Raw genomic sequence first — 72,089 nt, 5'->3', positions numbered from 1 at the left:
TTGACATGAGCTCACTTATATGTGGAATTTGAAACAGTCAAATTCACAGAGGCAAAGAGTGAAATGGCGGTTTCCAGGGACTAGAGGGTGGGCGATGGGGAGCGGGCGGGGGGGGGGGGGGGCAGATGTTGGTCAAAGGGTACAAAGTCTTGGTTATGCAGGATGAACAGGGTTCAGAGATCTATGTGCAGCATAGTGATATTAAGTAACAATAATGTGCTGTGTACTTGAAAGTTGCTAAGACAAAAAAACTCTTAAATGTTCTCACCTCCACCCCACCCAAAAAAGGTAACTTACGGGACATGATAGGCCTGTTAATTGGCTTGGTTGTGGTGACTTTTTTCTACAATGCATAGACATGTCAAAACATCACATTGTACGTCTTAAATATATACAATTTTTAAACGTTTATTTACTTATTTTTGAGACAGACAGAGAGAGCGCGAGGGAGGGGCAGAGAGAAGGAGAGAGAATCCCGAGCGGGCTCTGTGCTGTCAGTGCAGAGCCCAACTCAGGGCTCGAACTCACAAACCCTGAGATCATGCCCTGAGCCAAAACCAAGAGCTGGGCACTTAACCGACTGAGCCACCCAGGCGCCCCAATTTTATTTGTCGATTATACCTCAATAAAAATGGGGGGATTCATTCAGCTACATGCTCATGATGTTTGCAACAGGCTGGAAGAAGATATCGGCAGGCTACATTCAGACAGTGCAGCAGCATCCAGAACATAGATTTAAAATAGCTCCAACAAATCAGTTTGAAAGAAAGATCCACAACTCAGGAGCAAAAAGGAATAGAGACAGAAACACATATCCTGGGAGAAAAAAAACCACAACAACGCAATAACATACAAAGACTATAAAAACATGAAAAGATGCCCAACTTTACTTTTAAAAAAGGCACCCAAAGCAAAAATACACTTTGGTCGGCGATTCACGTTGTTATGGGTGGAACTGCGTTTCCCCAAAATCCGCGTGGCGGAGTCCTGACCCCTACTATCTCAGAATGTGATCGACCGTGGAGACAGGGTCTTGACGAAGGTAGTTGAGTTAAAAATGAGGTCATCGGGGTGGGCCTCGATCCAATCCAATCCATCTGGCGCCCTTATAAGAGGAAAAGGTTAGAACACAGACACGTACGGGAGGAAGACCGCGTGAGGACTGGGTGAGGAGACAGGCATCCCCACACGAAGGAGAGAGGCCTCAGAAGACACCAGCCCAGCCAAACCCCGATCCCAGACCCTGGCCTCCAGAACCGGGAGAACATACATCTGTGTGGTTACAGCTCCCGGGTCTGCGGTCCCTTGTCGGGACAGCCCAAGAGGCCTGATGTACAGGTGAACAAGGAAAGGGACACGAAATACATCAGAGTTGTTGAGTGTGGGAGGACAGAAAGGGAGGACCCAGAATGGGTTCCCAGGAACCACAGAAGCACCTTGCGCGGGTCCCTCGCAAGTGCGCGGGTCCCTCGCCAAAGTGTGCCCTGAACTGAGAAGGCGCTGTTGACTCACCCTCTCACCCTGAGGTCGGAAACCAAAAAGGAAAGAAGTGACGATCCAGAGCCTTGGTGGTACTGACACAATCTGAGCCTCCAGCCAGATTCTGCGGCTGTCTGTACGGACGTTTTCACCTCTACCATGTCCCGCGGGAGGGTGTTTTTTCCTTCCTTTGGGGTTCCCGAGGCCCCTGCCATGCCCTCCCTCGGGAAGGCGGTGCCTCGCCTGTCCCTAGTTTTCCTCTCCCTAAGAAGAAATCAAAGTGATTTACAGGCCACTCAGGGTGCAAAAACTAAGACCAAATATTTGAGGATGTTAGAACTTTCAGAAAATACGTACAGGAAGATAATACAGATTATTGCACATTTGCTAGCGGGTTGGCAAAGGTGGTCACTGATGGAGCTCTGCAGATTTAAAAAAAATTTTTCTTATTGTGTTTTTAATGTTTATTTATTTTTGAGAGAGACAGACGGAAGGCAAGCAGGGGAGGGGCAGAGGGAGAGGAAGACACAGAATCCGAAGCAGGTTCTGGGTTCTGAGTTGTCAGCACGGAGCCCGACGCGGGGCTCGAACCCACGAACCGCGAGACCGTGACCTGAGCCAAAGTCGGACGCTTCACCGACTGAGCCACCCAGGCTCCCCTGCCTTTGTTTTTTAATACAATTTATTTTCTTGAGAATTTGTGCAATTTAAGTTTTAATCATGGCTGTGTTTAACAACGGGCTCCGAAATTTCAAGATTCCTGATGATCTATGTCACTGCCATTCTCACCAGCCGATGCAGCCGGCTCTGGGACTCCACCCACCAAGCAACTGAAAAAGACATGCGTAGGGGCGCCTGGGTGGCGCAGTCAGTTAAGCGTCCAACTTCAGCCAGGTCACGATCTCGCGGTGCGTGAGTTCGAGCCCCGCGTCGGGCTCTGGGCTGATGGCTCAGAGCCTGGAGCCTGTTTCCGATTCTGTGTCTCCCTCTCTCTCTGCCCCTCCCCCGTTCATGCTGTGTCTCTCTCTGTCCCAAAAATAAATAAACATTGAAAAAAAAAAAAAAGAAAAAGACATGCGTAGCTGGGCTAACCATTCCCAGAGTCCCTCCCGTAGGCACTGTGGTCACGTCCACAGCCCTGTTCCCGGGAGGCTGGGGGACCGTCCTGCTGCTGTGTGACTGCCCAGGCCGGAGCTGGTTGGGTCAGACTGAACACACGTGACCCGAGAAGATAGACTGAGTCAGGTTCTCTGTTTCCCAGGACGAGAACGGAGACCCAGAGAAAGTGGCCAGCAGCTAGAAGGAGAGAAAAGAGACATACAGAGCAATGGAGCCTGTCGACCACGAAATGCCAGCGTTGGAATAAAGCATCATCAACTCTTTGCTGAGGTCGTGAAGCTGCCTTCCTTCCTGAACCCTGATTCTTCAGACTCCCCCGTTTTCACTCACCTGGTTTTTGTCATCGTTACTCTACCTCCGTCTGCCTGCCCCACCTTTGAGCTAGGAACAAACCAAATCTATGACAGCTGTCACATCATTCACTTGAACCTCGTGTTGCCTGCACACAGACATGCACAGGGGCACAGTCCTGACAGAAACAACCATCAGCGGGCTCGGGTATGGGTCGTACGTCGGGCGCGACCGTGTACTCTCGGGAAACGGACGCAGCTCAAGGATAAGGTCAAGGACGGGTCAGCAACGGGACCGCAGAGCCCTCGACGAAACGTTAGTGAGATGTCACGAACAGGCCCATGAAGATTCATTTCAGCGCTGAAACCTGGGGCCAGATCGATCAGGTCGGCCACGTTCTTTTATTCTATAGCAGAAAGCACGCAGCGTGTTTTTGCAAGCCTCCTGATTCCCTCTGTTGAGTTAGTAATTAAAATACTCAACACTTCACATATTTACCCTTTTTTTGCTAAGAATATTTAAGTTCAGAGGCGCCTGGGTGGTTCAGTCGGTTAAGCATCCGACTTCAGCTCAGGTCACGATCTCATGGTTCATGGGTTCGAAACCCGCATCGGGCTCTGTGCCGACAGCTCGGAGCCTGGAGCTGCTTCAGATTCTGTGTCTCCCTCTCTCTCTACCCCTCCCCTGCTTGAGCTCTGTCGCTCCCTCTCCAAAATAAATAAAACATTAAAAAAAAAAAAAAAGATGATCTAAGGGGTGCCCGGTGGCTCAGTCGGTTAAGCGTCCGACTTCGGCTCAGGTCATGATCTCGCGGTCCGTGAGTTCAAGCCCCGCGTCGGGCTCTGTACTGACAGCTCGGAGACTGGAGGTTGCTTCGGATTCTGTGTCTCCCTCTCTCTCTGCCCCCCCTCCACTCACTCTCTGTCTCTCTCTGTTTCTCTCTCTCAAAAATAAATAAACGTTAAAAAATTCTTTTAAATAATATAATTGAAATAAAATTTCAATTATACCAGGCAGTGTTATCAACTATAGTCACCATGTTATTATGTATTTTTTTAAATGTCCAGAAGCAGATTTTTTTCTTTAATTCCTTAAAACTGGAGCTAGAACTTCGGGGCTGCCTCCTCAAGGAAGCCATCCCTGACTTCCTAGAGATGAAGCCTATCAAGGCTCTCATCTCGCACTGTACTCGCTGAGTGTTCTGGAATGTTCTGGGAGGTGATCCCCGCACCATGTAGGCATGGCACGGGCCTGGGGAGTGGGTGTGTGATGCTGGGGCTGCAGCGGTCTTGGGGGTGATGAACAGGCTGGTGTCGGGGCGCCAACCCCGAGGAGGGGGCGGCACCAGGAAGACGGCTCCTCTCTGGGCTCCCAGCAGGCGTGTGGACGGGTGTCCAAGCAGAAGCCCAAGCAGAGAGGGAAGGCAGAGGCCAGCAGAAGAGGCAAGAGTTGCCGACATTCTCGGACAGATTCCCCAAAAGAAAGCCAAACATACATATTCCTCATGTTTAAAGTAATGTCTGCATATTTTACAAAAGTTCGACAAGGCAGAAAAACATAAAGGAAAGAGACATCACCCGTGTCGCCAGCCAACGGTGCTGGCAACAGGCTTTCTCCAGCCTTACATCTGCACCATGGCGCGTGGGGGACCCTGGAGGCTCTTCTACGACCCTGCTCTTGAACCCTCAAAGCAGCAACATCAGCATTTTTCCAAACGCTTGTCATTCTAAGAGCGTCACAGCGGACAACCAAGATTTGCTTTGGAAGGAAGAGGCTGATGAATTGAACCGGACGTTTGCTCCAGACCTGCAAGCGTCTTCAATGGAGGCAGCTGTGAAATCTCAGAAGGACAAACCCAACAGCAACCCCAGCGAAGGCAGTCGGACATTTCGCGGACGCAAACAGGAAACTGCAAATATATCCACTCAACCACTGGATAACGCCGAGGCTGTACGACCTTTTAAAATCCTACGTTTTCCATTCACACATATTCAAATCTTCCAGAACTCCTTGAGAATACAAAGCCAATGAACTTTTATTTAAAAAAAAAAATATTTGAAGTTTGAAAATAAAAGCGGACGATTTTCTCAACATCAAGAGAGAAGTGCAGTTCATAAACGCCCTTGTCCAGGGGCGCCAGGGTGGCTCAGTCGGTTAAGCATCCAACTTCGGCTCAGGCCGTGATCTCGTGGTTCACCAGTTCGAGCCCCACATCCAGCTCTGCGCTGACAGCTCGGAGCCTGGAGCCTGTTCGGATTCTGTGTCTCCCTCTCTCTGCCCTTCCCCTGCTCATGCTCTGTCTCCTTCAAAAAAAATAAACATAAAAAAAAGTTTTTAATAAATAAATGAAATAATTGCACTTGTCCACATCAAGCATTGTAACCAATGCAGTTTCTGTAATGTTCCTACACAGGCTTGAGTTTACTAATCAGCTCTTATCCAAGGATAAGCTCGAAATACGACAGGAAAGGTCCTTGCCTCTCTTATGAAGCAGACTCAGAAATTTATTTCTAAAGAGAGAGAACAGTTGTATATTTAGCTTACATTTGATGGCTTGTATTTATATTCTCTCACCTCCCTCATTGTCTAGACTGGGCGGGGCTGCTCACCGAAGATATCACATTCTCGAAAGCATTCTTATAAACGTGTCATGAGGCCCTTCTCCCTAAGTTCTGCTGAAGTTTGTGTTTGGTTCACACAACTTTTAGACAAGGGCCGATTATCGTATTTGGGGCTAAGGAGAGTCTCATCCCACACACAAGTCTGATGCTCACATTCAAGGCCATTGGAAGTGTTTGGGGCAACAAACTCAGCATGGCTGTGGAGAGCCTTTGAACCTACACTTCACCTCTTAGCAACTTGGCTCACTCAGCTTCTCTGTTTCCCTCTCTTTCCCCTCAGACGTTCTCATAGCTTTGCTTTGTTTTCTCCTCTTTGTCTCCCCCTCCCCAGCCCCCTTTCTTTCCCCCCTCTGTATTTAGGTCCCCACATTGCACATGGCGGAACAAGAAGACAGTGGACTGGCTCATGCGGTGACTCTCCGGGGCCTGGAGGGATTCCAGTCAGTCCTCATTCTTCAGAGTGGTTACGGTCTATAAAATCACCAACTCATAGCTCCTGGGGAAATGCAGGGTGAGGTTCCCCCTGCCTTCTGGTCATGTTTTCCAACACGTTCATCAACCAATCAACACATGCCCTGGATTATATGGATTTATGTTTAAGATGTGTGTGTGTGTGTGTGTGTGTGTGTGTGTATACACAACGGAATACTGCTCGACAAAGAAAAAGAATGAAATCTTGCCATTTACAACAATGTGGATGGAACTAGAGGGCATTATGTTAAGGAAAGAAGTCATCAGAGAAAGATATCATAGGATTTCATTCATATGTGGAATTTAAGAAGCAAAACTGATGAACATAAGGGAAGGGAAGGAAAAATAAGATAAAAACAGAGAGGGAGGCGAACCGTAAGAGACTGTTAAATACAGAGAACCAACTGAGGCTTGCTGGAGGGGAGGTGGGTGGGGGGATGGGCTAAGTGGGTGACGGGCATTAAGGAGGGCACCTGTTGGGATGACCACTGGGTGTCGTATGAGGACTCACTGGGTTCTACTCCTGAAGCCAAGACTGCAACGCATGTTAACTAACTTGAATTTAAATTAAAAAGAAATAAAAGAAAGAAAGACACCTTAGTTAATATATATGTATGGCTTCATTACCGTTGAGATCACAGCCAACAGCACCGTGACCACACTGAGCTAACACTCCTGTTTTCCCCACGAGGCACGCCACACCCTCCTTGCACTTAGCGGCACGAGATCGCACTCAGCACGGCGTCCGCGGGCCACTTTCAGCAGCAAAAACACCAACAGGGAGCACAACAAACGTGAACAACGTGGCACTCAGCGGCCCGTGCAAGGGACGCTCGTCCACAGCCTGAGCGTCCAAGCAAGAAGCCAGCGTTTCCCCCCACCCCCGTTCCACCTGCCTCGGAGAGACTCCCGAGTTTTCGAGGCTCTGCTCGCGTCTGCGAGTGACCACAAGAGTCCCAGGGGTACTGATTCGGGGGTTTCAGATTTCAAATGAGTTTGAGCAGGTAGGAAAATGTGCCAATCGTCATCTTCAAGTGATGAGGATTGGCTGTATTTTGTGTCTCCCCTTCGGTCCCGGTTTTCTTATTCGCAAAATGTATTGGGGGAGGAGGTAGCGGGAGGGGGGTGTTGGGTGGTTTTCACAATGCGCCCTGGGGACCCTAGGGAACGGGGGGCTGAGCCTCAGAGCCGGGGTGCGGGGAAGCCAGCGCCTTCGCTGCGTTTCTTCCCGTGGCAACCGCTCTTTTGATCTCAGACCCACTTCTGCCTCCCTCCACCGCACGTTTCTACTGAGCACAGATTTGCGGCACAAGCCACCAGCCCAGAGCCGGGGCATCGGACCCCCCTGGGGCTCATCGAGGCCCTGGCCTCCCCCTCCCGCCTCGGTAATCAGCCCAGGGGGGCAGAGTCCTCTGGTGCACAAGAGGGACCCTGGAAGGAAAGCCACTCTTGTCCTGTCTGGACACTAGTGCAAGAACGGCGAGGGCCCAGTGTCACTATCGGCCACCTCCTGCCCGCGAATGACGCCGTCACCAAGGACAACGGAGCCAAGAGATGGGAGAGGGAGGAGAGAGGAAACCAGCCCAGCCTGACAGCAGGGCTGAGCCTCTGACACGGCCGTGCCTGAAGTCAGCTGACTTTCAGACTCGCCAGGAAATGCACTTGAAAGAATATGTTTCTTAAGTAAATTCAAGCTGGATTTCTGCCATTCGAGAAAAAGCAAAGCACCCTCCTTTGCACACGGAGCCTGGACCAGTTAGAACTCACTGGCCTAGGTGGTTTTTTATGACCCTTTCTTCTTACTTTTTTATATTTCCTCTCCTCCCACCCCTGTGTCGCCTCCCCTGTTTTGCCCATCGCAGCATCGGGCTGCGGAATTCAATCCATTACATGTTACGTGTTTCCCAGGCACATTTCATGGCTATTTTTCCTATTCTTTTTAAAAAAATCTCTTGATGTTCATTTCATTTTGAGAGAGAGAGGGCAGAGCACGAGTAGGGGTGGGTCAGAGAGGGAGACACAAAATCCGAAGCAGGCTCCAGGCTCCGAGCTGTCAGCACAGAGCCCGACGGGGGGCTTGAACCCACGAACGCAAGATTGTGACCTGAGCCAAAGTCAGACGTTCAACCGACTGAGCCACGGAAGACGCAAGCAATGGGTCCCGTCTCCTCTTTCCCTTTGGATTCTCCCACCTGCTTCTCAGCAAAGTAGAATGGCGGCCACTGGCTGAGTTCGAGCCGCCGTGTGGCATCTTAAATACACTCATTCACTCGGTTATCACAAAACCCAGAAGGAGTAGGTATGTCCTTGTACTTTACGGACGAAGGCTCCGCAACTCAGAGAGGCGAAGTGACTTGCCCAGGGCCACCCAGCTGAGAGATGACGGGGCCGTGATGGGAATCCAGCCCCAGCAGACTCCAGAGCACGCGGGGCTGCTGACAGCGCTCCGGTGGCCCCTGCGTGGGGGACAGGGAGAGCGGCCGTCCCTCCGCATTGAGGGAAGTATCCCTGTTTTCCACCTGGCTCAGCTGCTTGGATCAATGTTCCAGGGAAGCCAAGGTTGCAGCTCCAAGTTCTCAAATAGGTCGGCCTTCGTTTGGTTTTGTGCAGGGGGCAGGGACTGGGGACTTTGGGGAAGGAGCCCCGCTTGAGGGCAGTCTACGCAGGAGGGGAAAGCGAGCACCCGACACGAGTTAGCAGGCGGAGTGTAGACCTGGGTTGTCTAGCCAGTGACCACTCGCTGCCCGGGGCTGCCGAGCACATGGCGAGTGGCGAGCCCAAGCCGAGCTGTGCTGTCTGTGTAACACGCACAGCAGGTTTCAGAGACGGGGAACGACACGGAAGAGGCCAAACATGTCGTCAACACAACCTTCTTATTGGCCATATGCTGAAATGACAATACGCGGGATACACCAGGTACAATAGAATATGTTTTAATATTAATTCCACCTGCTTTTTTTACAGTCTTAACGTGGCTACCAATAAATTTTAAGCCACATATGTGGCCCCCATTTTTAAATTGTTTTTAACATTTATTGATTTTTGAGAAAGAGAGAGGGAGAGAGCACGACCAAGGGAGAAGGAAAGAGAGAGGGAGACACAGAATCCCAAGCAGGTTCCAGGCTCTGAGCTGTCAGCACAGAGCCTGATGCAGGGCTCGAACTCACGGACCGCGAGATCGTGACCTGAGCCAGAGTGGGATGCATAACCGACTGAGCCACCCAGGTGCTCCATATGTGGCCCCCATTTGAGGCTCGGATCCCATTTCTACTGGACGGACTGGACTAGACAGATAGACACACTGAAGCAAGTTAGCGTCACGGCCACCAGAACCTTCCGAGGCTTGGAAGCTTACACGCCAGAGCAAGAGAACAGCTCAGAAGGAGGAACCTTCAGGGTAGAATGGATGCTTTGATGAAATCCTTAAATATCCAGACAGGGTGTTGAATTTCCAACGCCCACGAAGCGACGATGAAGAACCTGAGGCAATAGAATGAAATGCATGATTAACGTCGGAAGCCAATGAAAGCCATGAAATAATGGGATCGATGGTGTGGCCTTGAAGCACGCGCTGGCACTCTCTGATGGCCCTGCGGGCCCAGCCCTGTCTCTGCCCTGCACTGTCATCCTTCAGGCAGAACGGGCTGGGCCCCCAGGGGCCGGTGGGTTTGGCCAATTCGGGGCACTGGCAGGAGTCAAAGGGCAAGCGTGGAGAGAGGCCATCGTCTCGGCCACACCTTGCTGGGCTGTGGCTCGTGTGGCTGTAACTGCCTTGCCAAGACCACAGCTCCTTCCAGATGGCCACTCCACAGCCACTGCCAGTGTTCAGGACCCGTCTGCCCCCCAGCCCCCGGAAGTTCCACCACACCTTGTCGCTTTCCCAGAATGCCTCCTGCTCCTTGTAAACACCCCTTCACCGTGCTCTCTTTGCTGATCGCTTTTGAGCCCACCAACCAGTCCCCATCCCACCACCCGGGGGTGCAGAGCACAGAACGAATGAATGACAAAGGGCACCTGGGGGTGATCCCGGCCGAGCCCCAAACGGCTGGGAGAGAAACCAGGCAAAGGCAAACCATGACGCCAACAAGAACGAGCTTCAGGGCCACCGGGGAGGCCCCTGTGCAGAGTTCAGGAGGGGACGGGGCGCAGAAGGGCGTGGAAGGGAGAGAGGAGGAGAGCCGGCTTTGCAGCCCAGCATCCGGGGCCTCGGTGGCCCTCTGCCGGGGCCACCTGTGTGACCGCACGTTTCCTGACCACCTGAGCCCCATTTTTCTCGTGTGTAAGGTGACAATGTCCATCAGACACGAGCGGTCAGTGCAGCGCAGGCCTGGCCTGGGGACGGGGGCTGCCGGTTCCTGGCTTAGGGGCTTGCTTGTGGGCAGATAAGAGAACCCCTGGGGGACACGGGCCCTTGCATCAGCCGTGAGTCAGGAGAAGCAGCTGGGACCGGCTCCCTCGTCCTCAGCGGCCTCGCCTCCTCCGGCCCCCCCACTCTGGAGCAGGGCCAGCCGTTGGGAACCGTCCCCGGCCTTCCTCAACCTGGGGCCTTGGGGAGAGGGCGAGAAAGAGCAGAAGTCGTGCACCTGAGCCCGGGGAGGCTGGGTGCCTCCTTGGACCCCCCTCCCCGCCCCCGTCGTGGGGCAGGGGCGCTTCGGGCTAATTCGCACTCGGGGAGCACTCTGAGTCTCCTCTCCCCACCCCACCTGCCCATTCCACACTCGAGCCGTGATGTCCCGTGGTTTCTTGCCGTCGCTGGCCCCCGGTACTTTTCATCTGTTCAGGCTGCCCTGCCCCCCATGCCCTCTGCAGCCTGCCCTGCAAGACCACTCTTCACCTGCTCGTCAGCGTGGTCGTGCAGCGCTGTCCTTGACGGGCCGTTCTCCCTGCCGGAGGTCACCGTCCCCGGCAACTGCACCAAGGGCTGGCAGTCAATGGCTCAGCAACCCCTTCTGTCCGGGGTGAGACTCGGTTTGCACCCCCTTCACTTGGATGGACATGGCTGGACCGCGTCCCTCCCGCCTCCGCGAGGTCGGCCTCACGAGCCCCTGTGCTGTGCCAGATGGGGGACCAGCGGCGACACGGCCCAGAGTCGGGTGGAGAGCATCGAAGCCTTAGCCCTCACTTCCCGTTGCCACTGTGGCCGGGTTAACCTGGACCTTGACTTCCTGACCTGCCATCCTCCTGTCTCCTTGTGCCCAGCTGGTCTCCGGCTCTTCACAGAGCCCAGTACCTCCTGCTGCGCACAGACCCCCCTCCAGCTCCACTGTCTCCCCCTCTGCCTCCCTCCCTCCCTCCTTCCTTCTTCCCCTTCCTTCCTCCCTCCCTTCCTTTCTTCCCTCCTCCCTTCTCTCCTTCTTTCCCTCCTCCCTTCTCTCCTCCCTTCCCTCCTCCCTTCTTTCCTTCTCTCCTTCCTTCCTCCCTTCCTTCCCTCCTCCCTTCTCTCCTTCTTTCCCTCCTCCCTTCTCTCCTTCCTTCCCTCCTCCCTTCTTTCCTTCTCTCTTTCCTTCCTTCCTTCCTTCCTTCCTTCCCTCCTTCCTACCCCCAATACTGCACAAAAGCCTTCACCAGAGGAACTTTCCCATAACCAGGCCCTGTTGTGTTGTTGGGGTGAACTTCTTCTTCCCTGACCCTCTTCTCTCCTGTATTCCAGGCCACTCCTTCCCTGAACCCCAGTTCCCCCAAACGCAGATCATTTTCACCCTCCTTGGTCCACGCCCGTCACATGGAGGCCAAGCCAAGGGACCCTCACCTTTCGTGGCCACTGTGACTCTTTGCCGAAACAAAGAGCAATTTTCTCCAAAGAGGCATCCTGCAGCCTCTCTGAATCATAGCTCTGTCACCTACAGACAGGTTTCGCAACTGTCGGTGTCCCTTCACGTCCCTTATCACTGTCTCCTTTGCACTCCTGCTTTCCGCTGAAGCCCCAGCCCAGGCCACAGCGGCTCACACAGTAGACGATCTGTTTGTACTTGCTTAGTAAGTGAATGGATGCTTTAAGACGAATCGGCAAAACCTGCCACAATTATTAGAGAAGAACCCCCAAGCCCATGGCTGTGGGGTGATACACCGTCCGCCACGGCCGAGGAGAGGCTGGAGTCCGTGTGGCTGAATCCCCCCGGCGTCAATCAGTGTCACCTGCTCTCATTTCTTTTGAAACTCATGGGCTCTGAACAGCCTCGCTTAATCTCATTTTAAATCGGGGTGCAGTCTTCTTAAAAACGGAGGCTTAGCATTTATAAAATGCATTAATTCTTCTCTAGTCTGGTCTTGGTGTAACCGCTTGAGACAGAATCCACTCTCCAATGTTGACATTCCCATCTGCAAAGCACCCCCCCCCATCCCTCCCTCAGAGCAGGTTCAACCCTCGTCACTGGTGGCAAGGACAGAGAGAGCCGTCAGGGTTCCCCGCGTTGCCTCCGGGCCTGGGGTCCCTCATGCAGCAAAGGCAAAGCCGGACAGGTGTATCCATGCTGGTTCCATCCCATTGGTGGGAAAATGTTGGAGGGAAGGCATGGCGGCCGAAGGTCGGTCTGTCCCCGACCGCCCGCCTCTGTCGCTCCCTCTCACGATCAAAACCACGCAGTCGCCTTCCCTTCATCGTCTCAGTGTGTCTGAATATCATCGCGCCGAACGCACGTGTTTGCTAATCCAGGCGGATTCTCCTTATTCCGTGAGATCAGTGTATTTTATTTCAACCAACAGAACCTACCTTTAAAAATATTCCCAGCTTTGCATGAACACATTCCAACTCTCAGAACCTTGAGGTAACCTAACTTATTTCCTACAGCACATTCACCTGGGGATAAGAGGCCGTGGTTGAAGCTAGGGGTGGGGTAGGGTGGGGTGGGGGCCATCTTGATGTGCCCGGCCACCCTCCAGCCCTGGGACAGCCCCTGATCTCTGCAGATGTGTGTACTTCATGGGGCACTGACTGGATACCATTTGCGGGACATTTTCAACCGACAGGAACCTGGAACCTGGAAGAAATACCTGTTGGTGATGTTTTTTATGTCAGGTAAAGTATGAGTTTGCTGGGTCTGAAACCATAGACATCTATGTCCTCACAGTTCTGGAAGCTGGAGGTCCGAGGTCAAGGTGCTGCAGGGTGATACTGTCTCCTGGAGCCTCTCTCCTGGGTGTGCAGATGGGACCTTCTCGCCATGTCCCCACACAGCTTTCCATCTGGGTGTGTGCAGCCCTACGTTTCTCCGTGTGTCCCCATGTCCCCTTCTTATAAGGACACCAGTCAGATTGGATCGGGACCCTCTCTAATGGCCTCATTGTAACTTAACTGGCCCCCGAAGGACCCCATCTCCAAACACTGTCACGTTGTGAGATATTGGGGTCAGGACACCAACATATGAATTTGGGGAGGACGTAATTCAGTCTATCACAGATATGGTATCATTCTCTACATGGCTTCAAATGCTGGTCTGCCACGTTCAAATTGCACAGCCAGGGGCAAATATCTTAAGCTCCCCGAATCCCAAATACCCCATCTTCCAAACGTAGGTGATGATCGCCGTCCCTCAGGACGTAGGTGAGGATTCGATGAGATAGTGCGGGCGAAGGTTCAGCACAGCGAGTGGCCCGTACTATGTGCTCGAGTAATGGAAAGGAATTCGATCCTTTCCTCCCCTTCTCTGTATCTGCCGACAGGAGTCCTGCTTACACTTTCAGAAAGAGGAGTGAGTGGCCATCGTCACGACGATGATGACAGTCGGCATGGCACCTTCCCGGTGGCCCGTGACGGTCGGACCCCATCAGCTTCGAGGAGCTTCTGGGCCGGGACTGCGGAAGCTCAAGAGGAAAGTGGCTACGCTTCATTGCGGTGGGAAACCTGTGTTTACTTTCTGGGCCCAAAGAGAAAACAGAAGCATTCTTTTAACGTCTGGTCACAAAATGCTTCATGCTGTACCTTCTTGCCTACCCGGAAGTCCCTGGAGGGTTACACACGCGGCTTCCTGTCAAGTTTTGCCTTTCCATTTCCACCTACTATTTTTAAGGTGACTTTTCCATGTTTTCAGCTTTCTTCTCCTCTTGGCTAAACGTATTTCCATAACTGATATATTTTCACTTCACAGATTTGTATTTATCATCATTACTGATGCCCATCTCCCCTTCCGCTTTTCTAAACTGAGAAACGAGATTTTATTTCAGCCGGTTAAACATTGCTTTGACCCTTCTTCTCAACCATACATTTTCCCCCTTTTCCCCCTATTTTCTCCCTCCTTCGGCTTTGTGTCCCTTTTACTTTAAATGGACAGAGCACTCTGGGGCGCCTGGGTGGCTCAGTCGGTTGAGCGTCCGACTTCAGCCAGGTCACGATCTCGTGGTCCGTGAGTTCGAGCCCCGCGTCGGGCTCTGGGCTGATGGCTCGGAGCCTGGAGCCTGTTTCCGATTCTGTGTCTCCCTCCCTCTCTGCCCTTCCCCCGTTCATGCTCTGTCTCTCTCTGTCCCCCAAAAAATAAATAAACTTTGAAAAACAAAATTTTTTTAAAAATACATTTCTGTTTCAAGGTCCTACACGGAAGGGCCGCAGCCCTCCTCTCTTGTGTACGCGAATCCAGCTTTGGCGATTGCTGAATGGACGTACCCGCTAAATGGCCACCTGGTCTCTCCAATGGCATTCACAAAAGACTCACCTTTAAGATGGTGTAAAAGGGTTGGGGCACCTGGGTGGCTCACCCGGTGTAGCATCCAGCTTTGGCTCTGACCGTGATCTCACCGTTCGTAGCTTCCAGCCCCTCGTCGGGCTCTGTGCTGAGAGCTCGGAGCCCAGAGCTTGCTTCAGGTTCTGTGTCTCCCTCTCTCTCTGCCCCTCCCCTGCTCACGCTCTCTCTGTCTCTGTCTCTCTCTCTCAAAAATAAATAAACATTAAAAAATATTTAAGATGGTGTGAAAAGGAATGGCAGTCCATGCCTCCAGTGGAATTTTGAGCCAGAGGACACCCAAGCCAAGCCCCGTCAAGCCTGCGGTTCTAGTAGTCTGCAAGACGCCTCGCGCCCCAGATACACTGATGTCTTTCTTTGCCGTGAAGTCCGTACATAATCGACTCTGGTCAAATACTGTCAACTTTGTAAGGAACACGGCACCTTGCTTTTCCTTCGTAAAGAGCACAAAAACAACATCAAACGAACCAAGGAGAAACTCAGCGTGGAAACGGAAATCTCTCGGTGGGGCCGGGCGAAATCAGCAAGGCGAACCAAGAGCCCTGAAGATTAGGCCCCTGGGAGTTTTATTCAGGACTTGAATCGTTTTGTGTCCGCTGCTGAAATGGAACTTGGCGGATATGGTACCAAGCTCATAAACAGGTTACCTTGTGCTACCGGGCCCAGCGGGAGCATGCCTTCACGACGTCCAGCGTAGGTCTACACGTGCACGTCAATGACTCGTCATCCAGTCTGGACGGTCAGAAAGTATTACCATCAGAAAGTGAGTGAATGAATGAACGGCCTGGTAGAACAAGAATGATTATATTCCTCTATAGATGGAAGCCAGGACCTTCATTTTGCAGAATCCTAACGTCTATAGTTTCTCACTCTGGAAAAAAGGAGAAACTGAGGCCCAAAGACATTAGACGACGCGGCTGATATCCCACTGGAGCGAGACTATTCCCGACCTCTGGTTTTCTGCTTCCTCCACTCTGTTCTCCCCCGAGTTGCCTTGCATGGTGGAGAGAACTCCAAGCAGAACACGTGCACCTGGCTTCCTTACAAAGTGAGTTACCTGGGGCAGAGACTCGTCCTCCATCTATACGGACCCTTTCCTCATTCTGACAATGAGAACAGGATAGCTGTGCCACCTACCTCACCAGAGATGCAGAAGAGACATCCTCAGACGAGACTGTGGGTAGGATTAGAAAAAGCAAGCCAACATTAGATACCAGTGACGAACCTTATTTTACTAGCATTGTCACTGAATGCTACTTAAGGTCATATTTGTTCCGTAACTTTGGTACAACTGGACGTTTATTAGGAAAACGTCCTCCTGGAGGTCTCTGAATTCTTTGGTTCATGTTTAAAGTCCTGGAAAGAATGTGGGTTGACCAGAGAGTATTAAATTCTGCAGGTATCGTGCCATACTGCAACCCCAACAACAACCTCAGTGGCCAGCCACAGAAACACAAGGAATCTTGGGGGAAGTTACATCCTGGTCACAGGCCACCACAAGGAACTTGCTATCGCCAGTTGCCATATGGTTGTAATGCATCTGCTAAGAAGCAGACGTTCTTTGGGCCTGTGAGTCATTGTCCGAAATCATTGTTCTCCTTCGAGTGCATGTGAAATCGGATGATCTATTTATGCATTTTTCTGAAAATTGCACAAGAATGGAGCGCACGACAGGCATTTTCTTTCCTTCGTTCCCAAGCCTTTGGAATTCTTTGGTCTTAGCTCATTGCTGCCGGCTTGTTGTTGAGAAAGCCTGAATTCTTCCATGAGAATTCTAAGTGCCCCCAGTGATCAGAGTTGAAACAATGTGAACAATAAAATGTAGTAATATTGGATTATAACCCAATATAAAATAAATATCCATGGGCCCATACTAGTATAAAAAATGAGTCAATAAATAAATGAATGGGGGAAGGACAGACAAATCTCCCGTGGAGAAGAAATCCAAATAGCTGTGTAAATACTCTGTCCTCAAGGAGGAGGTGGGAGGGTGTGCGTAAGACCCCCGCTCTGTGAATATGGGCCACCCATGTAACCCCTCACCAATACTCCTCGAAACCGTCAAGAGAGAAGGACGGGGGTGGGGGTTCTCTTGCTCACAGTAAACGTCTGAGACCAAGCTGGTAGCTGCGAGGGAGAGACGGATGGAACAACCATCATTTGGCAAACGTCTTGGTGAGGACGGGATCAGAAAAGAATCCACAAAGGATACACAGACCTGTGACGAGGAGCAAATCCACAGCGTGGGTAGGGACAGGCAGGTCCCAAAGGGAATACAGCAATTCAGAAGACACAGAGTAGCCAGGACACTAGTGAAGAAGAAGAAGAAAGTTGCAGGGCTGACATCACCTGACCTCAAAATGTGCTGTGAAGCCACAGTGATGAAGACAGGGTGACGTCGGTGAAAGAAAAGGCAGATGGACCACGGGAGCAGAATGGAACACCCAGGAGAAGACCCACGTATGCGCCACCCACTGGTCTCAGACGAAAAGGCAAAAGCAATCCAGTGGCGAGAAGGGTCGTCTTTCCAACCAACGGCGCCGGAACAACTGGACATCGCAGGCAAAATCGTGAATCTAGACCCGGACCTTGCCCCCAAAAGGGATCATAGACGTAGATGGAAGATGCAAAACCATACGGCGGGAGGTAATCTGCGCGGTCATAATGTGCATTTATTACTTTACAGTGATGAATGGTTGTTCAATTGAATGGTGTCGTAAATCATGAACCACACATCAGGAGCGTTTTCTCTTCCTAGGCAGATCTGCACAATAAACGAACTGGAACAGGAAGGAAGGAAGGAAAGTAGGAAGGGGTGCAGGGTGGAGGAAGGCACGCAGGGAGGCAGGAGGTGGGGGTGGTGCTCGGGAAAACCCCCTCCTCTCTCTGCAGTCTTGACAAGCCATGCCCAGGCCAGTCTGTAGCTGTGTAGCCCAAACCTAATGCACAAAACAAAGCCCAGTGACGTGAAGGGGCACACGCTTCTAGGTCTTATGGTAAACCCAAGAGCCTAACAGATCCACCCGAGAGAGGGGGTATGGGCCAGGAACAAGACTAATTTCCCTAATTTACGGCTTTCTTGCTCTGAAGTTCACAGTGACCAAGTACATGTTAAAAAAAAAAAATCATTGTGAAACATGGGCCCACGTGAGTGCCCCTTGGTCTGGGGACAGTGTGTGTGGCTCCCTTCAGATTTTCACAGGGGTTCTGGACACACCCACCTTTGCCTCTATTTCCTTCTTGGACTTGAAGACAAATGATGCAATCCCCTCCTCGTAGACCATTCCATAATGACAAGAGCCCATGGGAACTGCATCGTGAGCCAGAGCACTTAATGGAATCACAGGAAGGGGTCAACATTCTTAGACGGAGCCCCTCATTGGGCTCTGTGCTGACAGCATGGAGCCTGCTTGGGATTCTCTCTCTCCCTCTCTCTCTCTGCTCCTCCCCTGCTCTCTCTCTCTCAAAATAAGTAAATAAATAAACATTAAAACACACACACACACACACACACACAGTCTCTCAGTGAGGCATATCACAGCCTTTCAGAAAAAAAAAGACACAAGAACGAAACTTTGTCACCTTTTCTCATTTTTTAATTGCTGCTAAGAATGAAACCTTTTGAGATGACAGTTCTGATGTTGAAATCAAGTTATTTTTGGAAACTGGGTTACGGATTTTTTTTTTTTTAATCTGGGATGCTTCACGACAATGGTCGTGGTTTAACGTCTTTAAAAGATCTTTGGGAAGCCATGCTTTTCTGAGAAGTGTATGCATTTCAGAAAAGGGAAGAACCAGTTTATAGGCAAAGGTACACTTGGACTAAAACCACGGCCCAGAACTGTCCAGACACCGTGAGCCTCTTTCCCTTGTTTGGAGATCTTAAAGGGTCTGGCTTGCTTTACTGCTTCAGCTTTGCTAACAAACACTCACTCACTGTACTGCCTCTGAACACACTTGCCCCACGGAGAAGGCTTCCTCTCTTGGCGGAACACCTGCCAAGCTTGGCTGATTAACGGAGTCTTCACGGGATTCACTCCTGATCATAGTTTGCATTTTCTCCTAGCACACCGGTATGATAACAAAGACATTTGCCCTGAATACTTATTTATATAGCCAATGATTAACCCTACGTGGTATTTTTAAAGTGTTTTCTGCCGTCAGGGGTGGCCTCACGATTTTAAGTGGAAGCTGTCTGGTGATCTTCTCCCAACGTATTCAGAGAGCTCAGGAGTTGGATGCTCTTGGTCAACAGTGGACTAAACCCCTCTATTGGTTGTCCGTTACTGTGTAACAAATAGTCACGCATTTAGCAGCCTAGTATCGTATACGTTTACTAGCTCACGGTTTCTGTGGGTAGGGAGTCTGGGCATGGCTTCGCTGCGTCTCCCGCATCAGGTCTAACAAGACAGCTACGGTGTGAGTCGGGGCTGCGCTCTCATCAGAAGGCTCCAATGGGGAAGGATCCCCTCCTATGTTCACGTGATCAGTTGGCGGGAATCAATTCCTCGCAGGTTGTTGGACTGAGGGTCTCGGTATCCGGAGCCTCCTTCCCCGCCGTCAACAGCTTCAATGAGAGAGCCCCAGAGGGAGACGTGTCCTCCTCACGCCGTGGCAACCTTGGGTGTCTCTCTGTCCCAGGTGCAATGATTGTACCAGGCTCATTTATCTTTAGGTACATGATCTCCACTGGGTCAAGAAGAGATCAAGGGCCGGTCTGGAGGAGCTGGCATCCCTGCCAGGAGTCAGGGAGGACTCTGGCCAAAGGACACGTCTGAATTCCTGTGTCACTGATGCGAGTCCAGGAGCGCTAGACCTGACCTCAAGATAAAAGCCCCTGAGTAGCCACATCAGGGACAGTGGAGCCTTGGCATGGCCTTTGGGGTTCCACAATAAGGGGAGCTTTGTAGAAGTACTTGGGCTGTAGACTCCAGTTCCAACCTCTGTCTCGGCTTCAGTCCTGATGGGACTTTCAGACCGAGCATCTAAAGACACCCGACTTGAGGCCGCGGGTGGCTCAGTCAGTGGAGCGCCCGACTCTTGATTTTGGCTCAGGACATGATCTCGTGGTTCGTGAGTTGGAGCCCCGCATCTGGCTCAGAACTGAGAGCTTGGAACCTGCTTGGGATTCCCTCTCTCTCTCTCTCTCTCTGTCCCTCCTCCATTCATGCGTGCTCCCTCCCTCTCTCTTTCTCAAAATAAATAAACATTTAAAATAAACAAATAAGGGTGCCTGACTTGACCCTTTTCACAACTGTGCCATCAAAAGTACTGTTTTCAGCCCAACCCCAAATTAAAACAAACAAGAGTTGCTAATAAGTTCCAAGTGTAAGCAACTTGATAAACAAATTCTGTTCATCTATTACAAAACAACAGGGGAGAGAAAACCCCTTCTAATGAGGCTCGTGAGGCATCAGCCCTTTTGTGTTGATTTTACTTATAAGGAATATTAAGTTACCTTACAAAACCCCAGTGATCATTCTGAATACGTTTATTCAGTCATTCAACAAACAGCTGCCAGGTACTGGGGATACAACGGCAGGAAAAGAAACAAGAAGAACAAAAAATCCTAGAATCCTGGAATCACAAGATATTTTAATATTTAATATTTTCCTTACAAATTGTTTTCAGCTCTGGGGCGCCTGGGTGGCTCTGTCGGTTAAGTGTCCGACTCTTGGTTTTAGCTCAGGTCACGATCTTGCGGTTCGTGGGTTCGAGCCCCGCGTCGGGCTCTGTGCTAACAGCTTGGAGCCTGGAGCCTGCTTCGGATTCTGTGTCTCCTTCTCTCTCTCCGCCCCTCCCGCCACTCGTGCTCTGCCTCTCTGTCTCTCTCTCTCCCTCTCTCTCAAAAATAAGTAAACATTAAAAATTTGTTTTAAATTGTTTGTAGATCAGCAGTAATACATTTTGGATGCTGCAAGAGTCTTCCAAATATGACAGAGGTAGGAAGGGTTAGTGTTCCGCTCACATTCATGTTTCCTGTTAAATATTCTAGGCAAAATTCTCTTCCATGTACCGCTCAGTCGTATTTCCAAATAAAACAAGTAGAGCCGGAAATATCAGGATGGCATTAAGGAATTGCTAACACTGAGTTAGCACCAGTCAGGGCACTCGCAGCTTGCTATGCTGATGACAATTCAGAGTGACAGGCTGCCTTTCGCATACAATGAGGTGGGAGACTATAGGTCAGCTCACCCGATGTCTGTTTCCGCCTCCTTCTCCCCTACCTGCCTCCGCTACAGAGGCCACAAGCAGAGCTGGCTTCTTGAGCCTGTGATCACACAGGGACGTGCCCCTCAGAAGGGGCCCCTCCGTGGAGTTGAAGTCTCTGTGGCTGATGTCTTAAAATTCTTAACAGTTTTCTCTTTGAGTTTGCATTTGAGTGAAGTACCATGGGACCAGAGGACGTGCCCTGGGGTCCTAGAGCCTTGGGTCACCTCCCACTTTCTCCTCCACCACGAACTCGTTCTCAGCCACCTCCTCCACAGACCCAGCACCTGCAACTGGGGACCTGGGCACAGGTATGGGGGAGGGTCAGCAGGTACACTGAGTCTGGGGGCAGGGCCTGGACACCAGGGAGCGTCTGTCTGCACTTCGTGACCATCCACATCTCCGACATGAAATAGCAAATAAAAACCACCATGGTAGATGGAGAAGAAAACCACAAAAGAAAGGAGAACTTTCCCCTTACTCTTTAATTGAATTTATTTTTTTAAATCTTTATTTATTTTTTAGAGAGGCAGAATGTGAGCAGGTGAGAGAGAGAGAGAGAGAGAAAAAAAAACACAGAATCCAAACCAGGCTCCAGGCTCTGAACTGTCAGCACAGAGCACGACGCGGGGCTCAAACTCACAAACCACGAGATCATAGTCTGAACCAAAGTCGGACACTTAACCAACTAAGCCACCAGGTGCCCCACTTTTCCCTTACTTTTTGAGCTGAGGTCTGTTTGGCATGGGATCCTGAAAATTATGTAGCCCAGCCCTGCCTGTTAGCACCTCAAATTCTATTTCCTAGCCTCCCTCACAGCTTAGAGGTGACCAGCCCCAGGAAACAGATCTGGCCAGCCCAGCCCGCTTGCTGAATGTAGTTGCTTGAGAATTAGAAACGTTTGTCTTAGTCATTGCTAATTTCCTAATACAGAACAAAAAAGCAGGTGTTCAGCAAAGTCTGATAGAATCAACTAATTAAAACACATTGTGTATTTGTGCGCTTGCTAATTATTGCTGACGTATTACTCAGATCTCGCGTTTTTTTCTGTTGATCTGTTGAATCGGGAGAGTGATATGCTGTCCTCCAGGAGAGCTTCTGTCCAGTTTTCCTTTTGACTCTCATCCCTTTCCTGTGTTAGATGGCTGTGTTCAGTACCTAAAGGTTTCTATGACAATTGCTTGTGGATTAAAGCTTTTGTTCATGTAATCATTTCTTTCTACGGGAGGTTATTATTCAGCCTTTAAAAAGAAGGAAATCCTTGATTAAATAAAGTGAACGAAGTGACAGTTATGTAAGATGAGTCCGTCTAGAGATGTAATGTACAGCGTCTGACCGAAGTTGCGAATACTGTATTGGAAATTTGCTAAGAGAGTAGATTTCAGATCGTCCCACCATACACAGAAAATCAGCGGTCACCGGCGGGGAGATGATATGTTAATTAGCTTGACATCAGTCAAGTGTTTCACTCTGTACATGTATACCAAATCATGTTACACTTCAAATGTAAACAATTTTTTTAATGTTTATTTATTTTTGAGAGAGAGAGAGAGAGAGAGCATGAGTGAGGGAGGGGCAGAGAGAGAGGGAGACACAGAATCCAAAGCAGGTGCTCCAGGCTCTGAGCGGTCAGCACAGAGCCTGACTCGGGGCTCGAACCCACGAGGCGTGAAATCACGACCCGAGCGGAAGTCGGACGCTTAACCGACTGAGCCCCCCAGGCGCCCCTCAAATGTAAACAATTTTTATTAAAATCACAAAATAAGAAAGTCCTGGCATTTGCAGCAACGTGGATGAACATTTTGCTAAGTGAAATTAGCAAACCCTTTCCAAACCACCTTCCAGCAAACTGATCGCTGCTGGTGCTTGAAACAAACACGTGCACACGTGGAAGGTATAGATGGGTATGTTTACCTGCCCGGCACCCTCCGCTCAGCCCGAACTTTCAGATGCTGCCTCTTCCAGAGTCAACGGTAGGGAGATTGACACTACCAGGAAAGAGGCTGGTTAGGAAACGGCCTTTGTGGCCCGCGCAGCGTCTCTGGGTGTGACGTCTGACCCTGCTTCATTGTTGCTGCCCCAACTGGGAGCCTCCGATCCCCACAGCGCCAGCTTGCAGCTGCCGGGCTCCGCTGACACCGCTTGCCTTGCAGCTCTTCAGGGATCCTGAGACCACAGCTACCTGACATCCAAATAACCCATCTGCTTCAAGACATAATAAGCAAAACCATTGTAAACAAAACAGCTGCTTGAGCAACTGTGTTTCCCCCCCCCCCTTTAACTGCTTGTTTTATCCGCTGACAACTCTAGAAAAAGCCTTCGCAAAAAAGGATAGATTGTGCGTGTGTGTGTGTGTGTGTGCTTGGAATGACGTCCTGGGTAAGGGTGATTGACACCTCCATGGGTCTTGGATGGACAAGGATGTAATTAAGAAGCCAGCCGATGCCGGCTGCCAACCCTCCTCTCACTTTAGAACCCTGATGCGTGGAACACATTTCATTCTTGACGTTTAAACCAGCCTCCGAATTAACCATTCCTTTCATTTGCCCTCTATTGCAGCCTCCACTTTTTCGTTGCGTTATAAAAAAAAATCTTTTTCAATGGTTGTTTTTGAGAGAGAGATGGGGGGAGGGGCAGAGAGAGAGGGAGACACAGAATCTGAAGCGGGCTCCAGGCTCCGAGCCACCAGCACATAGCCCGACGCGGGGCCAGAACTCACAGACCGCGAGATCATGACCTGCGCCAAACTTGGACGCTTAACCGACTGAGCCACCCAGGCAACTCTCGGTTGCGTTTTTTGACATTGGTTCCAACAGTCTGACATTCAGACCGTAATGGGTTGTCTATGAAGGGTTTATCTATGACCGTTATTAACCTATTTGGGAATTTATGTCATTGATTGTTTGTTGTTTAACAAAATAAAACCTGCCCTTGGTTCCAATAAGTGAAATAATCCAGGAAGAGTGTTTGTGACAGGGAGCAAACCCTATGACCGTTATTAATCTGTTTGCTCCCCGACTCTACTTGTTTCTCTTCAGCTCTTGATCCAAAGGCAGCACCGTGTAACTTTCTGTTCTTCTCTCCTGATGTTTCTTCCATATGTCTAAACACTACGTGTCTAACATTCAGTTCTGAGTTATCAACCTGTAATCTGCTGTTGGCGTTCTGTCATGTTCTATCTCGTTATATCCACTTCCCTGCGTCCAACAGCGTTGGGACTCCCCACTTTCAGCCACCTACACAGACATTGTCCCCTGCAATCTTTTTTTTTTAATATGTAATTTATTGTCGAGTGGTTTCCACACAACACTCAGCGCCCGTCCCAACAGGTGCCTCAATGCCCATCACCCACTTTCCCCTCCCACCCACCCCCCATCAACCCTCAGTTTATTCTCAGTTTTTAAGAGTCTCTTATGGTTTGGCTCCCTCCCTCTCTAACTTTTTGTCCCCGCAATCTTGCACTCCTAATCTGTCTCAGCGTCTGCTTCCCAAGGAGCCAGAAATTCACACAGTGGTCCCCAAGGTATCTGAGAAAACAGCTGAAAGACAGGGTTGGAGTAGGTAATTCAATCCCAAGATCTCCGTTCCCTCCCCGTTAATTTATGAATTCGTCCAAGTTCCAATCCAAATACCAGCAAGTAGTTTTGTGAAGCTGGAAAAGTTGACGTTGATGCCCATGTGAAAATGAAACACGAAAGAACAGCTCAAGAGACATAGGAGGGAAAGGTATGATGGGGTCCAGCTCTTCCAGGCATGAGAACATCCTATAAGGCCTCTGGCAGTAAGACAGTGAACCAATAGACAGGTGGAACAGAATTTTAAAAATCCAGAGATAGACCCAAGTACATATGGAAACTCAGTATATGGTAAAGATAGTATTTCAAGCCACCAGAGCAGAAACAAATGTTTTCATAAATGGCACTAGGCCAACCAGGTACCCATTAGGGAAAAGATAAAATTAGATTCATGCCTCCCACCATATGGGACAATCACGTCCAAGTGGACCAGGGGCATGAATGTGGAAACATGAAGACATGTCCACACTATGCAAACATGGGTGAATTCTCTTTAACCTGAGTGTAGAGAAAGGCTTGTAGCTATGATCCCAAAAGGAAAAACAATGAATGTTAAGGAGTGATAAACTTGACTTCATAACTATGTATGTGTGTGTGTGTATAGACATACAGATATATACATATATATGTACATATAGATATATACAGACTATATATAGATGATAGATAGATAGATAGATATAGTGTATATGTGGTTTATATATATCTATCTATATATCTATATAGACTATATACTCTATAGACTCTATATATAGACTATATACATAGACTATATATATATATAGTCTATATAGTGTATATAGTGTATATATATATACATAGACTATATATATATATATAGTATGTCATATATGTCATATATGTCATAGTATGTCACTATGTATATAGTCTATATATAGAAAAAGCCTATAGAGTATATAGTCTATATAGATATATAGATATATATCTATGTATAGAGTCTATGTATATAGACTATATATATAGAAAGTATATATAGAGAGAGACTATATATAGTCTATATAGAGAGAGTAAATATATATAGTCTATATATGTAGACTATATATATATAGTGTGTGTGTATATATATATATATATATATAGTACTATTATACAGAAAAAAAATATAAGTAAAGCTAAAAGGCAATGACACTTGGGGGATATATTCACAACATTTATCATGGCTAAAGGGTGATATCTCCAATATAAAGAATCATTTAAAATGGAGAGGAAAATGACCAAAAACCTGACAGAAAAATGGGCAAAGGGTACGATTCACAAAAAGATATAAAGTCGTGAAGACACATGAAAATATTTTCCATCTGCCTCAGAAGAAGGGAAAGGTAAATTAAAACCAGAGAGCGATTTCATTTGTTGCTTATCAGATTGGCAAAAATGCGCAAGTATGACAACGCGTCCTACTGGTGACCCTGTGAGGAAACCTGCTCTCTCCTGCGTTGCTGGTGAGAACAGAATTAATACAACCCTTTTGGAGAGGAATTTGGCAACACCTGGCAGAGCTACTTATGTGTTGTCCATGTGCTGTAGCAATCTGACCTATGAAGACCAGGGTATTCACTGCAGCGACGGTCATAATCGGAGGCAACCTAGTCGCCCGTACCTAGGACAGCGGGTGAAGAAACCATGATGCGTCCACATGCACATCGAGTACCTCGCAGCTGACCGGACGACGTCAAAGGTCAGTGATATGGAGGGATTTCCAGGAGACAGTAAGTTAAAAACAAGCAAAATGCAAAAGAGGTCTAGGGTACGCCAGCTCCCGTGTAAGAAACAGGGAAGAGTAAGAAAATAAACACGTGTATTTCTGCTCTTTCCTGCAGAAAGATAAGCCGGAAGCTGATGGCGTTGGTTAACCTCAAGAAAATGGCATGAAAGAACGAGGAGGGGTGGGCACCTGTGAGTCTAGCTCTGACATTTGGAACCACATTAATGTCTCTTTTACTTAAAATCAATAAGGATGAGAACAGAACTAACAGTGAAGGACACACAGAACTTAACGTACAAATGAGCTTCATTATGTGACTTCAAATCAATAACATGACCACACGGAAGGACGAGGAAGGTGAACAAACCCAAATAACGTTTCAAAGCAATATTTGGACCCTGCATCCTTGGGCCAGAGGCGGAGAGAACAGCAAACAAATACTGGACTGTCTGTACGGTGGGGTTTTTTCTCAGCAGCATAGGTTAGCGTTTCTGAAACTAGTCTCTGCGTTCTAGCTTTGAGGAAGTAAGTAAATGTATTGTGGATCGTGGGAGCCGGATTTCTCATTATGCGAAAAGGAAATTAAAATGTTGGAAGAAAAAAGTTAGAGTGACCTCTAAGGGAGGTATTGTAGGTGATCGTATGAACATGTGGCTTTAAAGATAGGAATACAGGGAGGAGGGACGAGGGAGAGAGGGAAGGAAGGAGATAGGTAGATAGACAGATAGATAGATACATAGACACATATATACATAGATAATGAATGGATAGGTAGATGATAGATAGATAGATAGATAATTGATAGATAGTGGATGGATAGATGATAGGTAGGTAGGTAGATAGATAGATAGATAGATAATTGATAGATAATGGACAGATAGATGATAGATAGATAGATAGATAGATGATAGATTTAGCCAGGAGCTATCAGTCAGACTGGTAGAATCGCTTTGCTGCTATAAGCTTCCATCCACGGCAAGGTGACGGGGAGGAAGGTGGTGTTCTTCTGAAAGCCAGTGGGTTGGCTGGCTTCCGCAGTCTCCAGACCATTCTCTCCCTTGGAAATAGCCCCTCGGATCGTTAGCACCAACAGCCTCGCCTCTTCCAAGCATGAAGTCACGAGTCTCAAATCGCAGGCTCTGAGTCCCTGCACGCAGAGGGGGTCTCCTGTGACTTGCAGCATTTTTATGACGTTGGATGTTCGTTGTCATCGTTCAAACCGCGCATATCAAGACGGTCCTGGGGTGGGCACCATATGGCTATCCTCCCCCGTCTCTGAGTGACACTGAGGAGGATAATGACATTCTTCCAGATCTGACTCGGTCATTTTAATCACGTAACCCTTGAGCACCCCCACTGCTAGTCCCAGCTCTGGGCTTCCTGAAATCAGCCTGGTAGGGAATTCGATTAATGAGCGGCCCTTGCGGAATAGCTTTCTCCCGTCATTATGACTGGGAAAACAGATTCGCGGCAGAGAGAAATGGAAATTGTAGGTTCTGCTCAACCCCTTTGTGTCTCACGACCCCAGGAGCCGTCCCTGCATATGGAAGGACGGGGGTTTCATTTTGGTGCAATTATCAAACCAAAATTTCTACTTTCTCGTCTGTTCGCTGGTTACCATCTGTTTAGCTAAAGGGCTATGAAGATCCTGATCCCATGTCTAGTTTTTTGCAGTGTTGACGTGCCTGCTTCCCCATCCAGAGTTTTCTCCTCATGCTGCCTTAGAAGAGAGGGAAACCCACGCATGTGTGTGCGTGATAGCAGTGCTTTCTTTCCGGACCATGGAAAGTAGTCAAAATGTAAATTTTTGTGTTCTTTAATTTAAAACAATTTCTTTAACGTTTTATTTATTTTTGAAAGAGAGAGAGAGAGAGAGAGAGAGAGAGACAGAGTGTGAGCAGGGAGGGGCAGAGAGACACAGAATCCGAAGCAGGCTCCAGGCTCCGAGCCATCCTCACAGAGCCCGACGCGGGGCTCAAACTCACAAACTGTGAGATCATGACCTGAGCCGAAGTCGGAGGCTCAACAGACTGAGCCACCCAAGTGTCCCAGATTTTGTGTTCTTTAATTTAATAGTAATATAGTTTAGAGGTGGTATCCAGATTTTCTTTCATTTAATGTTCTGAAGTCCTTTATCTCAAGACTTCGTTAAACTGCCAGGTTTATGAGTGTTATTTATCTTAGAAAACGGAAAAAAAATGCTGTGTTTTACTTCTCTCTTTTTAAGATGAATATATATGCTTCTTGGAAGCATCACATTGGAGAGAACACAGAAAATATAAAATATTATCTATAGCCCCAGGGTCAGAAAATAAATGTTTGGTGTTTGTTAGAACTATTCGTCCCCGGCCTGTTTGCCAGTTTATTTTCACATTTTAAAAATTTTTTTCAATGTTTATTTATTTTTGAGACAGAGAGAGAGAGACTGAGCGGAAGCAGAGGAGGGGCAGAGACAGAGGGAGACACAGAATCGGAAGCAGGCTCCAGGCTCTGAGCTGTCGGCACAGAGCCCGAAGCAGGGCTCGAACTCACAGACCGTGAGAACAGGACCTGAGCCGAAGTTGCACGCTTAACCGACTGAGCCACCCAGGCGCCCCGAGTTTTGCATTTTTGTTGCATTCACAGCTTCCATTTTTATTTATCCACATGCTGATTGCTTTTATCGCTTTTAAGTTTAGAAAGTTATTTCTTCTCTCCAGTCGTCGATTTTAATTTCCTACCTTTTTTTTTATATCTGACTTTTTAAACTCTTGAATCCATGTAGAAGTTACTTCGGTGAAAGAGGAGATGTTTTTTCCTGCAAGGAAACACCAAGACATGTCTCGGCGAATCACCGGGGTTCCACACGTGCCCCTCCCCTGCCCTTCTGTGTAACACAGAACCCACCACCTCGTATGTCCAGGGTGATGACTTCTGCCAAGGTAAAGACTCCTCTTGTTTGCTGACCTGTGGACGCAAGGAGCCCGGAGCAGCCCTGACAGTGTGCAGTTCAATGGAGCCCTCGCTGTGTCCCCTGGCAGAACGTTCCCCATCCGGGAGCCAAAACAGCTTATCCTGAAGGTTCTGGAATTATAGGGACGGGGATCACCAAGTCCCCCGTGGGTCCCTGGAAATCAGGGTGAGGGAGGGCATCCCTGCATTGCCCGAAGGTTCTAGGACGCAGTCTGCCTACTACGGGAGCACAGTCTGATTCAGGGTGCCTCGTGCGCTCTGGGGGGTGGCACCCATTGTCAGAGCGCCCTCCCCGCTGTGCCTCGGCCGGCCACCTCCGCGCTCTGTCAGCCCGGCAGCTTCTGGATGACGTGATCTCCGGAGATCTAGTGCTCATGGGCTCGCTCCCACCTTCCTTGTACCCTTCCGGGCAAATGCTATGTTGTGTGAGATTCCAGGCTTGTGGATCAGGCACCTGTAAAGCTCCCAGGTAGTGGAGATTACAGAGGTAGCGGAAGTCCCTGGACTGCTCTGGGGCCCCTCAAAGCTGGCAGCCTTCCACGTCACCTGGAAAACAACCCAAAGCGATGTATTTAGGCGTGGAGCATGCTGCCTCCAGAACCAAAAGAAGCTTACCAGGCACATTCTTGCTTTTTTTCTTTTTTTTTTTAAAGGATACAAGAGGGGGGTGCCTGGGTGGCTCAGTCGGTTAAGAGTCTGACTTCGGCCTAGGTTATGATCTCACGGTTCGTGGGTTCGAGCCCCGCGTCGGGCTCTGGGCTGACAGCTCGGAGCCTGGAGCCTGCTTCATATTCTGCGGCTCCCTCTCTCTCTCTCTGCCCCGCCCCTACTCATTCTCTCTCTCTCTCTCTCTCTCAAAAATAAATAAACATTAAAAAAAAGTTCTTGGTGAACAAAAGAAGAAAAGGATGCAAGATGAAGTGATTTGCTTTCTGTTCTGGAGGACATTCGGAATGTGCCCTTGACCCTAAACCCTGCACCAAGGTAACGGGTCCCTGGACCTTCAGAGCGTTTACCGGCCACCCTGTAGCCCAGGCGTCTTGCCAAGGCCTCCGGCATACCGGCCACCTCTTGCTTACCGGTCGAACCCACGAGTTGTGAGATCATGACCTGAGCCGAAGTCGGTCACTTAACCGACTGAGCCCCCCAGGCGCCCCTGCATAAGCTGTAATCCTATTGTTTATTTGGTGGAAGAGGCAGTTTCAGGGGCTTCCACTTGACCCCCCGCCCCACACTACGATAGCTCTCATTTATTTCATGACCCAATGAACCAAGATGGGGGTTCTTCAAACTATGAAGTACACTGATTCTAACTATATAATGGGAAACTAAGGAAATGACCACCAGATGGGATTCACCAAACCGCTGGCACATTCTAAGGTGTACTTTGACAGGATACCACTTATTATCCGGTCGCCAAATGCCCTCACCCAACAGGGGACCAGGATGACACTTTGGGTCTCTGAGTAACAATGTCAACACAGAGTCTTTTACTACTAGTCCTCACAAAGTCGTGGTATTTTTCTTTCCACAGTGTGTAGGAGCTTGAGTAAATGGCCATAGTCCAATGGGGAGACACTGGGCGTATTGCCACAGTATACAGTTAGGACAATGTTGGGGGCCTTGACTTCTGGGAACCTGGGGAGCTCTTCAATCGATGGGTTTCGTGTCTGAAACCTAGGACCCGGGCAACAGTTTGTGACTTTTTCTTGGAATGACTGCCCTCAGTCTCCTGCTCACCCATTCCGACTTCCTTTTGAATTCATATATGAAACACCACTTGTTGGAGGCTCATCCATTTCCCCCCTGGGATACCATGTTTTATTAAATTATCGCCACCATTCAGGCCCCTCGCTGCCACTCCAATTTTGCGGGTTCTTTTGATAACTGTGACCATCTGGCTTCTGGTGGTTAGGTGCTGGTCCCCAGTATCCATTGCTTTAGGGACTCCAGTGTCCCTAAAAGTCACTATCAACGAGCCAAACTCTGTGACCATCTCTCCTACTATCAGCCCCGGCCCAGGGCAACTCCAAGGAGGAACCAACAGCTCACAGGGAACAGAGAGGAGATGCCTGAATTGTCATGGCGGATGGTGGAAGAAAGGACTGGAAGGCCCAGAGGTATGGGCATGCTAGAGTGAGGCGAATGGGAGACCCTTCTTTAAACTTCTTGGCGATGCTGGTGCCCCTTTTGCCAGCACACTCCTGATGGCCTTGGCCCCAGGCCTTCCAGTGAAACATGGAAAACCACACTCTAGAGAGTTTTCTGGCCTCTGCCAACCTAGCAGGGAGCTCTGGCATGAAGACTTCCCATAACAAGAGTCTTATCGAGTAGGAATTACCAGGTTTTGGTATTCTGACCGGGCTCTATCATTAGCAAGGAGCTGCCCAAGAAGGGAATGGCCTCTTCTCCATCGCTGAGGCAGGTCCTAAGGGCACTAACCACTGGAGGCCAGCAGCTAACTACGCTTCTCGTAGCTGAATGGCAAGTTCTTTCTGGAGGGAAAATGGAAGCAATTCGCTGCAGGGTTGCTAAATCTCTGATGGGATTACAGGTGACTTCATGATTATCTGTCTCCTTTTCATATTTTTCATATGTGTTCAAAGAACTGCGTTATATTTACATTCGCAAAAAGAAAACCCCACAAAGGTATTTTGTAAAAAGTAATTGATCAGTGTGGCACTTTTCCCATGATACCATGTGGTCATTGGTGACCTTGGAAAAGGTTATTGCATCGGAGAGGCTTCACGACTGCCCATCAGACACCCTGCACTGGCTTCCAGTGCCGTGATGGACATGTGGTCAGTTTGTAGCTGTCGTGGCGTTCGGGCGCCAGAACAAGGGAGACCTGGGAGTCATCTCAGTGAGAGGTCATCTGCCGTGCAAAGGTATGAAGCTGAAAGGGCAGACACATCAGTGGAGCTGAGTTCATGAGGAACTGAGGTTAGGTGAAGGACAATGTCTGCAGGAGACTCTGAAAGATGGAAACAATATGAGCCGCTGAAAACAATCATTCCAACCTTCCCACTTGCCTTCACCTCTCTGGGGGGGCTTATCTGCATGGTGTTGGGCTGGCGATGCCTCTTCAAGTATCATCACAGTCATGACCTGAGCCAAAGTCAGTCGTGTAACTGACTGAACCACACAGGTGCCCTGGAGATGTATTAATTCTCAAGTAAAAAAAAAAAAATCCTACCTTATGGAGCCAATATGAAGACTAATAAGCTAATATTTACACAGAACTATGAGAACACTGGTGGGTATTATTGTTTTAATACAACGTTATAACCAGAAGCATTATAATAACCTCTTACGTTCCGGATGCTGGAGAGCTCTTATTTCCTCATTAATTCCCAGTTAAGGAAAGCATGGCTTACAGCTGGCACATTTCTTTGAAGCAAAGTAAGTGTCCTTAGGAACCGAGGATGGATTCTTTGCAAAGCACAATAATGGGGGGAAAGCAATCTGGGACTTTGGAGACTGTATTTCTCCTCCAGGCCTTGCCATCATCTACCCACAGGACCATCGCCAAGCTCGCTGCTCCCTGGGCTTCCATGTCTTCATCCGGAACAATTGGGTTGAATGGTGGATCTTAACCAGTTTGGGGCCACGAGTCCTAGGGCAACGTGATGAAAGCTATGGACCTTCCCCCAAGAAAAAATGTAATATACAACATTTATGTACAACCTCGGGGGGGTGTGGAACAAGGGAAACCCACTCCAGAGTCCTCGCTGAAGAACCCTGGATGACCTCTCAGTTTTCGTCAAGATTACAAGTTTTATACTCCCGAGATGAAGGTGCCCCTTCGGAAGAGGGGACAGATGGGGATGTGCAAAGCTGCCAGCCTCCCCTGAAGAGCAGCCTGTCCCTGCCACACCTCTTCTGGGTCTCATCCAAATAAACTTGTGGGAAAGAAAGTTTATGATGCCAGTAGAAAAAAGACCATGGGGTACGGCCAGATGCTGGGCATGCTTTGCATTTTTTTGAGACCACAAATATTTCCATGCTTTGAAATTACTTTTTTCTTTTTTCCTGATGTGAGCTTGAATTTGTCCCTATAACTGATACCCCCTTTAACATTCTTATCACCTTAATTTTCATAGCTAAGGCTGTTGGGTGATCATCAACTCTGGTTCCATTATCGAGTCATTAACTAACTCCGTGAATCCAAAAGGCACTCATTGAAAAAATTTTACCCTGTGGTTTTACATCCATTCTTTACGTACAGCGATGTGATTCCTCGTATGTAGATCACGCAAGGACATCTTGATACACAAAGGGAATGTGTCTAATCAGACTCTCTTATACACTCCAAACACTGGGATCTGAGGGCTACACTGGACTGAAGCTCTTCTCACTGGAAAGACTCCTGAGACAGGATGTCCTAACCCCCTTTCTAGGCAAGATGGCAGACCCATTCCTCTTTGCATCCTCAGTGGGACATTTCATCTCCACTTTTCCTGTCCCGTCTTCAATGATTCAGAGGCCTGACCCTCTACCGTGTGCCCTGATGGAGCAGGATTCCCCTCAGTTGGGCTAAGGTTGGGCCTTGGACAGACTTTGCCTCTCAATCTCTTGAGATTTCAGCAGGGAGAGAATTCCAAGGGTTGCAAATCACAGAAACCCAACTCAAAGTAGCATAAGCAAAAAGAAGGGGTATATTTTAATGATCCTGGGTTGTCTCAAGAACTCAGTCATAAGAATCCATCCAGACTTGAGAAGCCAATGAATCTGGGTGGGGGTTGCAGTCTTGGGGTGGGGGGGGGGGCTCTCATCCTCCATATTCCTGCCCAACTTCCTTTGCTCCTTTAGCCCACATGGCAGAAACCACCACTGCGGGTCTCAACTTTGGGCCCCTGAAGGAGGCTGGCTTCCCTTTCTCAGTTCGAAGTCCAAGACCCCACAAAGCACTCTTGCCCATGTGGAGTCAGGTGCACACTTAAGACCCAGCCCACTGTAGCCAACAGGTGGGTAACAGAGCACTGTCATGGCAGCTCCCGTGGGGACCAAGGAAAAGAATGGAAGACAGATGAGCAAATTTCCCCAAAGGGGGAAGGGGTTACGCTAGGTGGATAGACTCCTGTCTCCTTTCTCTCTCCTCCTCTTCCAGTCCTATAACCACCAACCCGAGTTCCTCCAACCCCTTATCTATGAGTAGTTATATTATTATAACTACCTTAAAAGAAGCTTAGTTCTCCCAAAACTTCTCTTACTAGGGCGTCCCTGGACAAACTCTGTAACAGGCACTACCTGGAAAGTTGAGGCTTAAATACCTCTTGAAAATAATACCTTCGCTGTGAGTGACAACTAGAGGGCCCCAAGGTGCGGGCTTTACCACAAGGGCCCTTTCCCCTTCCCCCGACTCTCCACTGCCACCTGGAAACAGAGATCTTGCACAGGTCGTGAGTGACGGAATGGAGGAGGACACAAAGTCAGTGAAAGGAACACCTTCAAAGGACACACTCAGAAATTGGTACCCGTAGGGCACACTTGGCACTTTTCCACACTAAGCAGACCACGCGGTTCACGATGTCCCAGGGACCGCCCCCACGCGCACACTCACCTACGTCCATGCCGCACCTCTGACGTCCATCACCGTCCCTGGGTGGGCAGCCAAGTGGTACATCCCCAAAGTGGAAAAACATGTTCACCGCTACTCCGACCTCTGCTCTAGAAAAGGAAATTGCTTCAAGCTTCCCACCGTTTATGATTTATCTTCTGGGCACCCTTGGGAGCTCTGACCCAGGGCTTTCCGCACACAGCCCTGCTGCTATCTCGACCGTCTAGGGCAGGAGTTGTTAATCTGAATCTTTGGCTCCCAGGAGACTTCAGGATGGTGATCCAGGGAACCAAGGTGCTGTTCATGTTATGGATAAATTTCTCTAGGAAGTTCTTAGCTTTCATCAGATTCTCAGCATGACCCGTAAGCCGAGAGAGATTTCAAATGGCTATCTTCTGGAAAGAGCTACAACTGAACTTACCTTGGATTTCACCCCATCCACTGATACTTTCTTCAGCAAACCGGGGCCAGAGGCAGGGAACTCGGTGAAAACACAGCCTGTGGAGGCAGCCCACCCCAGGTCACAGCGCCAAGAGTTGGGAAGGGTAGACCAGGAGCACGAGAAACTTTGGAACGTTTTTCCTCCCCTGGGGTTTGCATTAACTCCCGCAGACTCAGCCACGGCCTCCAGCTAGCTGGGTCTGAAGCCTGGATCCCCACCTCCCAGGCTGCCTGACCTGCACTTAAACTTGGGTGGTCAGTAGCTACCTCAAACTCAGTGTGAGGGCGGGTAGAGCTGAAACACTGGGGGCTCGAGAGATGAGCCCGCACTATTGGAAGCCCGGCCGTATCACCTACTAACCAAGAAGCTTGGGCAGCTCCGGATCTCTCTGGGCCTCATTCCTGGCACTGCAGTGGGGGTGATGAGCCCTTCCCTGCTGGCTTGGGAGAACCTTAAAGACCAAGGCCAACGCTTTGTTCAAGATTGAAATCAGTGTCTTTCCCTTTAAACTAGACTCCATCCAGTGTCCTGCTGTGCTATGATGCCTGCTGAGTGCCCGGCCCCAGCTCTGTGCCTTGCACATGGCAGTCGTGGCCTGCCCTGGAGGAGCTTCCACTGCATCGCGAAAGAAAGACCGAGAACGAGGAAACAGACTCACAAATGAAATCATACAAGTGGGGTGAAGAGTTTTGAAGGAAACGCAGGGCTAATGTGGGGGGTTACAGGAAGCACCTGTGCAGGAAGGCTGGCTGGGAAGTCTGTCGGAGGGAACAGCATTTAGGTTGAGACCCGGAGGGTGGGAGGTAGGCCGCCACTGGGAGGGCAAAGCAAAGAACATTCTAGAAGAAACAGCACAGATTATCGGAGGGGCGTGTTTCAGGAGTGGAGAAAAGGCCCTGTGACTGCAGCAAAGTGTCGTGAGATGAGGCCAGAGGCCAGAATGGACCTCCCACCTGCAGCGGGAAAGCCCTCAGAGGGGAAGTGATGTTGGGAGGCGGGGGGGGGGGGGGGGGGGGGGGGGTCCCTTGGGTTTCCAGCTCCCTCCAAGCTCTGCGTGCAAGAGAGTCGCAACAGGCGAGCGTGGCAGCCGGGGACACGTCACACGCCCTGCAGGGGTCCAGTAGCAGGTCTCATCCAGGTTGGACGGAAAGCCTGGCCTCTGTCTGTTCTCCTCCCGACACCCCATCACTTTTCCTCTAAAATGTATCTTTCCCTGACACGTCCCTGTCCCACACCTGCTGAGGGGGTCGGGGGAGGAAGGGACAGAGAGCACTTGGGGAGCAAATCTGGTTTCAGAGAATCAGTCCCACCACACCAGGCTGTCCTGCGTGCACGGCCACCGGCAGCCCACTGTACACGCTGCCAAGCACCCTTCCCCCAAGATGACCCACCCACCCCACGGGGCACCTTTGTTTCCTAAACCTGCAGTGACCCCCAGTCTCTCTCATCTCTGTCCCCATAGGCCGCCCTACCTCCCACCCACCCGTCCACCCCATCTCCCTCACACATACATGTGAGGGCAAACTGGAGAGCTTTTTAAGAGAAGATTTTAATTGTTTTTTGACCTGTCTCTGGCAGGTTCCATTTGTTAGAGATAATTGATAAGGCAGCCCACGTATGCAAGAGGGGCAGTGCTTTTAAAGGAGGTTTTATGCATCTAAAAATCAACTTAAAAATAGATCAATTTAAGGGAGATCCCAAGCTATATTTGCATACGATGTCCTTTATCGGTGGGTCATTTGCTGTCACCTCTGGGGATTTTGTAGATAAGAGGATTTCTTTCCTTCTCATTATTGTACTATATTGTTTTGTTCCGGTCTGAAGCACGGAGATAGATCATAGATTGAAAAAAAAATAAATAAATAAATGAACAGGACTGCTGCCTTGTTCCTAGTGCAGAAACCTGCTAATAAAACCATAATTCCTCAGCTCTGCGGTAGTCAACAACGGGGAAAGTCAGCTTGATTGGCTGAGATCCTTCCCCAGCCCGGAACTGGGAACTACGGAGCTTCGAGAGATTTCTGTGTGATGCTGAGCTCTTTCCACAGGCCACAGAAACACACCACACCCTCTGACCCGTCGGTTTCACGTGCCCGAGAAATACTGTCTTGTCCTGCAAATACGTTGGTTAACAGCCAACAGGATGCCATGCTCTTTAATCCTAACCCTTTCCTGGTTAAATCTCTGAAAATAATTCCTCCCATTATCCTAAACGCAGGTCTTTTTAAAATATCTCCCAATCCAGTTTTTCCCCTCAGCTTACATTTTCCTAGAGTTCCGACAAACCCCGGATTTAGACAGTCAACTAACTCGAATATCACTAGTCAACTAGTTTAACTGAAATACCCTGAAGTTAAAATTCGGTTGCAGGGGACGTTTTCCAGAATTTGAATTTCTTGTCTTTTGGAGAACAGAAGCCCGTCCTCACTCGTAGATGGACAATTGTCTTCAGCTCCCTTTGCTGTCCGCCCTCCAAGCGCTGGGCTGGAAGCCGTGCCCCAACACTAACTTGGCTTCTGTGGCAGAAGCGAAAGGTGAGCCCTGGAGAGTGCACGTGTGCTTACCAAACTCCTGCGCCGTCGGTAAACTGAGGCTCGCGCACTTCCTTCGGGGCGTGCTCACCCACATGGAGAGCCGGGGGCTGTGTCACCTCCATGGGTAAATGCAGAACAATCCACATGACAGACTTCCCTTCTGGCCCCCTGAGGGTCGTCCCCGTGGCCGTGACTTCTGCACGGCCGCCTTTGCTGGTCAGAGACGGCCGTCGCCCCAGCTTTCATGGTCTCCCCTGCCTTGGTTTTCAGAGCTGGTGAGGGTCTGTGCGGCTGCGAGGTTCTGGCTCCCTCGACGGCGGGGTGTGCGTCAGCCTCTGTTTTCCTGGGGTCCCCGCAGGGCTGGTACTGTTCCGGGCTGTTGAGGCTGCCGACAGGGTTTGCAAACTTGGCTTTGAACTCCAGGGGTCCGGGAGAGGAGAGGCGAGGTTGGAGTCAGTGGCTGAGAAGATAAAACCACGAAATTCCGTCTCCTGGGAAAGAGGGGGATTTCTGCGTGAACACGGGCATGACATCAGGGTGAGTCGTGGGCCAGGACGGTGGCGAAAGGGCCGGGATGGTGGTGAAGGCCTATGGGAGGCGAGCTGAGTGGTGGGTGTGGCCACTGCAGCTTTCTGAGCCCCCCTCCCAAGCCCTCAAGCCTCCTCCCTGTAATGAAGGCCTGCTGGCCTCCCCCACCCCCCAGCAGCGACACGGCTTTGCCGGAGGCCTTTCTGCTGAGAATTAAGGCCCCCGGGGAGGAACCCTCGACACCAGGCTGACAGGTGGCGCATAAATACCCCAGCAGCCGCGATAGGATGACTGAGGGGCATCCGCGTGGTCACCCAAAGTTCCCTAGCATTTTACAGGCCAGGGTCCCACTTGGTCATGGGCTTAACAAGGCGCTCTTCGTCGGATCTCCTTCCCAACCTGGCTCATTTTCCATTCGCCCCCCGTGCTTGCAAGGATTAGGTCCCAAGTCAACCCCGGGGGCCGCTCATTTGCGCAACCTGCTCTCATCAAGGAAGCCTGCGCCGAGACTGCAGGTTCCAGCCGGGACGTTCTTCCTGCACTTGAACCTGGAGCAGACACTGTGACATCATATGGCTTGTAATGAATCCCAACGGGGGCTCCATCCCACGTGGGAGTCTTTAACCGGTTCTCGTTAGGGATCTAGGAACTGAGTAGAGAATGGCTGGTGGACTTTTTCATTTAAGCTTTACTACGGAAATTTTCGGGGCGCCTGGGTGGCTCCGTCAGTGAAGCATCCAGCTTGATTTCGGCTCGGGTCATGATCTCACTGTTTGCGAGATCGAGCCCCGCATCGGGCTCTGCCCTGACAGTGTGGCACCTGCTTGGATCCTCTCTCTCCCTCTCTTTCTCTGCCCCTGCCCCACTCGGGCACGTGCATATTCTCTCTCTCTCTCTCTCTCTCTTTCTCTCAAAATAAATAAACATTAAAAGAATGAATTTTCAAGCAGACATAAAGTAGAAAACTGATAGATGCCACTATATCACTATATTGTGAGGAGACGAAGGTCACCCTATGGGTGACGGGCCCCCAGGGGCCTAGTGTAGCTGGGACACGGGACAGAGGTGAAAGACTGTCTGGTACATCAGATGGGCTCACTCCCATGCCCCGTGTGAATGAAACACAGTGACTGTATCAGTCAGGATCTGGCAGGAGGCAGAATCCAATCCCATGGTCAAGAGCCATGGGACATTAAGGAAGAGCCAATTGGCAGAGCTGTGGGCGGGGTGTTGCAGACACAGGAGGGTGTCCAGGCGCCCAGGGCCCAGCAGAGGTGGGCGTTATCACTGCCATTGCCTCACCGGGTCACAGGGACCTGGCCCGAAATGGCCTGAAAGTGGAAACGGCCCAAGAGGAGCCCAGCAAGGGTCGGAAGCCAGGAAGCTAGGGCAGCCTGGGAGGAACCAGAATCACGCAGGAACACGGCCCATGGCAGAGAAAGGCAGCCCAGAGCGGGGAAGGACAAAGAACTATCCGGATCCCTCTCTCTGCTCCCACTGTAGCGACGGCCTCCCAAATGCCAAAGCCAGCGGGAAGCCTGATAGAGAGCACAGACCTCAAGAGCAGAGCAGAGAAGGGTGTGGGATGGATGGATGGATGGATGGGTGTAGAAACTAACCATACAGTGCTCACTAACATTAAATCAAGAAAGTGCCATTCCTGTGGGACAGGTTTTCTCTACCAGGGCCTATTAACATTTGGGGCCAGATCACTCTCTGTTGTGGGGCTGTCCTCAGCATCCTGGGATGTTTTAGCGACATCCTGGGTCTCTACCCACTAGAGGCCAGTAGCAGCCGCCCAGTCATGGCACCAGAAACAGTCAACAGACACTCCCAGTTGTCCTCAGGGGCAACTCATCCCCAGCCGAGAACCGCTGCTGTTGGGAAAAAATACGTCGTCCCAACGAGATGATAAGGTCAAAGCTTCAGACATCACAGTGTCACCAATGAGCAGACACCTTAAGCTCCACACCACGTCTAAGGCTCCCAGAGAGAGATGAAGGTGGGAAGTCAATGAAAGGCACTTCTGTTTCTCAGAAGATAGCTGACAGAGAGGATGCGAAAGCCTCCGACTAGAAGCGCGGGGAACATGTGATAAAATGAAACATGATCACGCGTAGCTAGGCCAGGCATTGCTGCTTGGACCGCCCTGCACAGCCCTGCAGCCGGAGTGGGGGTAGCACAAACCTGAGCAGAGGACGAGCTTTGGAAAATCTTTACAGGAGTAAAATGGAAGCTGAGGTCCAGGCATAAATCAGGGCTCTTAATGTGGGGGACGAGGAAAAATCTGCCAGCCAGTGGGAGGAAAGGACGAGGAACTGATGGCTTGTTAGACTCTGGGTGGGGAGAAATGTCTCCCTTTGCCTCCCGCTGGTTTGATGTTTGATTTCAAAGTTCTAGGAATCTCCAGGCTGTGAAGTTAGTGGAAAAACCCAAAAACATCATAGACATTGTAAAAACAAAACAAAAACAAAAACAAAAACATTGTAACACAGCACAGGCACTGGTGACTTAAATGGAAAACCTCTGGGGGCGCCTGGGTGGCTCGGTCGGTGAAGCGTTCGACTTCGGCTCAGGTCACGATCTCGCGGTCCGTGAGTTCGAGCCCCGCGTCGGGCTCTGTGCTGCCAGCTCAGAGCCTGGAGCCTGTTTCAGATTCTGTGTCTCCCTCCCTCTCTGCCCCTCCCCTGTTCATGCTCTGTCTCTCTCTGTCTCAAAAATAAGTAAACGTTAAAAAAAATTTTTTTTTAAATAAAATAAATTTAAATGGAAAACCTCTGTATTCTTCTGGACTCAACACGGGGGGGGGGGGTGGGGAGGGGAGGGGACACTGAAAATGATCTTGAAATTCAAACAATACAAAGCAATTGACCACGAGGGAAACCCAGCAGATGAGCATCAAATTCCCAGCATCACAGAGCAGACATTGAGACAGAAAGACGATGGAAATTGCAAGAAAAGAGCAACATACAGAAGGACAGCTTTGAAAAAAACACATGGGCTACCACGTTTTTAAAGTTATAGCTACTGAAAAAAAATTTTTTTAATAACAAAATTAAATTAAGTTAAAAATTTACAAAAAGCGGGGTGAGGGCGCTTGGGTGGCTCAGTCAGTTGAACGTCCGACTTCGGCTCAGGTCATGATCTCATGGTTCATGGGTTCGAGCCCCGCGTCGGGCTCTGTGCTGACAGCTCGGAGCCTGGAGCCTGCTTCGGATTCTGTGTCTCCCTCTCTCTCTGCCCCTCCCCCGCTCGTGCTCTGTCTCTCTCTGTCTTTCAAAAATAAATAAATATTAAAAAAAAAAATTTGAAGTCATAGCCACTGAAAAACCAAAACTCCACGGAAGAGTTACAAAGAGATTCAAACCAGCAGAGGAGTTTCATTTCTAAGCCAAATGTAACAAGTCAAAGTTAAGAGCCACCTGACCTTCTCATTGAAATAATCTTAACAGTATCCAGAGGATTCCTTCCTGTGGGGCCAACGACAACAATGTAATGTAGAAATAAACCCTTCTTCCACATTTGAGAAGCTGTAAATTGCATACTGCCCCTGCCCAGTAGAAAGCTCTCTCAAGAAAAATATGGATCGGTTATTTCGCACAATAGGGCAATTAATTGTACAAAGTTGTGCATGGTGTGATCTCTTAACAAGGTCCCACTACAAATTTATTCCCTTGCATTCCCATCCTACTTTCTTCTGGAGTAAGCCACACCATTATGGGATCAGACAGGTGTTGAGGGCTTGGCTGCCCTTGAATCAATGTCATTTGATGGTTTCTAAGAAACTCACCATTTGTTGGTGAAACTCACCAACTCACTCAGCATTTATTCACTCCACAGGTACTTACTGAGTACCTGCCATATACCGTCCACTCTTCCAAGCACTTAGGATAAATCCAACGGAGGAAAATCCATGGCCTTAAGGAGCTTGCATTTACGATAATGGAAGAAGAAGTAAATGACACTCTGTACTGAAAAGAAATAGCTGACCTTCACCTGCCCTACTTGTTGGCAAAGGCAAGCGTTACCTCCCCTTTCTTATGACAGATTTCCCTGAAATAAACGTACGTTTTCCCATAGCTTTCCTTGTTGAGTTTCATGTCTGCAAAGCTATCGGTGATCTATTCTGTCATCCGTGATGTCAACGATAACCTGGACGTAAGGTCATCTCTCTTGTCGCTGTTTCTGTCACGCATACAGAGATGACCCAGAGGTGAACAGCTCAGCTTCTGCTGGCCCCCCTCAGGAAGACAGCGGGGAAGAGGCCCTCCATCAGGCTGACCAGGTGACCCTACGGCTGGGCCTTCCCGGGCGCCCTACTGATCAACCATCCCAGGCAACCGCTGGCAGCAACGTCGCCCAGAAATGGATTGAAAGCCCAGTTGCTGCTCCCCAGCTGGGCGGACCCCTGGATCTCTGGAAGGCTGGCTGCTGGGGAAAAGGATTTCACATCCTAGGAAGCCAGGGGATGGCCCACTCTCCGGGGAGAGTGGAAGAAGACCGCTGTCGTTTCTGTGCAATCACCCAGACCCTCTCCCCTCCCTCCACCAGGAAAAGTCTAATCAGGACAGGAGGCAGAGAAAGGAAAACAAAAGAGGAGAGAAGACTGACCACATAGTGTGGCTGAATTTTAGGGTGACAGCAGAAGCAGAGGTGCGATGACGCTGCTGCTGGAAGGTGGCCAGGGGCTGGAAAAGGCAAAGAAAGGCTCCCATCCTTCAGGATCACAAACGTCTTGAAATATGGCGGGGGGCAGAGGGAGAGTCCCTAGAGAGTCTAGGGAACCTGCCAAATAGGTGTGACAGGAGGGCCAGAGGGACATGGAAGGGGCCCGCGGGGTCCAGGCAAGCCGAAGACTGCCGGGCGGAGCCGGAAGCCCAGCTGTGCCCAGGGCCTAGACAAGGGGCCCACGTGTGCTGGGGAGAAGGGAGCCGGTCTCACAGAGCCACAGTGTACTTCTGCTGTGTGTATAGTGGTGAATATACTTTCCCACGCACACTGACGCACCAAGTCTATCGGACTCAAACACCCACACGTCTGATTAATTCAAGCTTTATCTAAACTGCGCTATGCAGTAAAAAAAAGTGTGCTCCAAAAATTCCACTTCTAGGAACTCTTTTTTAAAGCTTATGTGTTTATTTTGAGAGAGAGAGAGAGAGAGAGAGCACACACGAGTGTGTGTGAGCAGGGGTGGGGCAGAGAGAGAGGGAGAGAGAGACTCCCAAGCAGGCTCTCAGCGCAGAGACGACATGGGGCTCGATCTTGCGAACGTGAGCTCACGACCTGAGCCAAAGTCAAGAGTTGGATGCTCAACTGACTGAGCCACTCAGGTGCCCCCTTCACTTCTACGAATTTTGTCCAAGTGGTAGGCACCTACCAACAACCTATAAAGACCCTCATTGTATCGTTTCTACAGCGGCAAAGAAATAGAAACACAAAATTCACAGATGCATAAAATAACTTATAGGACATTATTACATAGTCCTTAAAATGTGCATTAAAAGAAAAATTACGATAGTTGGAATTTATTAAGCACTGCCTTGTAATTTCCTCAAAGAAACACCTAGCGTGTTGTATCGGCTCGTTAAATTCCCACAACAGCCTTATGAGGTATACACTACTATTCTTTTCTTTCCAGATGAGAGAATAAGGCACAGAGATATCAAGCAACTTCCCTAAGGACACATTGCTACTAATTCTGAGAGGCGGTAAGCCAACAAGAGAAATGTATTGCTTAGCGTACTGCCCTTGGCATCAAATTCCAGACGGGCAACTCTAGACAAAAGTGCTTAACGGGTGTGAAGGGAGAAAGGAGGAAACGCTCATTCTTAGAGGAAGACCCCAATTTTCTTTCCCTCAGTGAAACCCGCAGCCCTCTGAGGTTTAACGGAGTCACTATGACTTCCTCCCTGGTCTGTTCATTGAAGTTCCCATCTGAGAATGTCAGCCCTGGAAAAAGGTCTTGGAGGGCATCTCCTCCAGCCCACACATCCTGCAGAGATTCTAGAATAGCGCTCTCTTTCCATGGTGGCATTTTCCTTCCGTGGGAAGAGATATGCCTCAGACCCAGCCAATTATGTCATTCAAGTTCTGTCATTTGTAGAGATAAAAACAAAGTTCCCCTCCGTTGGGTGTCTGTGGTAGATCAAAGATGACCACAAATTCTTGGGGCGCCTGTGTGGCTCAGTCGGTTAGGCATCCGACTTCGGCTCAGGTCATGATCTCACAGTTATGAGTCCGAGCCCCGCGTCGGGCTCTGTGCTGATGGCTCGGAGCCTGGAGCCTGCTTCGGCTTCCGTGTCTCCCTCTCTCTCTGCCCCTCCTCCACTCACGCTTTGTCTCACTGTCTCTGAAAAATGAATAAACTTAAAAAATTTAAAAAAAAAGGTGATCACAAATTCTTGACATGTATCCCATGGAGAAGGAGCTCAAGAAGGAGATCTACGTTCCCTCCCTTGAATGCAGGCAGCTCTGTGACTACTTGACCAATAGATCGTGACAGAAATAGTGATGTGTCCCTTTCCGGACTCAGATCTTAAGAGCCTGGCAGCCTCCACTTCCTGTCTCTTACAACACTTGCGATTGGATTCCAGCCACCTGGCTATGGGAAGCCTGAGCCACAGGGAGAGGCCACATACAGACGCTCTGGTGGCGAACCCCAGCTGAGCTTCCAGTGGACAATCGCCATCCAGAACAGCCATGTGAGTGTACCATCTTGGACGTCCCATACAGCTGAGACCTTAAAGGATTCCAGCTCCTGCCATGCAGACCGCCACGGCGTGAGAGCCTGCCTGAGAACTGCCCGACTGAGCCCGGTCAACCCACAGAACCACAGTAGGCAATCATGAGTTGGTGTTTAAGCCACTAAATGTTGGGCTCCTTTGTTATGCAGAAACAGGAACCGGGGCCAGTTTGCACAGCCTCCATTCTGGAACGACAATACTCAAGAAAGTCTTAGAAGTCATCACTTCATTCAACAAATATTTACTGACTATTTTCTGGGAGCCAACAGACATTCCAGGCACTCAAGATTCAGCAATGAACAGAATAAGCAAAGTCCCTGTGCTCATGGAGCAGAAGGGGAGAGAAAATACCAGGTAGTGACAAATGTCAAACAGAGAATTAAAAGAGAGACATGAATGTAACCTTAAATTGTATATATATACTCTTATATTAATACTGCTACTTTCTAGCTATAAGCACAGGCTTTCTTTCTGTTAATATTTCTCTGGTACATCTTTTTCTACCTCTTTCATTTTAATCTTTCTGTGTCGGTTCATGTTTTACCTTTGTAAACAATGTATATTTGAATTATGCATTTTTAAAAGTAAATGTGTATTCAATTTAGAGAGAGTGTGTGAGCAGGGAAGGGCAGAGAGAGAGGGAACAAAGGACCCGCAACGGGCTCCAGGCTCTGAGCCATCAGCACAGAGCCCGATGCAGGGCTCCAACTCACGAACCGTGAGATCATGACCTGAGCTGAAGTCAGACACTCAACCCACTGACCCAACCAGGCGCCCCTGAACTATGCAGCTCTTAATGGTTGCACTCACACATTCCCGTTTGTTTTGATTGTTGTTGTATTTTGGACGTATTTCTTCCATATCGTTTCCTTTTTTTTTTTTTTTAAACCATGACTTTTCTTCTATTCCCACTAACTGAAACTCTTTTTTTTTTTTTTTAATTTATTTTTTTTGGGACAGAGAGAGACAGAGCATGAACAGGGGAGGGGCAGAGAGAGAGGGAGACACAGAATCGGAAACAGGCTCCAGGCTCTGAGCCATCAGCCCAGAGCCCGACGCGGGGCTCGAACTCACGGACCGCGAGATCGTGACCTGGCTGAAGTCGGACGCTTAACCGACTGCGCCACCCAGGCGCCCCCTGAAACTCCTTTACAATATCTCTTCTAAATGTCTCTCCAAGCCCAGTTTCTGCTTAAACGTTTCCAACCTGATGTATATGTTGGTGAATATAAAATTCCCTTTAACTGCCACCCAGTGGTCTTCCTGCTGTATCCACACAGAATGAGTCCCATCCATCTCGGACCTGCAGCACTGCAAATCTCTGACATGTATGGCACACTCTTCCCTTCCGGAGTCTTCTTTGTCACACCCTCGTTCCTTCACCCTTGCCCCCGGGACCCAGTTTGAAGAACCATTACTCCATTTTGCTATCACCCCTTTACAGTGTGGTGCCCACGTCGGAAAGAATGAACATGACAGAAATCTTATCAGTCCCGAGAAAAATGACACTGTCTCCTCCCTCCTTTGGACCAAGCATTAGCCCTGTGGGCTTGGCTTGTGCTGGCTCTCGGGGGCTGGCCCACAATTGGTTCACAGCAAACTCACCACCAACCAGAGTCCCAGCGTCACCTCCTTGCCACCAACCCACATCCCCCCCATGCCTGCTTTGCACTGAACCTTCCTAATGCAAGTTCCAGACTGCACAATTATCCCCAATCAGACTTAATCTTGTTAGAGTCAGACTGTGGCTCCAGGCTGTCAAGTATTTTTGGATTTCTCCCAGTACAGTCACCCACAGAAGTGGATGTTTTCTGCGTTCAGATTTTTCTCTCTGTCATTTCCATGGCCCTTGTCCAGTCACTCTTTACGTCCCTTGGTTTATTTTCTGGAAATATAATCGTATCTGTTGGCAGTTTGGGGAGGGCGGTTGAGGGAACGGACGGGAAGCTACCTCCAAAGAACTTGCACATAAACGCTCTCTCCAAGCTCAAGGAGGAAAGCTTCCACATGGTGGGCATGATTAAACGTCTGCGGGAATGAACTGAGAAGTTGCTAATGAGTGACGGAAAAGTTGAACGCATCCAAAAGACCAACCAAGAGAAATCTCAGGAAGGCAGGATTATGTCGTGACTGGCATGTAACAAACAGAAATATACTAATTTGTATCACAGCTCGTTTGTATCAGGAAAAGGTGGGCCAGCAGTGGCAATATTAAAAAAAAAAAAAAAAAAAAAGCAAAAACAGAGACTCTTAGAAGCAAACGTTATTGGCGTCCTAGATTGGACCATGTTACAGGCTCAAATGTGTCCCCTCAAAATTCGTATGCTGAAGGCCTAACACCCAGTATCTCAGGATGTGACTGTATGTAGAGACAGCATCTTTACAGAGGTAATTAAGCTAAAATAAGGTCATTAGGGTGGCTCTTAAGCCCATACGACTGTTGTCCTCATGAGGAGTGGACATTAGGACACAGACACACACAGAGGGGCGACCATGTGAAGATACAGGGAAAAGATGGCTGTCTCCACGTCAAGAAGAGAGGCCTCAGAAGGAACTGACCCTGCAGACCCCTTGACCTCAGACTTCTGGCCTCCAGAACCCTGAGAATAAATTTCTGTTGTCTAAGCCACCTGGCCTGTGGTCCTTTGTGATGGTAGCTGGAGAAAAACACTATCACTGCAGGGCCTAAGCTTGCATTAGGTCAAATCATAATGAGTTGTCTGGCAAGGTCACCCCTGAGTGGCAGTGACTCAGGCCACCTTCCTGAGATCAACCAGCTTCCTTTGTGCTGACTCTGCACTCCCAGGAAACCATATTCCCTTGAGGTCCGTCTTCTCAAGCATTTACTCCAAGGGAACATCTCTCCCGAAAGAGGACAGACTGGGAAGTGGCTTGACACCTGCAGGCGTGTGTACATGGACACATCTGCAGCCCATGGTCATAGCTGCGGGTAGACCCAGGCACCAGCCTTGGGGAGATGGGTGGATCTGTGGCCTAGGGAAACCTCAGCCTCGGTGCCCTGGCAAGATAGGGTTTTTGAAGACGCAAACTTGAAAACCAGACCCTGGACATTAGAGAATGGGCCAAGAGTCTGCCACTTTATGGGGCTGTCCAGGCAGCCAGTTGGCCTTGCTCTGTCTTATCACTCTTGCTCTATCTTGGCAATGCAACACCACCACTGCAACCTAGAGATTTTGTCTGTTTGCCTTGCAAACGCGGAAAGAGGGAATGAATTAAAAATTCAGTCAGGTCTACAGGAAGCTGATAGAGAGGGGCTGTGGTGTGTGGCCTGTGAGGGGTTAGGTCAGCCTTGACATCTGGGTTCATACTGAGTCCTGCCTAGGACTGCACAAAATTGGCCCACCCTGAGAATCTCCTAGTCTCAACAGTTCTGGAGATGGGGACAGAGAGGGTCTCAGACCTTTGGTGGTCTTTGTTCTACACAATGAGTTATTGACACATTTGAGACCAGAATGGAGGTGTGGCTTCCCACTGGCTTCTCTTGGCCTCTGAGCGCTGGCAAGGAAGGTCATGCGACTGGGTGCCACCTCCAGCCCAGACCACGGGGTCTTAGGGCCTTCAAGGAATTGAAGGGACTCTCCAAACTATCAGGGTCCCTACCTTAGCTCCTGCCTCCCGCTGACCCTTCCTGGCAAAATGCAAACGGAGCCCTATCAATCTCACTGCCCACCATCCCCATGGAGACTCACCCAAGACCACTCAAAACCATTCTCTTTGGTCTCTAGCGTCCTCCACCATGTGGCCCTGACACAGCCCCCACCTCACCTTATCGTGCCGACTTCCAGGCCCAGCCTCACGGCCTCCACTCCGCCATGGGCTCTCTCCCGACGGAGCCTTACAGGTGGTTCCCAGTGTCACCCCAGCCTCCTTTTCGGGGAAATTCCTCCTTCCCCATGGAAGCCCTCCAGGTGAAGTCGGGCTCCTCACTTACATGCTTAGATGCTCAGGTCAGATCCGGTCTCCATGCTGTCAGAGACTACTCCAGAGTGTGCATTCGAACACCCGGGGGGCGGTAGGTGGCCGGCCCCCACGAGGCAGTGAGAACAGAGACAAAAGCAGAGTGTCTCTCCATCAATACTGGCCGAATGAGAGAATCAGCAAATCAGCCCTCACCGTGGGCCCTGGAATCAAGGAACTGGAAGCAGTTATTTCACACTTACTTTGGACACAGTTCCCATAGGACTGTTTTCTTTTTTCTTGGGAGATCAAATTAGCCCTCTAACAGAAGGATTAGGACATTCAGAGGTGAGTATAAATGGCGGTTCAAGAAGCAATGCTAATAGCCTGATAATAAAAAAAAAAAAAGATTAAAACAAGTGATAAAAAACAAAAGACAAACTGATTCTCATGACGGCTTAATATTATCATCGGAAACACAGCACATATGATGCCCTCAGGACTCTGGGTGCGGTCAAGACGCCCATCGCTACACGGAATGGCCAGTGGCTGCCATTTTTCTTGAAAGTCAAATTGTTGCCCATCTTAAAGACAAAGACAACATATACAGTGCATTCTGGGCGGGTTTCCACCTCAAAGCATCACAGTGTTTTGGTGGTTCAGTAATCGAGGATAGGGATTGGCAGACTTTTTATGTGTGTTAGACAATCTCTACAGCAATCGTAATCTCCATCAACAGCACTAAGCAAATGGGTATGGCTGTGTTCCAATAAAACTTTATTTATAAAACCTGGTAGCAAGCCAGATTCGGCTCCCGGCTGTAGTTTTTCAACTGCCATCGAAAGCACTCATATTGTGGGGCCCCTCACTTACCACCCATGTCAGATGAGAGAATAGAGGGACCTCTAAGTCTTAAATAGCCTAGATGTCATCTCATCAAGTCTGCAGGCTGGTTCCTTTCCCTCTGCACTCTGTTGGAGCTGGGCGGAGTTTTCTCAGAAAGAGAAAACTCTCTTTCTGCTTCGGATCTAGACCCCCGGTCTAGCGCTACCAGGCCATTGAGGGGTCTCCACGAGCCCCACAGATGAGAATGCGTGCACCAGGAAGTCCCCACCCACCCCTGGAGGAAGCCCTGGAACGATAATGGTGTTACTTGTGGGTCTTGCTGTCTAATGAAGAACACTACTTGGCTCTGATAATGCTGCTAATTAAAGCCAGGACCCTCAGTCAAACAAAAGAAGCTTATTTTGCCACTTTATTCTAACTGTGGGCATGAATTTAAATGAGCCACCCGTGAGGTGCCTGGGTGGCCCAGTCGGTTGAACATTCAACTCTTGAGTTCGGCTCAGGTCATGATCCCCGAGTCATGGGATCCAGACCCCCCATTGGGCTCGGTGCTGAGCATGGAGCCTGCTTAAGATTCCCTCTCTCTCTCTCTCTCTCTTTAAATTTCAAGGGTCATTGCCGAGACTCAGCTTAACACCAGAGTTAATAAGCCATAAGTTAATCGCCACCCCAAATAGTCAGTTCTGGAAATGACTCCGGTGGCCATTAAATTCAGACTTCGGTGATGCTCCTTGAAGGCCCTGTTTATGGGAGGATCAGAGGATGTGAGATGACCATGAACCCACGAGAGTGCTTGGGCGGGGTCCCCCTCCCGCACTCCCAGTTTGAAGATGCAGTGAGGTAATCTGTGCTGTAACAACAGAAAAAAAAATATCACACGGAGAAAATTGCAAGGAGAAGCAGTTTTCTCGAAAAGAACATGAACCATAGCTTTGGAATTCCAGAATAGCTAGGTCAACGAGGCCTCACTGCCTTGTGATTTCTGGGTACTTCATTTTGGTCTAGGTTTCCCTGAATATCTGTATTTCCAGGACATATTTAGAAAAGAAAGGCAGGACTATTTTGTATGATATGGGGAATAGCAGGAAGGAGGACAATTTCAAATATTTGTTAATCAGATCTCGTCACAATGAAGCAATAAAATAGGTCAGGCCTATGGGTTTAAAGGAAATGTCAGGTTATCCTAAGGCCTTTAATTATCAGGTTAAGCGTGCTGTAGATTTAAAAATTAAAATTAAATTCAATCTTTGGGGCCTCTTGTCACAGAGACTCAGAGGGCCTGCAAAACTAAAGCGGCTTCTGCAAGCTCCATTAGCCCCGAGCATCAAATCTGGGAAGAAATCGAGGTTTTTCTCAGAAACATTAAGAGGGAAATCCCAAAGGAAGACGAGAGTTGAATAGAGAATAAAGGAAGCGGTATTCTGCTTCCATCTGGGGTGTAGAAAGCTGGAAAACAGCATCACTCCTACCCTAACGACGAGAGAACACAGGGTAAATCACAAAATCACAACGTGTTTTGACCTACCAGAGACCTGAAATTGCAGGGCAACCAAGTATCCCAAAATCCAAAGAAACGAAGGTCGATCTAAGGTAGGGTGTCATCACCTGTTCGTCTGTACCACAGCATGAGAGGATATGCTGAGACCTATATGCAGACAAGACGAAGACAGCTACAGTTCTAAGGAAATGCAAAAGATTGAACATGGGCTTGCATGACAGTGTAGAACCTCAGCAGACACAAGGGGAGTCTGTACCCACTGGTAGGCTTGTTTCCCCAGACTTGTGGCAAATGTTTGGTCAGGGATGGACACAGCCACGGCAACAGGAAAACCCAATCCTGGCTCAATTCCTGACCAGAGTGACTCACGCTAACAGGGTAGGAGAAAAGTTGTGCCCACTTCCGGCATGATGCCATTTACATCAATCTCTACTCTTTTCTACACGATGTCCGGTTAACACAAAAGTTCTGAGACAAAAAAAAAAAAAAAAAGCAAGAAGCCTCAAGCTTATTCCAAAAGACAAAGAAATCAACAAAACCAGACTCAACAATGACCCAGATACACTATTATCAGCCAGCCGATTTCAACTAAATATGATAAGTCAAAACTCTAGCAGAAAAGGTGGGTGTCATGTATTGAACAGACGGAGAATTTCCATGGAAAAGCGAAAACCGTAAAAGCCAAAAGAAAATGTTAGAAACAGGAGAGAAAAGGCCATAGTAACAGAGAAGAAGAAAGCCTTCATCAAGCTGATCGGTAGACCTAACTTGGCTGAGGTCTACTAAGACCTTATTAATAATAAGGCTAAGGAAAGGATCAGTAAATCTGAAGATAGACCGATAGGAAATACCCAGCTGATACACAGAGGGGGGGGGAGTGAGAAAATAAAACCAACAGACCACTAAAGAAGGACATGATGTAGAACGTATGGACGAAGACCAGGCTCAAAAATGTGAAGCCGGAAGGTCTGCAACTCTTACTGGGAATATTAAGTAAGCCTTTTGATAAAACACGTAACAACATGGGAAATTCAAGTGTCAGAGACATTACGCTTTAAACCAGTAAGGGCTGGGTCAAAACTCTGGAAAAAGCTCCCATCGGCATATCATGAAACGGTTTTTCATTCAACAAGTTATTTTCTGTATTGTTTCTGTCTCAGGGTTTAATAAGTTGTCTTTGTCAATAATCTTCCCACTTCATCTAAATCTGCCAAATTTAGTATTTATAAAATCCATAAAAATATAGTATCATATCTTACTATCCATTCAATGTCAGGTTCAGTACTAATTTTTCCTTCCCATTCCTAATCCTGATAATTGTGTTTTTGCTTTCTTTTCATGCTCAATCTTGCCACGAGTATATCAGTTTATGAATATTTCCAAAGATCTGACATTTGACTTGTTTGCTCCACTACAAGTCTGTCTTCCCTTTCCCTGACTTCTATCTTTCTTACTATTTCCTTTAATCTTTCTTTGGTTTCAATACGCTCCTACTTCTAAACTTTCTGGAGACGAGTGCTTAAAAATTGATTTTGAAACTCCTTTTTCCTTACATTTAAGATTATAAATACTTCTCTGTTGCATCCCAAACATTTTGAGACGTTGTATTTACATTATTATTCATTTGAAAATGACTGTTTTTAATCTCCATGATAATTTATTTTTTGTAACCTCTAGCATATTGATGTGTTTCCAAATATTTAGGAGAATCTTAGTTATTTAGTAGCTAGTTAAATTCCATTTTTACCAGAGAACATATTCTATCCTACTTTCGTCCTTAAATATTTATGGAGACCCCCTTTGTGGCTTAAGCGTATGGTGTATTTCGGTGAGGGTTGCATCCGTGTTTGAAAAAAATGATGATTCTGTAGCTGTTGAAGGTGGCGGTATGCTGTAAATGTCAACCAGGTCAGGTTGGTTAACACAGTTGTTTCAATCTTTTATGTCCATAATGACTTTTTTCTGCTTCTTCCATCAGTTACTGAGAGTGGTGTTTTAACGTCTTTAACTGTAATTGAAGATTTTTCTATGTTTCCTTAAAGTTATGTCCATTTTGTGTCTCATGTATTTTGTAGCTGTTATTGAGTAAACACACGTTGTTATTCGTATGTCCTTCCGATAAACTGTCCCTTCTATCATTATGTATTGTTCTTTATTTCTAGTGATACTCATCTTGAAATTGACTTTATCCAATATCAGTGTAGTCACTCTAGCTTTCTTATGCTTAATGATTACACGGTACGTCTTTTTCCACTCTATTTTTCAGTGTATCTCTGTCCGTACCATACCTAATGTGTGCATCTGTATCTTGTTTACAAATATATTGGGGATGCCTGGGTGGCTCAGTTGGTTAAGCATCCAACTCTTGGTTTTGGCTCAGGTCATGAGCTCGTGGTCATGGGATCAAGTCCTGCATCAGGCTCCACATTGGGCGTGGACCCTGCTTAAGATTCTCTCTCTCCCTCTCCCTCTGCTCCTCCCCTGCTCACTCTTACACTCTCTCTCTCTCTATATATATATATATATATATATATTATACCCAACTCTTGACCTCAGCTCTTGATCTCGGGGTTGTGAGTTCAAGCCCCGCATTGGGCTCCATGCTGGGCATGGAGGCTACTTAAAAAATAGAGAGAGAAGGATCTTGACTTTGCTTCAATCTGACCACCTCCATCTTTCATTTGGATTGTTTAATTTATATATACTGAATATAAGTATGGATGTGATTGGGTTCAAGTTTTTCATCTTGTTTTCTATTTGTCCCATCTATCCCGCCCCTTTGTTTCTTTTTTCCTGTACTCTTTTGGGTTACTCAAGAATTTTTTCAAAACTTTTCCACCTTCTCTCCCCTCTTCGGGGGGCGTTGTGGTGTTGTTCCTCCTCCCCACCCCCACCCTCCATCCCCTGCTTAACGGCCCATCCCTTTCGATTTCTGCAGACCATGCGTTCAGCAACCCCACGAGAGATAACACGTGGGCAAAGAGAATTAGCCTGCTGATCCGGGTCTTCTGCTGATTCCCATCCGTGCGTCCAGTCCACATGGTCATTAAAACGACTCTGATTTCTTCTTAGCCCAGAACAGGTTCTCAGTCTGCTCTTGACCAGGCTTGTCAATTTCCCTCAGAAAGAAAAGTGTCTGCTGATCTCACTTCCGCGGAGCCACTTGTTTCTGTCTCGAATCTTGTTCCTTTGGATTTCTTTGCATCACAGCTTTTTGGTGGCTTTTTATTTTTATTTATTTATTTATTTATTTATTTATTTATTGTAATTTAATTGAGTGTTTTTATTTATTTTCTGCATTTGAATTCTTTTTTTTAATATGCAATTTTATTGTCAAATTGGTTTCCATACAACACCCAGTGCTCATCCCAAAAGGTGCCCTCCTCAATACCCACCACCCACCCTCCCCTCCTTCCCACCCCCCATCAACCCTCAGTCCGTTCTCAGTTTTAAGAGTCTCTTATGCTTTGGCTCTCTCCTTCTGTAACCTCTTTTTTTTTCTTCCCCTCCCCCATGGACTTCTGTTAAGTTTCTCAGGATCCACATAAGAGTGAAAACATATGGTATCTGTCTTTCTCTGTATGGCTTATTTCACTTAGCATCACACTCTCCAGTTTGGTGGCTTTTCAAAATATGCTGTTTTTCTATTTCATTGAGTGTTTTCTTGTTGGTTTTTTTTTTAATGGGTTTTTTTTTATTTATTTTTAAGACAGAGAGAGACAGAGCACGAGCGGGGGAGGGGCAGAGAGAGAGGGAGACACAGAATCCGAAGCAGGCTCCAGGCTCCGAGCTGTCAGCACAGAGCCCGATGCGGGGCTCAAACTCACGGACCCTGAGATCGTGACCTGAGCCGAAGTCGGACGCTCAACCGACTGAGCCACCTGGGTGCCCCTTCTTGTTTTATGGTGCAAGTGATCTTTGCATTCTAACCTGAGAAGGCAACTCCCGTGTAACAAATATCCGTTGATAAATTATTCTGTACCTGTCCCCCTGGTCATTGCTCGGGATAAAGCGGCGAATGTGTTCAGAACTCTGGCCCAGAACGTTAGAATGCCACCCTAGTGTTTCCAGAATAGTGGAAAACAGTGAGTAGGAAGAGTCGCCACTTCCCAGGACAAGCTTTTATGACTCCAAAGAACCCGGTTTGTACTCGAAGCGAGTAATTTTTTCAACACGGTGTCTATGTCCTTTTTAATGTTTCTCTTCTGATCACTTTTTGTTCTTCAACTTTAACCTCGCCACCTGTACACGTGTGTAAAACGTCGCACACCTCTTTTTTTTTCTTTTCTCTTTTTCTTTGGAATCCACTGTGTTCAGTTAAGGTATCGGGACATGACGAAAACGAGCCCATGAGAAAAAAGAAGGGATCATTAACTCCAAACGAGGTGTGTGAATGTAGGTTTTGTGTAAATCTGGGGGGAAAGAAAAGTAAGGGTATCAGAACTCTTTCCCAGAACAGAGATGCCCATCCGAGGTTTTGTAATGACAATCAAAGGCTCTCAACATGGCTTTCCAACGTTGAATAAATGAACTGGGTAAAGTTACAGGCTTGAAACGAATATGTTAAGGCAACGACAGATATAATAAAGGATGAAAACAATAAGGAAAAGAAAATAAAGTGCATGCTTCTTCCCTTTACCTCCTCTGCCCTTAAGAAGCACAATGAAAGCAGCCCAACAATCTCGCTCTCCGTAAATACAGGCAGCTATTGAAAAGAACAGATATTAAACATGCAAAAATATTACCAATAAACCCCATTCCTGGGTGGCTTTCCCTCTGTAAGCCTATCACTCATTGGTTTTGCAGTTCTTTACTGTTAAACAAAACAGATCAACGGACAGTGAAGACTGACATCACTGCCACTGAATAATTTGTGAGAATATACAAATGCCAGGTGGCCGTGTGTTGTGTAAAACCCATCACGGCTGTGCCTACAGGATGCCAAGCAAGCAGCTGTAAATTGAAATTTTCCGTCTGTTTGCTTTGTGGGACCTCACTATGCAAATGCTTCAACGGGTTCCTCAGGATCAATTGAATGTTCCGTCATGATCAATTAGGCAGGAAACCCTCCCCGGCCGGTGGTAGTCAATACCACCTTCAGGGCTCCCGCAGAGCCAGGAGGAAAACGAAGCACTCCATTTGGAATTACAAACCTACTTTTCACCTAGGCCTGCCATTAATGAGCCATATGTCCTGGGCAGGTTACTTCCCCTCGCTCAGGCTCCAATTCCTCATCTATAAAATGAGAAGGTTGACCTAAACATCCCAGTACCTGCCATCTGTCACATTCTCCCTTCTTGGTAATGGGTCATTAGTTGTCTTGGAAATATGCATGCCGGTTCGGGGTTAGCTCAAGAACAGGTAAGGGAACAGGAGAACCTGGCTTTGGCTTTGAGCTTTGTGCTTCAGTGACTCCCCCGGTCTCCCCTTAGAACTTCTTTCTCCCTCTGTCCCACCATAACCTCCACCAGATCGTGTGCACCAAGGGGAAAGCGCTGGCAATAAATAAAAGCTTCGCCCGACCTCACGCTTGGAAAAGAAAGGAGAGGAGACCACTGAGTAGCGTGAGTGGGGCTGGGAAAGTTGGGTTGGCATCTGCTTCTTCCAGCGTTGTGTCTCAGGAAAACCGCACACGCATCGTACTACGTTCCTAGGATCGTTACGAGGATTCAGTGAGAAAACGTGTACAAAGGCTGCAGAACTATGTTCCACATGTAATAAGGACTCAAGCAATGTTAAATGTTGTGACCGCTATCTCAGAAGGCAATGACCAAAAATTTAAGAGAATAGAATTAAGTTATTAGGGAGTTTGAATTGCTGTTCAGAAAATGTTCCTTCGTTCCCCTTCCCCGCACACTGTGGGTGGAATATACCACCCTGCCTCACTGGGGCTGAGCTCGGCCAAGGGAATTTTAGTGGGTGTGATACAAGCAAACCATTTAAAAGTGCTTTCCCAGCCTGGAATGGTCTGTAGAAGCTTCTGATCTCTACCAACAGGAGAACATCCTGGGTAGCCAATGGCCATTCAGCTTGGGAGCCAGAACGAAACATGTAGAACAGATCTGAGTCTGAGACCCGGCCGCACTGCAGCAAACCCGTGAGCGTAAGAGTAAATGATTGTTGTTTGCTTCATTACGCAGCGTAATTACGGAAATAGCTGACTGATACATGTTGCAATGATGTTATTGTGGGCCAAAGCCTGGGTATAAGGGAAGCCTCTCAGGTTGAATCATGTTTTCTGTCCTGCTTTGTTTCCTTGCATCTGCTTTCTTTTAAGTATTATGTGTTTGGTGGGGGCAGGGGCGGGGGCAGGTGTGGTTTCCGGCCAGAAAACCTTCATCGAATACCTCTCTGCCAGGTTCTAGGAATATAAGACAACCAAAACATCATCCTTACCCTCTTATTATCTAATAGGAACCATGGATAAGTTAACAAGAAACAACAACTCTGTTGGTTAGAGACTGTGATAGAAAAACATCGGTCCACTATGGGACTGAACGGAAGGGACACCTGGCCCAGGTAATGGGGCAAGAGAAGGCATAAGGCGGGACCTAAAGACTGAGCTGGCACAACTAGGCAAAGAGCGAGAGGGAACCTCTCACCCCGAGAGCAAAGACATAAGGCGCGAGCCAACAAAAGCCCATCTTTCAAGATGGAGTTCCTGCCCCAGATCCCTGGTTGCCTCCCCCACCCCACCCCCGGTGATCTGGGTTCAACCACAGTGAAGCCTCAAGACAGATTAATGTTTGTCTCATGCTCCCTTGGGGAGCTGCTTGGAAATACCCATGCTGGGGCCCACTTCTGGAAACTCTGAGTTAGCACATCTTGGAAATGGCTCAGGCAATCTGCTGGGTTAAAAAGCTCTCCGATGATGCTAATGCTTACCCTCCTCCCCACCCCACCCCCAACTTTCCTTTTTCCTACTATCACCCTGCTCCTGCGAGCCAGGATGCCTGGAGGAGACACCCCAAAAGCCTGTCACACCAGTTCAGCTCCAGGGGCAGAAAAAGCCAGGGGCGTGTGGGTGGTAACATCTCTGCTCTTCCCACTGAAAACTCCCAGCAGCAGCGACTGGACGTTCCCACAGTTGCCAGATGCCCGTGTCCACAGGGACGATTTATAGCTGGAGCTTTGCGACTCCCGCACAGAACAGAGCAGAGTCGGAACAGGAGAGACCCTGGATTGGCCTGGAGGATGCAGGAAGGTTCTAAATCTGGAAATTTGGTATCAGGCTGCTGCTTAGCCTTTCAACCCGGATTTCCAAAGGGAACGCGGATTGAAGCAATTTACTCACGCAGGTCCCTGGAAAGCAGAGTTTAACTGGATCGTTTATGAAGCTGGCTCTCCTCAGCTCTGCTCCCACACACGTGATTCCTGCCTCTCCCCACCCCCGCCATCCGGCTACACATTCGCACACGAACACACATTCACACACCGCTGCAGACCCGAGGAAGAAAGAGAAGGTCAAGCCAGCCCTGAGCTTCAGCGAATACAGCCTCAGCTCACGCATTTGTGTTTTGGTCCTGGCCCGATGGGTCACCTGGTTAGGGTGCACAGGGACAACTGCTGGGGTCTGAGCGGTGGCCAGCTCATCCAGCCTCTTCTGTGACCATCGCTTCTCTACAAGAGAAGGTCATCCAACTTGGGGCGCCTGGGCGGCTCTATCGGTTAAGCGTCCGACTTGGGCTCAGGTCACGATCTCACGGTCCGTGAGTTCGAGCTCCGCGTCGGGCTCTGTGCCGACGGCTCGGAGCCTGGAGCCTGCTTCGGATTCTGTGTCTCCCTCTCTCTCCGCCCCTTCCCCGCTCACGCTCTGTCTCTCTCTGTCTCCGAAATAAATAATAAAAGAAAGTTAAAGAAAGTCATTCAACTCTATATTGAAAATCTAACTTCCTGTCAGGCAGTCTGACTTAAGGGAGAGACGGTTGTCGTAAGCGGGGTGCAGTGTGTGTGTGTGATGTGTATGTATTGTGGAGCGCGTGGCCATGTGATGTGGTGTGTGTGTGTGTGTGTGCGCACGCCATGCGCAGCGTGATCTGTGCGTGTGCGATTACGTGCACACGCACGAAGAGAGCGTCCTGAGAAGCAGTGTAGCGACGGGGAAGGAAATTTCTCCCTAAAGCCCTATTTTCCAGGTTTTCCCTTTTTTTTTTTTTCAAGTTTTCTTTCTGAATGTCATTTTTCCCAGGTTGGACCTAACTCAGAGGTGACTTTCTTCTCCGGAAATAGAAATTGTCTAATCAATACACTTCTGAGTAACATCAGCAAGTGCGATGTAAGGGCAGATTAAAGTTCAAACTTTGTCGTCAATTTTCTAGAAACACATTAGATTTTGAAATAGCAAAGCAGCTCCCTCCCCCGCGAGAAGCCCCTGTCGTTTCCGGCGAGGAGGGAATTGCCTCACTGGACCACGCGAGGCAAGCCGTGAGCACCCACGCTCTCCCCGCTGCGGCCCTTCCTTCGCGCGGGTCACTCGGCCCACTCCTTCTCCCAAACCAGCTTCCTGTTTCCTGCCCGCTAAGACTTTTGAGGCTCACGTTCACATCTTCCTTTGCAAAGGCAAGTCCAGGAATGGAGACGAGAAATGGATGAGCTTGATATCCTGGGGCCATTAGGCCCTTCACCAGCTTTGCAGACGGCGGAGGATGGAAGGCCATGCCCTGGGTCCACGGAGCCACCAACACTCACTTCTGAGAGTCGCCTGGCACCGGCTCCCCTCCGGGCAGAGGGCGTCGGAGTGGGGGCAGGCGCAAGCAGAGCTGAGGGCAGTGTGTTCATCCGGGGCTCTTCTGAGAAGGACGAGGTAGAGCTGTCCCTGAGCAGAGCAGCCAAGGAGGTGGCCCAGGATGGTTGGAGACGGCCTCACAGCACAGCCAGTGGGTCCTCAACCAGCTGAGCCCCAGGAGGCTGGCTGGCACGGGCTTCTGGATTCCGGAGGGCTTGGCCAATGGGGAGCCCAGTCAGGAGCTGGGAAGGAGGAACATGGTGAGGGCGACTCCATCCGAAGGCTGGCGGTCCACCTCACCGGAGGACCTGAGATGTGAGCTCATGGAAGGGCTCCAGTGCTACTCCTGTCCTCTGTCCCTCCAGCCTGGGAGTGACAACAGCGCCCCATACGACACCTGTCCCAGGATGGTGTGCCGTCTCCTGGCGCTCTCCCTGTGTCCTTCTCACGCCTTTGTAAATGGCCCTTGGCCAAACGCCCCTTGAATGACCCAACCTGCATGGACACCTGTCTCGCCAGGACCCCACTGATACACCCGGGTCTTACGTTTCTCCACCTTTACATCTCCATTCCATCCAAGCTCCGGGAAAGCATGCTTAGAGCACCAATCATGGCTGCACCTCAACGCTCAAGGCAGCCTGTGTGTCACACATCCCGGCCTAGCAGCCACCCCAATGCCAGCGTCTGCAGCCAACTCTGCCCCGAGCCCCGAGCCTTTCTGCTCTGTCCTTACTCCCTCAACCTTCCTCCTCCTTTAGGACCTTATTGCTCTGCCTTCCAGAACTTTCATTCCTTTGAAAACATACACCTAACCCCACCACACCCTTCCAGAATGCTCCTACCACCTCCTGGCTCCCCACCAGGGACGCTTCTTTGGTGGTAACCCTCTCCAGGGTGTTCCTCATGCCCCAGAACCCCCAGCTGAGGTGGGAGAGTGGGTCTCCCAGACGCCCGCGTCCGCTTCCCCAGCCCTGCGTCTCCATGTGTGGACAGAACTCGTCAGGAGCAACCCCCACCCCGACCTGCACACCGAGACCCAAGTCTAAGCGTGACCCCGCTTTCCCAGTGTTCCCCCGCTGAAGGCGTGCCTCCGCCTTCTAGCACTTTCCCTAATCCTAGTCTTTATCACCAAGCTTCAACCTCTCTCTGACAAATTGTCACTTGTCCCTTCGCTTGTTAGAAAACTTGACCAAGCTGTGTTCTCGTAGGTGATGAGTCCCCGCTCCTTCAAACCTCGCCAAGCCCTGTGACTCAGAAACCCCAGCCAGGGGGCCCCAAAACGACTGTCACCCAGCCTCGGGAGGGCCCCCTGAGACGTTGCATGAAGTACAAATAAGACGAGAGTCTCGCATCAGTGCGTTCTGGGCACTATCGGATGCATCGCAGTTTGAGAGACAGATTGTCACGGTACCTATTAGCGTTTTACTGATTCCAGTCATGATGAGTCTGATTTACAGTGAATGCCTTTCTTTTCACTAGGGACCGAGCCGCGTTGAAGAACATCTAAAAATAAGCTCAAAAGAACAACAGTTTCTGGCTTTATTGCCGTGACCACAGCCTGCTAAGACTTATGGTCATACCGTTGATAGATCAACGCCTTGTCTTCGGAGAGCAGATTTTCTTCGTTTGCACGGAAAGGGAACAAAACGCCTGGGACGACAGCGTTGCCCTGTGGTCGCACGCAGACGACCAAGTCCCCGGGGCTGGCCTGGGCCCCTGACTACGTGCAGTAGGTCGTCAGAAGACCCCTGAACGGACGAGAGAAGATAACGGAGCTTGCAATCCCATCAGGTGTCTTAGTGGCTCCCGGCGGGGCTCTCAGAAAGCAGAATGGGTGATGGGGTCAGTCTGCTCCCCACTGAGACGCTTCTGCCTCGGCCCAGCCTGCCCCGACTTACCCTCCTCTACCTCAGACACTCCTGAGGGGCTCCGCAGGTGCCGGCCGTGTGAGTCAGTGTCCGCTCGGGCAAGGACGGGACACCCAGGCGAGCCTGTGCGGGCGGCGGGGGTGGAGGGTCCCCTGGCCAGTGAGAAAACCTGGCAGGCTGGCTGGAGCCGGCCTCTCAGCTGCACTTCATCTCTGCTCGCCCCTGGCTGCGGGTCTGAGGGGTCAGTCGCCTGGGACTGTGTTTGTGTCTGGAAGGAGGTAAAAAATTGGTGACACTCATACTTAGCATTCGCAGAGCACTTGCTACGCGTCAGGCGCTGTGCTGAGCACCTTCATGCCTCAGCTCACGAAATCCCTACGAGGCAGGGGTTACTTTTCGGGAGCTGATGCTCAGAGAGGTTGAGTAACTCTTACAAGATCACACAGCTAGTGACACAGCTGGTATACGAGTCCAGCTGTAAAACCGACGTTCTTAGCTCTTAACCACTCCTGGGTCTCGAGACACGATCCCCACGAACGTCAAGGGTGCGCTGCCCCAGTTACTTGGTCGCCATTCGTTGGACACATCTTCCTGCCAGCCCCGTGCCGCGCGATGCGTCGTGCGTGTGAGTACGGTGAACGAAGCCGCCGTCTCTGGGGCAAAAGGGCGTGTGCATCACGAGGGCGGCTTGTGCTAAGCGTGCGGGTTAAGAAGTCGTGGGTGAATCGAGAAGCAGCACGGACCGTTGCAGCGGGAGAGCAGGGAAGGGGGACGGAGGAGGCAGGAGGGACACGTGTGAAGTCAGGACGCCAGGCACCCCAGACAGAGGGGACACAGGACAACAGTGGGGACGTGCCGGGCGCTTCCCGGAGCCACGAGGCTCCCGGCTGGGTGGGAGGCATTTACGTGGAGCAGGACGCCCCAAGTGGACTTGGAGGGAGCAAACCCCCATCAGATCCCCAGCAAACTAGGGAACGTGAGTTTCATTTCACTGCCAAGAAAGTTTTGAGCAGAGGTCATATCACGACCTGAGCTATGATTTAGGGAGCTCAGACAGAAGTCTTGGTGCGTCCGTAGGTTGGAAGGAGGCCCAAGCGGAAGCAGGTGGACCTTCTAAAAGAAAATACGGCTTCCCAGGAGAGAAACACCAAGGATGTTAAACCACAGCCTCCGCAGGGAGGTGGAGAAAGAGGGAAGGACTTCGGGACCACGGGAGTGGATTTGAGAGAATGGGGGCTAAGCGGAAATGGGGGGACCGGGAGGGCGTGAGCTGAGCCCACGGAGAAAGGAGGGGTGTCATCAAATCTTGTTTTTCAGTGTTTGAGGTGCAAGGTCACAGGGCCGAGGCGAACGTAGACTTAGAAGGTAGGAGAGCTGTTCCCCCGAGACGCGGACTCCGGTGACGCGCGCGGCCCCCGGGGCTGGTGAGACCACACACACGAGTGAGAGGCGGGTGGAAAAGTGTGGAGGGGGCGCCTGGAGGGCTCTGTCGGTCAAGCCTCCGACTTCAGCTCAGGTCAGGATCTCGCCGTAAGCGAGTTCGAGCCCCACGTCAGGTTCTGTGCTGCCAGCTCAGAGCCTGGAGCCTGCTTCGATTCTGTGTCTCCCTCTCTCTGTCCCTCCCCCACTCATGCTCTGTCTCTGTCTCTGTCTCTGTCTGTCTCTCAACAATAAATAAACATTAAAAAAAAAAAAAAAGGAAGAGCATGGAGAGTGCTTTGGGGGGCGGGGGGAGGCAGCCCGGGGCCACAAACGTTCGGGAAACATGAGACAGGAGACGGATCCAGAGGTGGGGAAGAAGAAGGCTTGCAAATTATTCCCAGGAGGAAAAAGACGCGAGGGTGTCCAGGAAAGGGGCCAGGACACCGAGTCAGGTGCTACGGAAGGAGCGAGGCATGGGCTGCCAGCGTCAGTGGCTTTTGTTTTCCGTGCTGATCAGGTTGAGGCTCTCCCGAGTGCAGGGACCACGTGTGGCTCTTCTTGGTGCCCTGCGATGCACAGAGCACAACTCACAGGGTGAGGGAGGAAGGATGGCAGGACACGGTGATCCAGCCCCCTTCCCTAACCTGGGGGACCGGAAGCACCCACCCCCAGCCCCCACCTGCTCCCCTGGGCTGGGAGAGGCGGGATGGCACCCGGAGGAGACTGCAGGCCCCCCGGCAACCAGGACGGGGCACCGCCCCTCTCTCCACAGCCCTGCCCCTTCCTTAGAGAAAAACAGAAGCTGTTTAAACAGTCAAGGAGACATACAATCAGTCTAAACGTTTCCTTTTCCCTCTCGGCGGTGACTGACAGGTGCCAGCAGTGACCTGACCAGCTGCTGGGGGAGCCCTCTCTCAGCCCCTGATCCCGAACAAGCGTCGACGGGGAGAAAACGGATTACTGAGCACATGAAAAGATTTGCCGGTTCCAGAGGGAAGATCGAGTCGATCAAACTTGAGCCCAGGGAAAGAGTTACTGCAGGTCAAAGCCCAAACATTTTTAAACTCTACCATTTTCTCAGTGCGACGCCAAAGGACTTTCCAGCCTTAGAACCAAAGCAGGCTGTCTTGAAGGAAGAAATAAAAATCTCAAATCAGAAAGAGACCTACGTGGAGAATAGGATGACCGAATACTTTCACTTCATAGTGCTAGGAAAGAGTAGATTGTGTTGCTGCGGAGAGCAAACGGTCCAGAACAGATGGGGAAATGCTTCCAGAACTATCGGGGAAACGATAAGCTGGGAACTGAGAACGGAGAAACGAGAGATGAATTCAGTCGCATACATCCATGTGACAGACACTTCGGGAGCACCTGTTGGGCTCAGTGCTGGGATGCGTCAGGGAGCAAAAGGAAGGAAGATCCCTGCCTTTGAGGGTCTCACACGCTAGCAGATGCCAGACCTCAAACAGTAGCTGCAACAAGTTAGGAGACATCAAACGCTCCAGAATAGGGGGAAGGGGCGACGGGGACGGGGACCGAGAATCCCTGGGGTTCAGCAGTCCCTGAACGCAGGCTCAGGCGTCAATAGGGTGGCCATCGTGGGCCCTATTGGGAAGACGTTATCCCAAGACTGGCAGGGTGAGTCTTGGCATGGGGTTCCTGGGGCAGGAGCATCTCGGGCTGAGGGAATGAGGACAGAGACCCCAGGGTGAGAAGCCCAGGCTTGGCCGAGGAACAGTAGGCATCCAAGGTGGCTGTTAGTGACAGGAGGAGGGGGGCTGGAAAGGCCAGGAGGTAATGGGTGGGTCTGAGAGGCCACTGTGAGAGTTTGGGCTTCTCTCCTAACCAGATGGGAAACCATCCCTGGGAGGTTGCTTTTGAGCAGAGGAGTGACCTGATCGTATTTCATTTTAAAAGGATCACTCTGGGGTGCCTGGGGGGCTCAGTCGGTTAAGCCTCCGACTTCGGCTCAGGCCATGATCTCACAGTTCGTGAGTTCTAGCCCAGCGTCGGGCTCTGTGCTGACAGCTCGGAGCCTGGAGCCTGCTTCGGATTCTGTGTCTCCCTCTCTCTCTGCCCCTCCCCTGCTCCCTCTCTCTCTCTCTCTCTCTCAAAAATAAATAATAAACATTTAAAACTTAAAAAAAAAAAAAGGATCACTCTGTCTACTGCATCAAGCAAAGATTAGGGGACAGGGAGGAGATAGGGACACAGGGATGGGACTGAGGAGACCAGCCCAGCAATAGAGGAGCAAGAAAACAATAGCATAAATAAAGGTGGTAGCAAAGAGGGGTGTTGGAAGGTGGTCAGTTTCCGCACGAATTCTGAAGCCAACCCGGTGCCAATGGGATTTCCTCATGCCTTGAAGTGGGAGCATCAGAAAGAGAGAAGGGACGGTTTCCCAGTCTTCTGCAGGGCCGCGGGGAATCTGGAGTGGCCATGAGCTGAGACAGGGAGGAGCTGGTGAAGTGCATCCAGAAGTCAGTTTTATAATTTTTGTAATGTTTCTTTGTTTTTGAGAGGGGTGTGAGGGGCAGTGAGAGAGGGAGACGCAGAATCCAAAGCGGGTTCTAGGCTCCAAGCTGTCAGCCCAGAGCCCGACGTGGGGCTCGAACTCATCAACAGTGAGATCATGACCCGAGCTGAAGTCGGACGCTTAACCGACTGAGCCATCCAGGCGTCCCCAGAAGTCAGTTTTAAACATAAGAGATTGGAGATGCCTCCTGGCATTCTGTTGTCGAGTCTGAAGGCTGGAACTCGGGAGAGCAGCCAACACTGGAGATGTGCCCGTAGAGTCTCGGCACCTGGCCCGGATCAAGAACACTGCATCCTGGGCTGTGTTGTGTGACTGGGTTCTATTGATCACAACATAGTACACAGACGGTATACACAAACGTGTCATTTGCACCACATCCTGGGAATTTCATCTGCAGTCTCCTTTGAATCGAATATTACCACATATTTGTAAAAAAATAATTCAGTGCTGCGGGTAGTGCTTTAAACGCCATAGCATCACCCACTGCAAGAGTGACAGCTGCAGTCCACCGCCTGACCTTGCGTCCCCGATCGATATTCAGAGCCGTGGCACCACAAGGAGAAGGGCCCGGTGGTCGGTACTCAGCAATGTCCCGGGAACAACTGAGTTCTTCATTTCAGCCAGCCAGCCAGCCGTCGGACCAGCCAGCCAGCCGTCACACCCCACCACCAGGCAGTCAGGGATTACCAACAAAAGAAGGGTGGAAATATCAGTAAGTGGGAAGGCAGGTAGCAAGAATGGAACATTTTTATCAAGTTATACAAAAGACGTGATACTTGCTGGGTGATTTTGACCCAAGGTCTCGAGTCCCCTCTGCGCACCATGAGGATGCACGCCACTGTGAGTGGTCAGGGGAGACGTCGTTGCTGCTGCGTGGGGAGGGCTTCTAGATGGAGCTTACGCAAATTTCACTCAAGCTCGGTGGATGGACCGATCACTGAGCACCTGCTGTGTGCCGGAAACTGTGGGGGTGCTACAGACATGAAATAAAACATGGCCGCCTTTATCCCCTTTCCACCCTTCACCTCTCCACTCCTGGTTTCAACCTGACCTCATAGCCCTGGAAGACGGAGAACAAGCTTCACAGAGAAGAGTCCTGCCTTGCCTGTTCTAACTGGGGAGAAAAGGGGAAAGGAGAATTATACCTTCTGCTATCCTGGGTCCTTCCTCCCCACTTCTCCCATGAAAATCCTGCCAAAAGGGAACCATTGAATTAACCTACTCACCTTGGATCCCACTTTCTCTCGGGGGAGGGTAAAGGAGGGTGTCCTCCAAGAGCACACGAGCCATGACTGTCCAAAGCAGTAGGTCACGACTCCCTTCCCCTGGCTGGGGACACCCGGCAATATCTGGGAAACTTTCAATGATCTCAGCTGGGGGTGGGGTCTGCTATGAATGGATACACCCGGGGGTAGATGCTGGGGATTCTGCTAAGCCTCCTATAATGCACAGGACAGCCTTACTCCAAGGAATGACTCAGCCCAAAATGTCAACAGTGCCGAGAAGAATCCAAAGAGAAGAAGCCAGATAACATGGAGGACCAAAAGCAAACCCATCACCCTCCTGAGGAAACATTCTAACAAAGGCCCTACCAGTGCATGATCGGCAGCATGACTTGGGCATCCTTTATCCTTTTCTACCTTGACGCTGTGACACTGACAAAGCCGAGGTAAGTGTGGGGAGAAAAATGAGGGGCCGGCAAACTGTAGGTAGATTTCTTTTAACCTCACCGCACGGCTGCCCACAATTTTTGTACAGACCTTCTGCCTCATCGGCTTCCCTATCATCTCATCTCACGCTGGAACCAGAGACGATTCTGCCACCAGAACACAAACACTTCCCGAGATTGGTACCTTGAGGGAATTGGAAGGAAAAAGGCAATGGCAGCTGGCCAATGAAATCCTCTGAAGCGTTAGTAAAATGGAAGACTCCTGTTTTACAGAGAGTGATGGGTAAAGACATTGACTGGACATTCTAATCAGATGTCAAGCTTGATTTTTTTTTGAGTGTTTTATTACCTCCATAATAAATGGAAGCCTAAATGGAAATAGATATAAAGTCAGAGTTGATTTTTACATTAACCTTGCCTCCCATGGTGAAAGGGCAGCTCTCCGGGAAGGCTCCTGCCTCCCCCAACTGCAAATAATGTGGTAAAATATTAAGAGAGTTTCTGACCATAAAAGATTGTTTCTCTTTGTTCATCTTGCTGCCATCACAGCGGCTCGGTCTTACTGTCTGGACTCTGAGGGTTGTACTCCACATCTGGTGATTTTTTAGATTTGTGGGTTACGTGTGGTCGCTTTTTGTCTTTTGATGACGTCGACCATGGGAAGTAACATGAATAGAGACACGAAAGAAATGATTTCCTTTGGCATCGTTGGTAGGAGTGTCACACATCCAGTGAGCTTTGTTTGGTTAACTTGGTTAACGTGGCCTCGGTTCCACCAAAGGGTACCGTCTCTCTCTCACAAAGAGCTGTAACGAGGTCCCCTTTAACAACATTCAGGTGGGTGTAACAGCAACCAAGAGACAGAGTGGAAAGGTGTTTGCAAGAAAGAGACATCCCACCGAGATAATGCATACAGCCGGAGAAGCTTCGAAGCTTCATATGCTCCTTCACGGAGACTCGTGTGGCTGAGTCATGGAGTGATTCGCATCTTTCCACTTCACCTTGAGTCAGGAAATAGCAAGGCATCCGAACGGTGAAAAAAAAAAAAATGACTATGACTCCATCGCTGGTCACGGGTGACACAGACAGACCTTAAAAGACCGAAGTTCTGCTAGCGAGGGTCCTAATTTTCAGGACACAAGACAATCTTACTTTAATTTAATGTTCTTTCATGGCACTGCCTTCAAGGGCTAAGAGGATGCTGGGAAGGGAAGTGTTGAGGGGCTCGGCACTCCCTCCGAGGTAGGACGGGAATCCCCGAGGGAAGGAGGAAGGGGAAGAGCTGCCAGTGTGTCCATCGTGCACAGACCCCATAGAAGGCGCCTCACAGATGTCCCCCCCGCCCCTCCCCACCCCCAACCACCCTGCGGGGTGTGCATGGTCAGCAAATTGTGCTCAGGAGGCTCAGAGGGGTTGGCCACCTGCACAGTCGGAGCGGAACGTGGTGGGGACAAGAGCCGGCCCCAGGCAAGACCTTTCCACAGCTCATTCTGTGTTGTTTGCGACTTTCCAAAAACAAGTGTCCAAGTCCGGGAGGAGACGGATGCGTGCCTACTGGCCCCGTCTCCCATTGGTTGGATTCCCCCAAGGGGCGTCACCTTCCCCGCATGTCCTGTCGCACTTGTGTGGGCCTAAGTGGCCTGTGGCACATCTCGGCCACGATGGGGAAGCAAGGAGAAAGGCCAGCACTTGACTGGCCAGCGGCACGAAGGATCCGGAACAGCCACCACAGCAGGCCCAGCAGTGGCAGGGACCTCGCTCCAAGATGGCAGCCTGGCTGCACCATGGCTGAGGCTCTGAAGCAGCGCGCGAACCGAGTCCTGGCCGAGTGGTGCCTCCGCGTGGCACCTTCTACTGTCCTACGTGTATTGTACGTCTCAGGAAATGGACAGCTTCTAGCCCTGTCTCTCCATGTATGGGTTCGGGGGCTAGAAAGATAACGATAGGGTGCTTTGAACAGCCCACTGTGAGCTCACTTGGATTCTCAGGAGGGCATACGTCTCCCTTGTAGCAGCAGACACCCGATTTCTCCTACCGGCTTCCAAAGGCTGCCCTAAGAGTGGCCACAAGCTGGGTAGCTCGAAAGAACGCAAATCTCTTCTCTCACAGCTGTAGAGGCTGGAAGTCCAAAGTCAGGATGTCGACAGGGCCATGCTCCCTCTGAAGGCTCTAGGGAGGAATCCTTCTCTGTCCCTTCCAATTCCTAGTGGTTATTTGCAGCCCCTGGTTGCAGCTGAGTCCCTCCAATCTCTGCCTCGGTCATCACATGGCCTTCGGCCCTGTGAGTGTATCTCCCGTGAGTCTCTGTGTCCAAATCACTACCTCTTAGGAGGACAGCGGTCATTGGATTTGGGGTGCCCCCAATTCAGTATGGCCTCATCTCAACTCGACTAGATCTACACAGACTTTATTTCCAAATAAGGTCACATTCACGGGTGACCGTACAGGGACTTCTACATATCTTTCTGGGGGACACAAGTCTACCCGCAACATTTTGTCGCAGAAATCAAGCAACACCGTGCTAGGGGGTCCATCTCGTTCTCTCCTGAGAAAACCGCCATCCATCTAGTCAGTTTCAACACAGGTCCCCTGGGGCCAAGGCCTCCTGCTTCCCACAATGGCCTTCATCCCCATCACTGAGATTACCTTCACTGTCTGCTGGCCGGGTGCCCAGGACTCCATCTCACTCAGTTCACCCCACTTCTACAGGGGCCTTTCTGGGTCAACCCCAGCCATGGAGGATGGCCACCTGCAAACTCCCGAGAGATGCCAGTAGCCCCTCCTCTGGTGCATTTCCCGTCTATTTAATAATGGGGATCGGGGTGCCTGGGTGGCTCACTTGGTTAAGCGTCCGACTTCGGCTCAGGTCACGATCTCGAGGCTCATGGGTTCGAGCCCCACGTCGGGGTCTGTGCCAACAGCTCAGAGCCTGGAGCCTGCTTCGGATTCTGTGTCTCCCTCTCTCTTTGCCCCTCCCCCACGCATGCTCTGTCTCCCTCTCCCTCAAAAATAAATAGGAAACATTTAAAAATAATAATAATTAGGCTATCCTCTTGGCCCTCTGAGTCCTCAGATCCACATGGCAAATCCATCCCAATCCCCCAGCCTCCAGGAGCCTTCTGACACATTCCTCAGCACTGGGCCTTTGCCAGGTTGTGTAGACGCGGGCAGCCCCCAGGTCCAGTGGGGTCTCACGCCTCAGTGGCAACAGCAGAGCCAGGGGTGGGGTGGGAGCAGCTGGCGGCACAAACCCGGGGGAGGAGCTGTCAGACCGCGGCTCCCATCGCCTGAGGGACCAAGGGAACTGTCATTACAGGTGGTGCTTCTTACCAGCGGGCTCCCATCCAGAGCCAGTGCTGGGCCCTCTGGCCAGAAAGCAAGGCAGAAACATGGACCCAAGGGGCTCCCAGACTGAGTAGGGTGGGAAGGCACTGACTCGTCCCCATAACCCTCTGCAGGGGTACGTTTTGTGCAAGGAGAGCGAGGCACAGGGAGGTCTGGCAACTTGCCCCGGGCCACCAGGGTCCGCACCGGTTCGACTCGCGGCCATACCAGCTTGCTTCCGCAGGACGGCCCGCCTGGCTCACCGGCACCCGCTGGCAGAGAAGCAGGGGCAGGCACCGAAGCTTCAAGCGAAGTTAAAGTAGAGAAATGCTTACAACGGGGAGAGTATGGCCCGCTGACGTCATGCCCTTGGAAAAGCGGGAGGAGACTCCCATTAGTTTCCTTCTGCCGCAGAAGCCCTCGGCCCAGCTCGGAAGCGAAGCTGGAGAACTCCTTTCCCTGGCACTCCGTATTTGTCAGGAGAGCTGGGGCGCCCAGGGGATCCTCCCCACGGGGACAGAACACTGTCCCTTGACCAGGGGAGGTCAAGCTGAGGGCATTAGCTACTTCCAGTCCCCTTGCCTCCAACACAAGGGATTAAACAAGACACGTCAGGAAGGTGCGTCTAGTGTTATACCAGGTTATACAGCATTGTGGTTAATTTTATGTGTCAACTTGGCTGGGCGACCGGGTACCCAAATATGCAGTCAAACATTACTCCGGACGTTGCCATGAAAGGTTGCGGGGTGAGATTTACGTTTAATCGATGGACTTCAAGCCACACGGACTGCCCTCCACTGCATGGCCACATGCAATCCGCAGAAGAACACATCTTTTGAACAGCAAAAGACTGACCCCACCCCACCCCACCCCCCGGAACAAGAGGGAGTTCTGCGTGAGACCGTCTTCTGGCCTTGAACTTCAACATCAGCCCTCCAGAGCCTTCAGCCTGACAGCCCACCCTGAAGAGTTTGGACTTGTCAGGCCCCATAATCACATGAGCCAATTACTTAAAATAAATCTCTCTACAAATGCCCAGCCTACTGGTTCTGTTTCCCTGGAAAACTCTAATACATACGGTTTGGGACAATGCAAACCTAGGAGCCCTTCCAAATTGCAGGCTCAGCTTAGTTGGGAACGTCGGCCCCACCACCGAGCTTCGTAGAGCCAGAACGTCCGACCTGAAAGACTTTGGCTTGCTCTTAACCTGTTCTGTCCCACTCACTGTCCTTCAAGAACATAACGCTGCCAGTCAGAAGATTCCACAAAATTGGTTCCGAACAGGGAGCGGTCCACAGAAAAACGAGCCGTCCTGGGCTGCCCGGTCCTTCGGCTTCTCCGTCTCGGACTTTGGGAGCCACAT

Source organism: Prionailurus viverrinus, chromosome C1 (assembly GCF_022837055.1).
Source record: "Prionailurus viverrinus isolate Anna chromosome C1, UM_Priviv_1.0, whole genome shotgun sequence".
In the NCBI taxonomy this organism is placed as follows: Eukaryota; Metazoa; Chordata; class Mammalia; order Carnivora; family Felidae; genus Prionailurus; species Prionailurus viverrinus.
This window is presented reverse-complemented; position numbering follows the sequence as displayed.